The sequence below is a fragment of the Anolis sagrei genome, chromosome 4 (genome assembly GCF_037176765.1).
Source record: "Anolis sagrei isolate rAnoSag1 chromosome 4, rAnoSag1.mat, whole genome shotgun sequence".
Lineage (NCBI taxonomy): Eukaryota > Metazoa > Chordata > Lepidosauria > Squamata > Dactyloidae > Anolis > Anolis sagrei.
Genome location: NC_090024.1, coordinates 156594923 through 156666761, shown reverse-complemented (window position 1 = coordinate 156666761; position 71839 = coordinate 156594923). Strand labels below are relative to the sequence as shown.

The 71839-nt window shown below is 38.7% G+C and overlaps 1 long non-coding RNA gene across 2 annotated transcripts; it reads left to right on the top strand.

The window, feature by feature from the left end:
• Positions 1-11270: 11270 nt before the first annotated feature.
• Positions 11271-51886, top strand: LOC132772716 (uncharacterized). 2 transcript variants are annotated; one of them, XR_009631258.2, is made up of 5 exons: positions 11271-11359; positions 12003-12090; positions 40978-41031; positions 50798-50890; positions 51406-51886. It is a non-coding gene; the product is annotated as an uncharacterized lncRNA (long non-coding RNA). The 2 variants fall into 2 exon arrangements; XR_009631257.2 differs by lacking the exons at positions 50798-50890; positions 51406-51886 and adding an exon at positions 43951-44318.
• Positions 51887-71839: the final 19953 nt, after the last annotated feature.

Below are 71839 nucleotides of genomic sequence, written 5' to 3'. Positions count from 1 at the left end.
ACCCCCAGGTTTCAGCGGTGACCAGGGGAGCATTTGCACAGCTTCGGCTTGTGCGCCAGCTGCGCCCGTACCTTGGGAAGTCTGACTTGGCCACGGTGGTACATGCTCTGGTCACATCCCGTCTTGACTACTGCAACGCTCTCTACGTGGGGCTGCCCTTGAAGACGGCCCGGAAGCTGCAGCTAGTCCAGCGCGCGGCAGCCATGTTGTTAACAGGAGCAGGACGCAGGGAGCATACAACGCCCTTGCTGTTCCAGCTCCACTGGCTGCCGATTTGCTACCGGGCCCAATTTAAGGTGCTGGTGTTAACCTACAAAGCCCTAAACGGTTCCGGCCCAAAATACCTTGCGGACCGCATCTCGGCCTACGAGCCCACGAGGACCTTGAGATCATCTGGGGAGGCCCTTCTCTCGATCCCGCCTGCCTCACAGGCACGTCTGGCGGGGACGAGAGAGAGGGCCTTCTCGGTGGTGGCCCCCCGGCTGTGGAACTCCCTCCCTGCTGATGTCAGACAGGCCCCCTCCCTCATGGCCTTTCGTAAGGGCCTGAAGACTTGGCTCTTCGAGCAGGCTTTCAACTAAATGCTATGCTACGGGTAATGACAACCGGATTGAACTATGACGACGAGATTGACTATGATTCCATAAATATGACGGAGCGGATTTTTAGTGTAAGTTAGATGTATGTATTAGTGATGTTAATTGTTGTTTGATTCTTTTGTAAAGTGTCTTTTTTGTACTGTACACCGCCGCGAGTCGCCCTAGGGCTGAGAGCGGCGGTTAACAAATGCAATAAATAAATAAATAAATAAATAAATATAGCTTTGAAAACCTGCACAAAATATTCTGTGCTTTCTAGTCAGTCCAATAATGGTATCACTCTTTTGTAGGCATATGTCGTATTGGCTACATGGCTAAGACAGGAATATGTTTCCTCTTAAAAATTAACTTTTCAGGCTCTGGATTCCTTCTGTTGCTACATACTTTCCAAGTGTTTCAGTTTGGCAGAAACATCTACCTTAGCACTCCATCTCATGTTCTGCTCCTCTGAATTTTCAGCATTGTCCTTGGATGTTTCAGTTACTGCAAACTGAGTTCAAAATGAATAAGTCATCTGCCTCTGATTAACTCAGTAGGCGGAGAATAGAGAGGGGCAAAATTTTGCTCTTCCTAGTAAACACAGGCCCCTTCTACACTGCCATATAATCCAGATTATCAAAGCAGATAATCCAGACTATCTGATCTGAACTGAATTATATGATTCTACACTGCCATATAATCCACTTCAAAGTATATAATCTGGATTTTATATGGCAGTGTAGTAGAAACCTCTGGCATAAGAAAACTGCCACAACCTTTCCTGGCTTGTATGTTCTTTCTTATTAATAACTTCACCCATTTTACCATGCTCTGATGTTGCTGGCCATGAAGGTTATTTCGCACAATCCAGTCTTAAACAGCCTTTGAATTTATATATATTCAATTTTTATTCTAATTGCTCCATATCAAAATGGAAAGAGAGAGAGAGGGGGGAGGGAAAGATGCAGAGGGAGACATTCCTTTTGTTAATTTTGCCAATTCCATATAATGGGTGGGAAATGCTATGCAATATATTTGCTTGAAGTAATCACAGTGGATATATCAATAACACCAGCTTCAAGATGTGCATTAAGCAGAAATCACATTTTAAGGAAAAATCCTTTCATTTAAAAAGCATTAGGATGACTTATAATTAGGTAATTATTAAGAATGCATGTACCTTTCAGCATAATTAATGACACTTAATACTGCAGTGTGTGAATGGCAATTCATCTATTTTAAATTATGCTTAGAAATTAGCATAGCTCATAAGAAAACAAAATAAATGTAAAGCTCTTGGGTTAATAGATATGGAATTGGTAGATGAAGTTTGCCTTTGAAAGCAAAAATATATGAAGAGTAAACAGTAAATATAAGAAAACATGGGGAAACTAATATTCATTTTATAGTTTAGCTAACCACAGGATATTTTCCAAAACTAATATTAATGTTATCTTAGTTAACTTCTCATGCAGAAAAAATGAGTTGTATAAATAAACTTTTTATGAAATGTGCAAAGTAAATGACAATGAATTGATACCAATGATTTCTGATAAGTGTAGATAAAAATAGACTTCTAACAAGAACAAACATTCATTTTCCTGCAAGGATGTAACCAAACCTTTGCAATTTAATGGTAAATAAATAAAGAAATACAGTAAAAAATAGTAATAGTATAAATTTGGGATTAATTTTAAAAAAAGTATCAAAGCTTGACCTCATTCATTATTGTTCACTTACATTCCACACCCAGTGTGGAATACATCTCACCACATTAAAACAGTGGATGTGGCTTTTAATGAGACATGCCACATTATCACAGCACGTCTACACCCTACTTCACTGGAGAAATTGCATTATAACTGTGCCCTCTATTTGCTTCTGACACAATTAAAAATCATAAAATAAAATAAAATATCCTACATGTGAACTCTCCATTCAACAACTAGTTGAATGTGTCTACTCCAATTGGAATTAACTAACAAGATGCCCTGTGCATCGCTATGTAATAATTTAATATTTGAAACAAAATGCATTTTGCATTTAGTCTATTCAGTGTCACCATCAAGTAACCAGTTGTGTCTTTTTCTTTAAAAAATATGTTATTGTAGGTTTATTAACTATGGCCCGCTCTTTTCAGTGGGGCAAGTATACAGAAAAGTACCTATAATATTGTAGCCTAACATTGTGGTCCTGCATATGTCTAGGCAGATGTTAGTTCTATTAATGCCAAATGGGGCTTACTTCCAGGTAAGTGGGCACAGGACTGAAATATCAATGATGCATATTACATAAGAACGATTCCATTCATAAACAATGTTTTTTTAAAGAAATGTATTAACAATGTCTTTAAAAAGCTATTTTTGAATCAGCTATTACATCTACATTAAGAGCCATATGTATAAACAGACTTATAATTTAAAACAGCCTCACAGGGGTGGGGCAGGGAGGTAAAGAAAATAAACTGTAACCATTTCTGTGGATTTTAAATGTAAACTTATAAACAGATATAAACCTAAACCATTCTGGTCATTAGTCATTAGCAAATGACAGCTCATGTTTGCGTGTCCATGTCGACTTGTGGCAAGGTTTTCTTAGGCAAAAACTACTCAGAGATGATTTTGTTAGTTCTGACAAATAGCCTACGCACGTGGTATTTGTTAATAGCTATAATCCATATACTAACCAGACTGACTCCGCTTTGCTTCAAAAATTAAATGGGACGTGATAACTTTAGGGTGATGGCAGAAGCAAAAAGCCCACCATTCAGTGGTTTGAAAACAATGGCTAGTGGTCATTGGTAATAACCCATTGTTGGATTGTATTTATCTATCCATCTATATCTGTCCTCTTTCTTTTCTCCAGCATAGAATTCAAGTGGCTTACAAAAAAGTTTAAACAAATCTTATTGTACGAAAGTTAAAGTATAGGCAGTCCCCAAGTTATGAACAAGTTCTCTAGGTTTGTTGAAGTTATTTGTAAGTTGAAACATACACATTTTTTTCAGTCTAACTGGATAGCATGGGAAAGGGTTAACACTTGTGTGGTGTTTGTTTTGCTGTCAGAAGATTTCACTGCATTTTCTGTCCCTGTGATAATTGGATTTTGAAAAATTTAGGTTGTTGTGAAAACAAGGATTGATGATGAAGCTTCAGTTGAGAAACTTTCCCACATGACAACTCTTTCAGTAGTTAATTTCCCTTCCAGGGAGTAGATTTCTCTCACTTCCTGTCTCCCCCCCCCCCCCCCCCAAATTTAACTATGAGATTGCATCTATCCATCTATCTCTCTTCTGTCTTTTCTCCAGCATGGAACCCAAATGGTTTACAAAAAACATTAATGCAAATCTTATTGCACAAAAGTTAAAAACAAGTAAATAAACCATCCTCATAAAAGCACAAAATTAAAGCAAATCTAAAAATCATTAAAATATCTTTAAAATGATAAAAGCAGAACATGCCCCATTAAAATATTCTTCTGTCACAAGAAGTTAAAGAGCAAAAATCTGCCTAAATAAAAAGGTATTTGCCTGCTGGCAGAAAGAGGAGAAATGAGGACAACCCAACCTCCCATGGGAGTGAGTTCCACCATCTGGGAGCAGACACAGATCTCTAAATATTTGTGTACTGGAATCTATCTTTGGACAAATAGTCACTATGTTTGTGGAAAAAGAAAGTGTCCTCACAGTATATTCAAAAAGTGGTTTTGCCTATTTAAAACAAAAATAGTGAGGAGAAGAACGCTAACTGAATTCCTTGTTGCTATCAGTTAAGTTTGTCTTCACAATGTTACATTCAAAAAATGAATTTATAAACCCTGTGAGGTTTTTGTCATGCTTTATCCAATGTACAAAATGTACAAAACTTGAATCTTTTCCCTTTGAGAAGAAAAAGCTATTCATGTTCACAGCAAACTGAGGAATATTGACTTATTTTTCACAAAGAAGATTCAAAATGTTTTTGTCTCTTATGCTTATGAGGTAGACTTCATAATAGTATTGTTAGTTTTTAATAAAATATTTGCTGATACATATTAAAGCCATCTTCTTTATTGTAGTGTAGGAGACTATCCCTATGCTTTCTATGCTATTTCTTCCAATGGTACTATATAACCAAACAGAAGTATTGCATCTACAATGTTAACTTAATGTTGTTCCCTCTATGGGGTGCCTGCGCTAGAGTTGTGTGCGAGTCCTTCCAGACAGGCCCAAATCTCAGTTTTAAATCCCAGTTCATCACGGGATTGAGGTCAAACAGCCCCTAATCCTGGGATTTTCTGGGGAGGAGGTATATGCTCTGACAGGTCAACTAAATGTCAACCTGGGAGGTCATCTAACAAGCTCCCAGCCCTTTTTTTCCTATGATTACTTTATAGTGATTTCACAATTATTTAGGAATTACAGCGCAATAAGTGTTCACTTGTTTTTAAAAAGTTGATTCCTTTGACCAGAAAATGCATTTTTCCACAGGCAGTAATAATATGTAGTTGAATTAAAACAATCTATACACTACCTTTTACCAGCATTAAGTAATATTAGTGCAGCAGATCTTCAGAACAACTGGGATTGGTTTTTAAAAGCACCAAATGTATACTTTCTGTGACCTAATACATAGAAATCCCTGCACCTGTGAATTTGTATGCAGGCATTTGAATATTTGAGTATGGTAATAGACATGGTAACAAGGTAATATTGTGTCATATACAATACAATATTATTTAAAACACCAGGATGGGGTCAAATATGACACAATATTATTTAAAACACCAGGATAGGGTTGAACAGTTATCTAACAGTCATATTAGATATTTATGGCCACAATATACACTAGGCCTGTGCGATCAATGGAAAAATAATGTTTCAGTACTCATTACAAAATTAGGAGGTGGGGTAGGGATCGTTTCCAAAGTATTTCGAAAATTAGACGGGATCTGTATCGTAACTATAACACATTAAGTACATTTTTGTTACTTTTTAAAAAGTAATTATGCCATGGGGAAACATCAGGGGCTCCTGTGTCCCTCAGCGTAGAGCTATTGTCATGAAACTTGCTACAATTATTAAAACACATTTACCAGTGTTACCCCATCAAGTTTCAGAATGCTTCAATTAATCACAGATTTTTGGGGAATTTTCAAAGTTTTTACAAACAACATTTTTTTTTAAAAAAGAGCTACCTACTACAAGAGCTATCTCCTTGAATAATCTCCTTGAATTTATAAAAAAATCAAGGAAATAAAAGGGGAACATTCTCCTTCCGCAGGTGTCAGAAGATTCATAGATCTATTGCTTTTTTTTAAAAAAAGCAAAGTTCTGACAAAAACGTTTTAAAAAGTCACAGCAGCTGTGTCATTGAATGTCTCTCTCTTTATGACTGTCGGGATTCAGTCTGTGTTTGTGTTCCAGGATCATGATGCTTATGATATGAGTAATGATGGTGCCAAGACTGAGGCTGAGGTGCAAGATGGAGATGGTTTGGTCAATGATTTTCATATAGACAATGACAGAGAGGCCCCAGTGCAAAGGGCAGTTTCTCATGAGAATATTCCTGCTGAGTCTAGGGATGATGGTTTATAGGCGGTTGGAGATCAGCCAGGATTGACAGCAAACTTGCTCCGAAAGACTTTGTCAGATAAGGGGCAAGTGTGGGGGAAAGCAAAACCAATTTCTGGGTTTGGGCACATAAGGTTTGCTTCAAGGGAAAACCTGTTAGATCAGGCATCGTTTGGAAATCAAGTTCATGTGCCATGGAAATCCTGTTCATGTCGTCCTGTTCATGTGGAGAATTTTAGCCTTTTGGATTGTCTTTACTTCCTGTTGATTCCTGCCTGGTTAAACACTGCTTTTATATCTGGTGTGGGCATTGCTTTGTGTTTCTGCATTTTACTGGCTTATTACTTTTTGAAACCTTCTTATATCCTTACAAGCATTTATTTTTACTCGCTATTTACTAAGCTTCAATAAAAGAGGATTTGTTTCTTCACTCATTGTGTGGTATGTTTTAAAGTCAGAGGGCTTTTTCCTGTCCTGGAGTGCAACAATGACACATAAAACAACATATTAAACCATAGAACTTCAATTTAGGGATTTCATCCCAGTCCACCACAGATCTTACTAGTATTGAAGGATCGATCAGTCCTCTTCTTTGCAAATTCAATAATTTATTAGAACTCTGACTGCTGCTTGGAGGGACAGATCTCTCCCTTATCCTCATTGGGACTTTCTGATGCTGACCAGAATTCTAGGAAATGTAGTTTAGGGCAGAGCCTTTTGAATTCTCTGCCATAAGGCTCCTTGCATTTCCCAGACTTCTGTGCTTTCTGTCTCTTTCTGAGCTCACTCAACTTGTCCCACCCAACTGCTTTCCTCATGATGATTTCTTTTTAATTTAAAGAGGAATGGGGCCTCTTTGGCTTTGCCTCACTTGCTCTGAGCTGAAAATGAAATTGACATTGGGAAGTTTCTGAGGATTAAAGAATTTAAACAAAAATATTAGATGAGTGTTCCAATTTCTAAGTTTCTGTGTGGGCACCCCCTTTGTTTCTTAATGTTTGTTCATATATACAAATCTTAGGAATGAAATACAGTTAATGATTTAAATATCAAGTTTTGCACACTCCTAATATACACATATGTCTACATTAACAATATACCAAACTAAACAATTGAACAAATATGACAATGTGTAATTTAGAAATCAAATAGATATTTGGAAATAGGTTGCTAAAAAGGTGATATCTGTTTTTATTTCATTTTAAGAAGTATGTTTTCTAATCAAGATTTCTTCAAAATAGTGAATTCAGTATTCAGTAGCCTTTATTTCAATCAACAACCCTTCAGCTGAAGTAAAATAAGTACAGAATAGTAAAATAAAGTATTTAAATAATTTATAACATCAAATCTGGCTTATAATTTAATGATAATTAATAGCTCCATTCTCTATCAGTTGAGTGACTATCCTTATATTCTAAGACTATCACAGATTAGAATTTAGGCACTTCTTGTTACACTCTGTTGCACCCCAGGCCAGGATACACCTCTGTACTTAACCACCTCATGCCAGTCCAGGTTAAATCAGCAAAGCAGTTTATTAAATCTCTCTCTATATAAATGCTCTGTGCATTATGAGGACCTTAAAAACAAAAAAACTACGGGGCCAAATGACCCCAAATTTGGCAACAAAACTCCTCACAATCCAAGGAGTGACCATCACTGAAAAAAAACCCACAAAACACCTTTAAATTCAAAAAAGTAAGAAGACAACACACCTCCCCTATCCCCGCTCATGCTGAGGACACAGAATGAGGGTTCCGAAACAACTGCACTGCTCCTTGCATGTCTCTCGCCCCCTAACTAACACTAAGGCAATGGATTAAAGGGCAGAGGCTGAGGAGAAGGAGAGGGGGAGGAGAGGGAGAAGGGGGGAAGGAAAAAAGAGGGAGGCGGGCCACATTCTGAGCTCACATTCCGACTCTGTCCCCCACACACACACTCCCACAGCACAAGGGAAGGAAGAAGGTGTCATGATGGGGGTAATAGGGACACATGAAACTGACATTGCTTGGAAAGTAGCCCCAAAGAACATCCAGCCCAACCTCATTTGGTAGTAAAGGAAGACACCATCAAAGCCTTCACAACAGATGGCCAACCGGCTGGAAGGGAGCCCTAAAGGCCATCCAGACCAACCCCTCCTTCCCTCCCTCCTTCCTTCCCTTCCTCCCTTTCTCTACTTCCCTTACTTCTCCTTCCTTTACTTCTCTCCCTTCCCTCCTTCCTCCCCTCCTTTCCTTTTCTCCTTCATTCCTCCCTCCCTCCCTTTCTTCCCTTCCCTCCCTTTCCTTTCCTCCCTTCCCTTCCTCTCTTCCTTTCGACCTTTTTCTCCTCCCCTCACCAGCTTCATCCTCCTTTATTAAATCCACAGTGTAGATGCACCCAAAGTCACCCCTTCCACACTGCCATGTAAAATCTAGATTATCTACTTAGGACTGGATTATATCGCAGTGTAGATACATGCGCGCGTGCACACACACACATATGAATGGATGTTGGATCACTGATGTGTGTGTGTGTGTGTGTGTGTATAATACTTTATATATTACTATTTATTATATATTATTATTTCTAGGTGCAAATATTACTGCAGATGCAGACTGTGGCCAGGAAATCAGAAGACGCTTACTTCTTGGGAGGAGAGCAATGTCCAATCTCGATAAAATAGTAAAGAGTAGAGACATCACACTGGAAACAAAGATCTGCATAGTCAAAGCCATGGTATTCCCTGTAGTAACCTATGGACGTGAGAGCTGGACCTTAGGGAAGGCTGAGCGAAGGGAGATAGATGCTTTTGAACTGTGGTGTTGGAGGAAAGTTCTGAGAGTGCCTTGGACTGCGAGAAGATCCAACCAGTCCATCATCCAGGAAATAAAGCCCAACTGTTCATTGGAGGGAAGGATACTAGAGCCAAAGTTGAAGTACTTTGGCCACATCATGAGGAGACAGCAAAGCCCAGAGAAGACAATTATGCTGGGGAAAGTGGAAGGTAAAAGGAAGAGGGGCCGACCAAGGGCAAGATGGATGGATGACATCCTTGAAATGACTGGACTGACCTTGAAGGTGCTGGGGGTGGTGATGGCCGACAGAGAGCTCTGGCGTGGGCTGGTCCATGAGGTCACGAAGAGTCAGAGATGACTGAACGAATGAACAACAACAAATTACTATTATATATATTGCTATATAATACATATATATTACATTATATATATTATTGTTAAATATACTACTATATAATATATTGTTAGAATAGAGTTAGAAGGGACTCTACCATGGTATTGGGGGAGAACAGACAGGAAGGAAGGAGAGAAGAAAAGAGGGAGGGGAAAAGGGAAGGAATGAAGGAGGAAAAGGGGGAAGGAAAGAAAGGGATAAGGAGGGAGGGAAAGAAGGAAGGAGAGAAGGAAGGAAAGAAAGAGGCACCGAAGGAAGGAAGAAGAAAAAGTAGAAAGGAAAGAAAAGGGGAGGGAAATGCAGGAAAGAGGTAAAGAAAGAAGGAAGGAAATAAAAAGTGAAAGAAGGGTGGAAACAGGGAGGGAAGAAAGGAGACAAAGGAAGAAGTAGAGAAAGGGGGGGAGGAAGGAAAAAGAGAAGGGAGGATGAAACCAAAGAGTGAAAGAAGGAATGAAAGAAAGAGGTAGAGAAGGAAGAAAGGAGAGAAAGGGGAAGGGGAAGAAATAGGGGTGGAGGAATAGGTAGGTACCTCTCTTTCATAATAGTCCAGATATCTACCTCTACTTCGAAAATTCTTACTATAGGCCACAGCAACGCGTGGCAGGGCACAGCTAGTATTATATAAAAAAGCAAAACTACAACACATTCTCATCAAATACAAGTTGCAAATTGTTCATGAAGTACTTCCAGCTTTTTGCTGCTGCAAAAAGAAATTTGGCCATCTTCTTCATCGCACTTCTGTCAAGATCAGACAGTACATAACTAAGGTACCAGTTTAAGGTTCTTCCTGGCCTCTTAAAGAGTAAAGAGGATATTAACCTCAGTCTGTCGAAACTATGATGCATGTGCTTTTCAACTGTACAGTCTATAAAGAAATTAGTTAATTTAATCATTGAACAAATGGTGGCAGGAGGGTAGGATAGGTGTTGATAGGCAATCTTCATTGACATATTGCTCACAGTAACCTGTCTACCCTGTCTAGCACAGGTACACCCCAAGTAACACCATACTGCAGATCTATATGTATGTCAGCTTTTTTTTTTTTTTTTTACAAAGAGAGATCTAATAGCCAATTAATACAACAGATTTTTTTTGCAGGACATGGAGGAAACTGTGGTCTAGAATATACAATCAGAGTACGTAGAATCAATCTCTATCAGGTAGAATTGGCAAACTGCTGAAATACCAAAAGAAAACCAGGAAAAAACTCCCATAAAGATGATCATAAAAGTTTGACAGATAGTGTATCCACACTATAGAATGAAGGCAGTTTGACATCCCTTTAAATGCCATGGCTCAATGCTGTAATTAATGGGAATTGTAGTTTGAGGCACCCACACTATTTGGCAGAAAAGCCTAAAGATCTTATAAAACCACATTTACTATTATTCCATAGCATTGAGCCATGGTAGTAAAAGTGATGCTGAATTGCTATAATTCAAAAATGTAACTACATCGTAGGAAAATAAGTACAGTAATACAGTGGGAAACATGGGAAATACAAAAGAGAGACCAATACACTTTACAATGTAATAATATATAGCAATTACAAAAAACATGGGGAAGTAAACAGTAATTATTTTAACAGTAAAGAGATAGTAAACCAGTATGCAAAACAAAATGAAAACAGATGACAGATAGTGCAAAATGATAAAGTATAACAGCTTGGAAGGGCATATGCAGCTGAATAACACTAGATAGTAGGGATGTGTCTGATACCATTTTGCGATAATGTTTTCAGGAGATTCTGGCAATCCGGCAGTCGACTCAATCCGGCAGCTGACCGGAACAGGCTGAGGGGGGGGGGGGGGTAAGTTGAATGTCAGCAATAAAGGACATCTGAATCGGCTGCCATGTGAGAAGAGCAGCTGTGTGTGCACAGGGTTTTTTTCCGTTAGCTTTGCCAGAGCCAATCAGAAGAAGAAAACAGATCACATTTCTTTTTGAAAAGCTGGTCTATATATACCAAAGCAAGCTTCGCCATTTTTCTGTGGCATCTTAGGTGATATCTTTCTTATTGTCCTTCTGTTATTTTACAAATTTTGCTAGGAAGGAATGGGTAAGCATGTGGTTTTTTTGGGGGGGTGGGGCTGTGAGTTTAAAAAGGGCTTTTGTGTGTTTGTTTAAATATTTTTTACCTTTTTGCTTTAACTTGTCTGAATGTGAGAAAGGTTTGGGGAATAGCCTTCCCCACTGAGTCCTAACCGGGAGAATTTCCCCATCCCAGTCTTCTGACTTCTGTAATCGGTCCTTTACCAGCAGCCTAAGTCCTTCCACACTACCAAAAATAAATAAATAAAAAGACCTTTCTTCTTCTAGTTCACCTCTTTAACTCTCTGTCTCTGCTGTTCCCTCCCCAGACTCTCCAGTTCCCCCATTCTCGCTAATGGTGATAGAGATAGACAGACAGGCAGACAGACAGACAGAGGGATTTATAAATTTTATATATCTCGTCTTATTACTTATTGATTGCTTTACACTGTGTTTAAAAAAAATAATTTGTTTGGAGTTTGTTTCTCTGGTTCTGTTTTGGCCTTTTGTTTGTTTGGAATTGACAAACTATTATTAATTATTACATAAACATACAGAAGGGAGAATCATTTTATGTGATGGGTAAACTATTCCTGATTATTGTTGTGCCAATTTAGATTTTTTTTTTTGCTGCTGCTGCTTTATGACTCTCAAATATTATTGGACCTCAGATCCCATGATCCCTCACTGTTGGTTATACTGGGGACTCTCATGTGGAGATCCAGGCATTTCCTATTACTGTTTTCTGACACTGCCAAAGTAAGTACAGTGAACTTTTGTGCTAAAACCTGATTTTAATTGAATGATTCAGAGCAATGTATGGAAAGGTCCTTAGACTAAGATGTGATAATGTTTAGCAGCATTTGGAAGAAGTTTTCAATTTTATTACAGTATGATTTCTCTCACAATAAACTGGATTTTGATCTTAAAAATTGTGTGTCATACTGGAAAAATGAAACTGTACAAGGTAATGGTGTGTCCATACAGATCCAACACAGTCCTTTTGATAATCTGTAGGCCAATTTCTTTCTCTCTTTCAGCTACTCCTTTGAAAAGCACATTTGCAAGCTTCAGTTCATTCATTCAGCACAATGCTTTTTATCATCTAGATTCTACATTGCACTGAGAACCAAATCATTTCTGTCAAATCTAGCTCCTTTTTTGGGTTCATAATAACAGTTAATTTAGTGCAAAGTAAAATGGTAATTGAAATCAGTTTAAATAATTGTTGCAGTGCATTTAAGTAAAAGAAAATATGTTTCACTATGATGGGAGGAAAGCAATTTTATTCAGAGAATATATAACAATTAACCATAATAGACCCTCATTTTATTAAATGGTTTTCCCTTGAGATGACGCATTAGACTCTGACAGTTTGTCAGAATAGTCAAGATTGTGAGGGAAATGAGAGTTCAACCTTGATCCCCTCAGTTGAGTCCTTTATGGATTATATCACATTTGACACTCAGTTCTAAGAGAGACCAAAGGGTCAAGCTTGAGGAGATATTATTGCCTGGGACGTATTGGAGGGAGAACTTTTAATTTGTGGGAAAATGCCTTCTCACTTGCTAAATATGCAATAGAAGCCCACTTCCTCAAGAATAGCACAAATGTTGAGATTTACCCAAGGACTGCCCCAAATTGGAAGGCACATCCATGAAAGTGCATGAGGGAGACATTACTATCCAAGAAATAACAGAAGAGTTTAAAATGAATAAGCCCAGTTCATGCATTTGACATTTGTAATTTCTTTTGTCCTTCCATGAATTTAAAATTAAAGCCTACATCAATTTAAGCATTTATCTATTATTAAAAACTTAATGGATCTGTGGTTTTCTGTGGTTTGATAATGCTTGACGAACTATTCTCAGCAGAAGGTGTGTTATTTAACAACTCCTAGTTATTGAAGATTTAGTGATGAAAGTCACCTGAAGTAGGGTAACTGGCATGAATTTGAAACAACTTCTTCCCATACTGTCTTGACCATGCTTTTGGAAAACAAAACCTTATTTTGCATTATGGAATGGTCTTGGTTTATAAGAACGTGCACCTTGATTTTTCAAAGGATCATCCAGTAATATCTTTTGTTAAAGCCCCCACTTTAGGTCTCAATCAAGAGAAAAAAGCAGCCTGCTCTTCTCTCTTGATTGAGACCTAGGACCTCATCACATGGAGACCTTTCCCCGTTGTAGGACACTTTGAGTCCATTTCAAGGATGAGGTGGTATAAAGTCCATCAGATGACATTTGCATATTTCTGGCAGTCATTTGTTGTCCTTTGTCCTTGAAATGGAGCTGAAAGGAGGGAGTTTGGAAAATAGGCAAGAAATTGTGTTCTGAGTTCCTGGCTTATGCCAGAATCATCATTAACACCATAAAAACACATTTGGTGGGATCATACCGTAATACACTGAATCATTTCAGTGACATGGATAAATGGGCTTTATCGCCACTTTGCTTTCACTGCATTTTCTCCTTAATAGTAATCTAGGTTCTTAATTGTGCTCTTGATATCTTTTGAACATTGCACTGGTCCAACAGAGGGAAGGAAAACCTAGCAGGAGGGGATCACGGCAACGAGGTTTAAAATTACACTGGTATAATGAAGGGAAGCAAAGCCTTTCAAGAGGGTATTGTGGCAAAGGGGCTTATAATTGATATAATGATAATAATAATTATAAGCACTGATATAATGGAGAGAAGGGAGGCATGGGAAAGACATAATGGCAAAGAGGTTTCAAATCCCCCCCCCCTTCATGGGATGAGACCCATAGTAACCTTGGTTTTCAGCAATTGACTTTTTCCTGGTTCACAAAAAGTAATAAAAAGGGCAGAGAAAAGGATTCCCCATATGATGGTGCCAAAAACTGTAGAGAGAAACATGTGTGGGGATTTAATTGTATTATTCTGCTTCCTGAGAAGGAGGGAGGGAAGGAAGGGAGGCTCACCTCACATTGGGGGCCATTTAAGAGTCCTCTCAGAGGTAACTGAGGCCAGAAGGCAGTCTCTAGGCCCAGGCCTCCTCCTCTACTCCTTGGCCCTTGAAGGGAAGTGGGTTCTGAGGGGCCCCAGGTGCTGGACCAGGCCAGCAGGAGCCTTCAATGGCCTTGCATCCTTTTTCCTTTGGTTCCTTGCTGCAGAGCCCTGTCCCTTCTTTTTTGCTGCCTCCTTCCTCACAGTTCCCTCTCTTCAGCCTCTTCTTCGTTTTCCAGGCAGAGTAATCGCTTGTGCTGCTGCCTTTCCGCATCTTTTTGGCCAAGTTCTGCTCCGGGCACTCCCTCCAATGCAGAAGGGACCTCCTTGGCTTCCCCTCAACACAGAGCCCCCCCCCCTTTCCCTCCACTCTGCCTGCCTAATAATGGCACTTGAGAAGCATGCAAGAGTAAACACCATTTATTTCAGTGAGATATATTTCACTAGCAGCCACCAGCACTCAAACTATGTGGAAAATGAGAGCTTAAACCTATGTGATCATTTTAACAGGCTCCATTGTACTATCTAAGAGAAGATGCTTTGTTAGCATGTTTCTGAAAGTTTTCCAACTTTTGTTAGACATAAATGAATGAGTAAAGCTTCGTACCGTATAGTTACTGTTCACAAACTTGTGCACATACCTTCAAAAAGGAATGTAGAAAAAGAGGTCTCAAGTGCCCTTCTTGCAAAGAGAAGAATAATATAGGCTTTGACTAAACAACACTCCATGCGTCTACTTCTCATGTGACTTTTAGAGAAAGATATAGGTGATGACATATTTGAGAAAAGGAGAATTAGCAATGATGATCCAAGAGTACTGAATGTCTTGGGTATTTGTTTGGCTGATTGTGTCTTTATATGTTTGGGGATTCATGCAATACAAACTAACTGTTCCATTAGTTATTTTTCCATGCAACCTCAAACTATTTATCAACATTGTCTTAAAAACATAAACAGAGAAATGCTATAAAATTTGATGTTATTCCCTTGTTAAATCTAATTATACACATTACTCTTAATGAATCAAAGGTACAGAAACGTTCCATCCTCCACCTCATCATCATCACTCCCCCCTCCTCAAGAGATACCTTTACTGGGCCAACTACAATGCACACTTCTCAATTCTGCTCGTTCTAATGGATCCAAAATTTTATTGCCTGTGTTTTACTGCTCATGGCTTCTATCTGCATTGAAACCCTTCCAGACCGTCTTAAATGTCAATTGAAGTAATATCTGAGACAAAATATAGGCTTATGCCTCTTAACATCACCTTCTTCTCCTTGGTAACATATTCAACTGATAAGGAAGCCAGTGAAGCATAGGAAGCTTGCATGATGCATTTTGTACATTTTAGTTGCCCCAATCACCATATCAAAATTTTGTGGATTTTGGATTCTGTTGTATTTTTCTATCACTGTATACATTTCCTAGAAGTCATTCATGTTCAGAAACAGGTAAATCAAGTTTCCTAGGTAGCCTTCATTTGACATCAGTGCACACAAGAAAACATGCTTTTCCTAGTTAGGCTCACTAAAGGCAGTGGTCAGGAAGTTTTTTCATAAAGCATTATTTTTTACAAAATAAAAAAATAAATTTTCTGCTACTTGCTCAGAATCAAAGAAATGAACTTGTGTATAATATAAAAAGAGTGCTTTGATGTGAGAAGAAACACCTTATTTCCTGTTTAAAACCATGGCCACATCTTTAGAAATAATCTGTTCACGTTCCCCTTTATTGTCCCTCATTATGTATCTTCAGCACTGTTAGTTGGACTTTATCTGTAAAATGAAATTGATCTTATTTTGATGTAACCTTTTGTGTTTGCAGTTATTTGCTGTAAATATAAAAATCTCCCTTTTCCTCTCGTTTATTTTCCCTTTGGGCTTTGCCAGGCCCATTAAACACTTCATGAAAAGAAAGAACAGCAACTTGCAAACACATTTCAAAAGCTGTGTGATGCCAATCAACTCTGTATTTATCTTTTCTGTTCCTGTGTATTGTTCTATTGTTCATGCTCATTGCAACCTTCATCATTACAGTACAATGTTTTGAATGAACCAGGAAATTAAATTAATCTATAAATTCTCATAGGCTAATTTGAAAAGGTAATTTGAAAAGACCCATCCTCAGAAACACAGCTAGTTTCTAATTTGCACTCAAATTGTTCAGTTTTCATTCTCTGTATCACTCTCTCCCCCTCTGAAGACTTATTTGCATCTTTAGCAAATGTTTCCAGATGGAGTCATCTTAAAATTTGAACCCGCCACGCTGTCAGGTCAGCAGTTTAGGGACTAAGGACATTGTCTACTGACCTATTTTCCACATAGTCATAGAAACTGGGGAAGTTATTTCACTAAATTAGATGAAGCCAGTAGACCTTATATCCATGTAAGCATATGTACTGTAAAGCTGCAGCCCTGTTTCTATTATTATTATTATTATTATTATTATTATTATTATTATTATTATTTGAAACACAATAAGATGAGTCCACAGCAGACACTCTGCTGGCTGTTGAACTGGATCACACATCGGACACTTCCCAAGTGTCTAGGACTGTGTGATGTATCAGTGAATAATGTGTGCAGATCCCAGTAAGGTGGGCTTCTGCAGCTGACAGATGGTGATTTTGTCAGCGCCGATTGTGTTTAAGTACAGGCCAAGGTCTTTAGGCACTGCACCTAGTGTGCTGATCACCACTGGGACCACCTTTACTGGTTTGTGCCAGAGTCTTTGCAATTTGATTTTAAAACCCTCATTTCGTGTCACATTTTGCAGTTGTTTCTCTGCAATCCTGCTGTCACCTGGGATTGCGACATCGACGATCCATACTTTGTTTTTTAACACAATTGTGAGGTCAGGAGTATTATGCTCCAAAACTCTGTCTGTCTGAATCCGGAAGTCCCATAGGAGTTTGGCATCTTCATTCTCTGTAACTTTTTCCGGCTTGTGATCCCACCAGTTCTTTGTCGCAGGCAGATGGTATTTGTGGAACAAGTTCCAATGAATCATCTGAGCAATGGTGTTGTGCCTCTGCTTGTTGTGCAACGGTGTTGTGCCTCTGCAACGGTGTCTGCATGATCTTCTTGCAGCAGCTGAGGATGTGATCTATTGTTTCATCTGCATCCTTGCAGAGTCTACATTTGGAATCTGTTGTCGACTTTTCAATTCTGGCTCTGATGGCATTGGTTCGAATGGCTTGTTCTTGGGCTGCCAGAATCAGGCCCTCCATCTCCTTTTTCAGAGTTCCATTTGTGAACCACAGCCATGTTTTTTCTTTGTGAATTTGGCTCTCAATTTTTCCCAGGAACTGTCCATGGAGAGCCTTCTTTTGCCAGTTTTCTCTTCTGCTCTGCATTGTGTTTTTACAGTATCAACTCTTTGTCTTTTGCACCTGAAGCAGTTTACTACTATTGACTTCCCTCAATGTTGGTTCTTGACTGCCTTTCACATAATCTGCCAATGCTTGTTTGTCTTCTTCTACCATTTGTTTCACTTACAGAAGCCCTCTGCCTCCTGATTTTCTGGGCAGGTAAAGTCTGTCAACATCACTAAGCGGGTGTAATGCGTAGTGGATTGTCATCAGCTTTCCTGTTTTTCTGTCCAGATCATCCAGCTCTGCTTGTGTCCAGTTGACAATCCCAGCAGTGATCTAATGATGGGGATGGCCCAGGTGTTGAGAGCCTTGATCATATTTCTGCCATTTAATTTGCTCTTCAAAACTTTCTGACTCTTTGGATATATTCTTTGCTGACCACATTTGTAGCATGCCCAAATATTTATAGGCTTCAGGCTGATTGCACTTTATGGTTTGTCTGTTTGGCATCTCTATGCCCTCGCTTTGTGTAATTTTCCCTTTCTTTAGTGCCACTGTGGCACATTTGTCTAGGCCAAACTCTATACTGATGTCAGTGCTGAAGATTCTGACTGTGTTCGTCAGTGACTCGATTTCAGTTTCTGATTAGCTTTAGATCATCCATCTAAAACATTAAACATAATTAGTATTAAACACAATTCAGATTAAATCCATAAAAACATATAAAACCAAAGCAGCCCCTGACATGATCTTAAACACCTTTATCTTTAAAAGCCAATCAGAATAATAGCCTGCCTAAATCTTTGTCAGCAAACCCGGAGAGCAAAACACAACTTATTTCTGAGTTAATAGGATCACTATGTGAATCCCTAAAAGTCACTACAGGATTTGGACCCTAATGTTTAGTTTTTCTCTGTTAAATTGAATGTTCATATCCAGATGTTGGCCAGGTTCTCTGACAAAGGGTGCTTCTACACTTTAGAATTAATGCAGATTAACACCAATTAAATTAACATGATTTAATGGCGTAGAATTCTAGAATTTGTAGTTTACAAGGTATTAGCTTTCTTTGCCAAGAGTGCTGATGCCTCACCAAACAGCAACGCCAAGGATTCCATAGCTTTGACCCATAACATTTAAAGAGGTTTCAAACTGCATTAATGCTATAGTGTAGAAACATCAAAAATCTCAGAGGGTTGGATCCACAATGGAATGGTTTCTTTCATTCATTGACAACACTAGAATCCCATATTGGAAGAATGGGGAAGGAAGCTCTAGGTCCTCTGGTGTGACTCTATGGTCATCTTCCTTCGATCATGCTAGAGACAACACGCAGTATGTCTCCAAAACCCCCAAATACATTTCCAGTAAAGTTCTCCATGGAAGGAAACATGGGTGTGGGAATGGAATGGGGAGAATGCAATTTTATGGCATATAAGCCTAACTTTTAATCATAGTGAATGGTTTTACCAGAGATTTTGCATCTTAGGAATTCAGGGAGGCAGTACAAGAAAGAGTTTGTAGGATGTGAAAGAATATAGCATGAGAGTTGCATGGAAAATTCTGAATGCCCAAGTGCTTCTGTTTTTATCCCTGTATGCTGCACATTGTTCATCCATCCCTGTTCTATTATACGTTCTATGACTTTGGTGCCAGCGAAGAAGAAAATAAATGAATTCTTCAGCTTTTTCTCATTTATTAAAGCTCCTTAGCTGCCTGGAATTACCTTCATGGAATTTATTGTCTGTGGGCATTTCTAGATAGTTCTTTTTTTTTCAAAATCTGTGGAGTAATCATATGGGGAATTCAAATCACAGAGTCTAAAAATGTGAACATTTCCTTTCTAATAGTAATAATTATAATTCTCTTTCTAAAAAAAAAATCAAGATAAGACCACACATTCAACACTGCAGTTACACATTTGTAACCTAGGTAAAGGTTTCCCTTGATATTAAGTCTAGTCATGCCCAACTCTTGGGGGGGGGGGGGTGCTGCTTATCTCCATTTCTAAGCCGAAGAGCCAGCATTATGGAGCGCCATTACCTTCCTACAGAAGCAGTACCTGTTGATCTACTCACATTTGCATGTTTTTAACTGCTAGGTTGGCAGAAGCTGGGTCTAACAATGGGAGCTCACCCCACTCCCTGGATTTGAACCACCAACCTTTTGGTCAGCAAGTTCAGCTGCTCAGTATTTAACCTGCTGTGTCTATAGGACTTTATCTGATGAGACAACCAAACTGGCATTGAATGCAAGACTGTGCACATCCCACTGCCAGCCTGTCTCTTCTCTGTGACAAACCCCATCAATATATGGCATTCCTGAAATGTTCCTGTCACCTACCTTGTGTGATACATCCATTCCACCTATGTGCTAGTATGATGGATTCTCTCTATCCCATTCTCCTAGCAAATTTTAACAGCTAGCAGGCAGAATGAGTGAAGGAGATCTGTTCAACTGCCAATTGAGGTGTAAGAAGGATGACACACATACATACTCACACGCATATACTATGTCTGCAACGTACAATACTCACATTAGCTATCTATCCTGAGATTTAAAGCTAACAGGAAGCATCAAAATCAAGATGTTTTGGGCATCAGGACTCAAACCTCCCTTCATCTGTTCAGTTGATAAACCACCCCCTCATGGTCAGTCGAACACATGTATATGTTCAGATATATGTGTGATAAGAGTCCATATAGTAATCCTAGACTAAAAGCAAATGAAGCAAGGGAACAGAGTAACAATGCTTCCTCTGTCTTATACACACCCAGTCTCCAAGTGAGAATATTATTTCGTAGAGTGGTTCCCTAATTTATCTAATTCATTTACTATGCTCCAGAATGTCCATTTCTCTTATTACTGCAGACACAGAACATAGTGACAGCAAAATGTAACCAATGTTGTAATAAGGGATGGAGATTATATTTATTTGAAGTGCCTTATTTGAGGCACTGCACCCAAAGCTTATTTTCACATATGCATCTGGTTCAAACTCACCAGTGCATGAAAAAATAAACCCTCTTTAATCTATGAAAAGATTTTAAACTGTTGGAAAAAGCACATACTCCTTTCCTGACATCATGCAACAGTGAAGGTGATTACCTTCACATGATGGAAATTATGGGTCATTATTCCCGCCAAAAGAAAATAATTACTTGTCTTAAAATAAAGAATGCCCCGTGTTCATTCTCTCTATTTCTGTCTCATTAGGGAATTTTAGATTTGGGGCCTTTTTGCAGCAGTGTCATGATTTCACTTGAACCGCCATGGTTTCATCCTATGGTATCTTAGTACTTGTAGGTTGTTGTTTCTAACTTGTGTCAAGTCAGCCTTGATTCATGGCAATCCCATGAATGAGAGACATCTAAGGTATTTTTTCAACAGCCCTGTTAACAGTTCAAAGTCAGAAACAGTGTGTTGAAAAAGAAATCAAGAGAAAATCCAGAACAAATCCAATAATGTGCTTTAGCTGATCAGAGTATAGTATATCTAATGCAGTGCTTGAAACTGGAATAAACTCTGCAGCACATTAGTGCACATCTCAGCAGATCAGTTAAGGGGGGGGGGGGAACACAATTTCCTGTGGCTATCTAGTTGTTGATACTCTAGTTCTTGGGTCTGATTCTGATCCACAATCAGTGGCTATTGTGGCTACTGTCCCAGCCTTGTGCCAGTTCCTGGCGTGTTTGTGTAGGCACTACGCATTAAAACCAGTTTGTTTATTTCACTTCCCAATTGTGTAGAACCGCACTCTGTTGTGGACTGCCATCCCCAGAAAGATTCACTTGACACTTGTGTTTTCAGCATTGTTTTTTCAAACCATTAAGCTTGGCAAAACATGGAGAAGGGGGAAGGCTGAAAAAAATATTTTTGAAAAATGTGTTCAAATGTTTAGCTTGCTTTTAGGCCACTATTAGTGCTCATTTCATTTTCATTTTTATGGTGCTTAATGTTGCTGTTCATTCTAAGATTATTTTCTATTTTTCTCTTTATTCATTTTCTATATATGATTCAGAAGGTGTTTTTTTATCTTAAGAGGGTGAAATTTTGTTATGCAAACCAAGAAACTACATTAGATGGGGAGGTGGGCATGAAGGGTACACCAACACTGCTCCTGATAACTGTATTTATTTGTGAAAAAGTCTAAAATGTTCTAGCCTATACATATTTCAATGGCTTTCTTCATTTAAAACATAAAAATAAATACAAAATTAAAATGGCAACACAAAATTATATAATAGTACCAACTTACATAATACATGACAAATAGATATCATTTATTTATTTTCATTCGTATTTGAAGAGTATTCAGGATTTTTAGCAAGATTTTTGAACCAACTTGGAAACTACTCCATGCACAATATAAATTGGCCACTCTGAAGCCATAGGCATCCCATGGCCACTTCTTAAATCTGCCAATAAAGATTTTCTCAAACCTGAAGTATTTTTTGTTGAGGCTGTTTCATCCAGAGACGTTAGAACATTTGCTATATGGTAGTTTATGCCTCCTGTGGTACACTGGTCTAAAGAGATCTCACATCCAGTATAACTAGCAAATATATCTCCTCTGACCACAGATTTGTTATTTTATTAATGAAATCTGAAGAGTCCAGTATATGAAGTGGAATATGGGGCACAAAAAGAGTTTTAAAAAACATGGTCCACAGAATGAGCAAAGAGGCCTGGGGGGAATTAACTCTGTCTGTATGTATTTTTTGATAAAGTATTGTTTCACATTCAGCAGTGTAGAAATGATTTTTCCAAAAATACGAATGGATCAACAATGCTGTTCTCAGATCTTGATCCGGAATCTCAGTTTCTTTTTTATGTTCTTATTACTGATACATTGAAAGTATGTATATACAGTAGGCCTTCCACTTTCATAAGGGTTAGAGGTGCATAAGTTTTGACTTTCAAATAATAATAATAATTAAAAAAATTAACCTGGGAGAAAACTTCTCTTGGAATCTCCAGGTTCTCTGGTGTGACTCTATAGACAATAATTGCCAGAAGCTGCCCATAAAATCTTGCTGGAGGTGTCTTCTATAGTAATCTTCAGTTCCTCCAGTGAAACTCAATGGCAAACTTCCAGCAGTCCTAGCAATTCCCAAAGAGGGCATATTAAACAAACCCATGAAAAATCAAATCTACAAAAGTTAAAGCCAAAAATGTGATAGGACAACATATATTTTCCTTATTTGTAATGTTTTAGAAATCCAACAGCATATTCTGTGGGGATATGGTTGATATGTGAACTGTCATGCATAGAGGCATGACTCCATGTGACATCATTCTTGTACTGCACCAAGGCCCAGTCTCTCCAATCGACATGAGGGGAAGTTCTTTTGCATTTTAATCTCAAATAATGCTAGTCTACGGTCTTCAGATAAAATGAATAACTGAAAAAATACAATGAAAACAAACGGTAATATATCTCACAGAAAAATTACTTACTTAGGTGATCCTTCATTGTCAGAGTATGATGGCCTTCTGAATGTAGTGTCTTGGCAGTGGATACATAGATGACTGTGGAGCCCTGTTCTTGATCTGCATGTTCTACCGCAGTGAGGGAATAGAAGTCGATCCCAACAAGAGTTGGCTTGATGTGCCTTCCTCTTGACACATTTCTCCCTTTCGCCCTCCATTTATGCCTCTTCTAATTCCACAACTGACCTCCAGTTAGAGCGTTCAAGGGCCAGGGCTTCCTAGTTCTCAGTGTATATGCCATTGTTTTTAAGGTCAGCTTTAAGCCTATCTTTAAATTTCTTTTCCTGTCCAACATTCCGTTTTCCCTTCCTGAGTTGGTAGTATAGTAACTGCTTTGGGAGACGGTGATCAGGCATTCAGACAATGTGGGCAGTCCAGCGGAGTTGATGGCGTGGGAGCATTGCTTCAATGCTGGTGGTCTTTGCTTCTTCCAGCACGCTGACGTTTGTCCACCTGTCTTCCCAAGAGATTTGCAGGATTTTTTGGAGGCAACGCTAATGGAATCGTTCCAGGAGTTGAGTGTGATGTCTGTAGGCGGTCCACATTTTGCAGGTGTATAACAGGGTTGAGAGGATAGTGGCTTTATAAACAAGCACCTTGATATCCCTATGTATGCCCCTCAAACACTCCTTGCTAAAATGTTGCACCCAGAGAGCTCAGGCAGTGTTGTATTTCAGTGTCAATGTTAACTTCTGTGGCAAGGTGGCTGTCAAGATAGCTGAAATGGTCAACATTTTCTAATGTTACACCATTAAGCTGTATTTCTGGCATTGCAGAGGGATTAGCTGGTGATTGCTGGAAGAGCACTTTTTTTCTCGATGTTCAATGAGAGGCCGAGATTCTCATATGCTTCTGCAAAGGTGTTTAGAGTGGCTTTTAGGTCTTCTGAATGTACACAGGCTACGTTATCACAGAAAAAGAAACAAACACAATTTTTTTTGGTGGGGGGATAACGATATGGCAAACATATCATAGGGTTTTCTTCACAAGATTTCTTTAGAACAGTGGTTTTCAACCTGTGGGTCCCCAGGTGTTTTGGCCAACAACTCCCAGAAATCCAAGCCAGTTTACCAGCTGTGAGTATTTCTGTGAGTTGATGGCTGTGGAGACCCACAAGTTGAGAACCTCTGCTTTAGAGAGTATTTGCCAGTGCCACCTCCTGAAAGAAAAGTTGAGAGTGTGTGACTTGCCAGTGAGATCCCATGGCTGGGCAGGAATTTGAACTAAGATTTCTTAGAGTCCTTATCCAATACTCATAGAATCATAGAATCATAGAGTTGGAAGAGACCTCATGGGCCATGCAGTCCAACCCCCTGCCAAGAAGCAGGAATATTGCATCCAAAGCACTCAAAGTACTATACCACTGGCTTTCCCACCAGAGATAGCAATACTTTTAAAAAAAACATTGTGATCAGCTGTAGATAAAGCTTTAATAATGCTGGGTATAATCCAGCCTTGCACACATCCAAGATTGCAACATTGTCTACTTCTACAGAGGACTTTGTCTTCCTTTACTCTTCATTGTAATTTTCTCCCCCATCAGGTTTATACACTAGGACACCTCAGCTCTTCTAAGGAGAACATAGAAGCATGCAAAGAGTAACCGGGTCAGAAGAAAAACATATACATATAAATGATTGCAGTTACCATTACTAGTCTTGATCACAACACAACATCTTGTCATGACAATCAATGAAGGAAAGGGGGAAACAAGTTTGTGGTGGTGTTAAAAGTTCCAAATGTTCAACACAAGATCTGTACAAAAGTTATGGATAAATGAAATAAAAGTTCCTGACCATGAGCATTCAAGATGAGATCTTTGGTCACATTCCTTACTGCATCCTTCAGTAAAGCCCTAGAAAGTTAGATATAGTACAACTCAGCTGTCCACTTTTAAGAAGATCTCTGACTCCTTCAAAGGACTAGGGAGGTGATTTTTAAATCCAAATCTAAGTCAGCAAGCATGCATGTGAACTCAAGTTCTTCGGCCAGTTCTAGGTCTTTGTGATTAGATTACTAGTTACAATCATCTGGAAATAATAAATAATGTCTTGGGCCATTCTTGTTTCTAGAGACACAGTTCCCAATTCTCCAAGAAAAAGTGAGTAGTAATTGAATATAAAACTGAATTACTGCACATTGACTAGGTTTATCTGACACAGACATTTTAAAAAGAAATGTAATAGCATTGACATCGGGAATGGAATGCTCGATATGTTTTACTGTTTCATTTATACAGTTAAAATAAATTTATGGGGACTTTTTTTCCCAGTGTGTGTTTGTAAAGAAAGCTAGCTTATCAAAAATTTAAAATCAGTGTTACTTCTTCTAAATGCTGAAAGAAAGCAATGTTAAATAAACATGAACCTTGGTTATTGAAAAATATTTCAGAGTTATAGCAGGCCAGGTGCTTTTTCTGTCTATTATTTCTAGAATTCACAATGGAACTTGTTTGAAATGCAATTAGTGAGCAAAGTTTGAAAGGAAAGCTTGACAATTCTGCTCAATGGAAATATATATCGCTATTATAGTGGTCTGAGAATGTCATGATTTTTCCTCTGGGGCTCTGAATTACACTTTAGTATCCTGATAGATCATAGATGTTAGGTTATTATAAAACGCTGACAGATAAGGCTGTGATTTGTGAAGGCTCCATATGAATTTTACTTTTAATTTCTGTTAACATTTGACAGAGCGTCATCACGCTGAAACCCGAAAAGTTCATTGAAATTCAGTATGAGGCTGACTATCCTGCATACATTTCACATTTACAGATAACACTCGTACATCTCCTGACACCAAGTTTCAAAATGAATATCTCATCAAAAGCTGTGGGAAAAGTATACACTCCTTTTCGTTCATAATAAACCTCAATGCGTCAAAAAGGGCCTTTGTGCTGGGAGATAATTTTAGTTGGGCAAAGGGGAGATTTTTTTTTATTTAATTGATACTGTAAAAGAAACTATCACCTATTCTGTTTGGCAATATTATATTTAATACATCTAAAATAACCCTAATAATGTCTGAAAATGCCCCAGGGTAGGCAGGGTGTTTCAGAAAGACAATAACCTGTTATTAAAAACATCAATGGAACATAAAAAGTGTTATTACTGGAAAGTTGAAATTCTCTCCCCTGCTCTGTTTTCTTTGAGAAAAATCTGATGTATAATACAATCAGTCCAGAAGTTACAAACAAGATAGGATCTGTAGGTTTGTTCTTAAGTTGAATTTGTTTGTAAGTCAGAACAGATACATTTTAAAGTGTAACTCCAGTATAGATAGATAGATAGATTGCACGTACTTAGAAACTAAGAGCCAGGGATCAGCTTGTGACGATGTATGAGTTTTTAAGGGCATTTTAGACAAGCTTATTTCTGAGTGTTATTCAAATTGTCCACCTGGAGTAAGCAAATATTCAGTTACTTACTTAGGCGATCCCTTGTTGGCCGGGTAGTATAGTCTTCCAGGATCAGTGATCTGGTGGGTCTGTAGGTGACTGTGGATCCCTATTCTTGATCTACATCTTCTCCCACAATGAGGGCATTGGTTTCCAGGTGGAAGGCAGTCTCGGTTGGGGTTGGCTTGATGTGCCTTCCTCTTGGCACGTTTCTCTCTTTCGCCCTCCATTCATGCCTCTTCAAATTCTGCAGCACTGCTGGTCACAGCTGACCTCCAGCTGGAGCGCTCAAGGGCCAGGGCTTCCCAGTTCTCAGTGTCTATGCCAGAGTTTTTAAGGCTGACTTTGAGCCCATCTTTAAATCTCTTTTCCTGCCCACCAACATTCTGTTTTCTGTTCCTGAGTTCAGAGTAGAGCAGCTGCTTTGGGAGATGGTGGTCGGGCATCCGGAAAATGTGGCCGGTCCAGCGGAGTTGATGGCGGAGGACCATTGCTTCAATGCTCGTGGTCTTTGCTTCTTCCAGCACGCTAACGTTTGTCCGCTGTCTTCCCAAGAGATTTGCAGGATTTTCTGGAGGCTGATGGAATTGTTCCAGGAGTTGCATGTGAAGTCTGTAGACAGTCCACATTTCGCAGGCATATAGCAAGGTTGGGAGGTCCAGAGACCGCTGTGATTCACTGTGTCGAATGCCTTTGCAAGGTCAATGAATGCCATGTACAGAGGTTGATTTTGTTCCCTGCATTTTTCTTGGAGCTGTTGTGCAGTGAATCGGAAATGACTCAGCATTTGGAGGCAGGCACGCAGCAAGGCAAGCAGCAGTTTGCATGTTGGATGCTTGCCTCCAGCCAATGAATGGAAACCATGTGGGGAGGGGTGGAGTTATGGCACGGCAGCCATTGCCCTTTTAGAAAGGGCCGTGCGTGCCTCGTGGGCTCATTGCGAGCAGGGGACATGAACAGGTCGGGTCAGGAAGGCAGCTTGGGTGGGAAAGGTGTGACCGAGCAACAGGGTTACGGATAGGGAAGGAAGGGAACAACAAATTGGGGAGAAGAGAACAGCTGGTAGCAGGCCCGTTGCCTGCGAGGCTTGCTTGGGGAGGGAAGAAGGGCAGGGCAGCACAAAAGGGCAACTGGGAGAAGTGTTTTTCTCTTGCCTGCCACTGTCTGCCAATTGAATTAAACTTTCTAGAGACCTTGGATTTTGGAATCCCAGCGAGCCCATTTGGACTTTCAGAATCCCCTTATCTGCTAACAATTTCAAATAATTTGGAATAATAATTTCTAATAATAATATCTCTCCTTGGGGTGGCACACTACTTTTTTGTACTTTTTTTACTTGTGGGAACTACAAATCTGCTTTTATCTGTTCAAAATTTCCTTGGGGAAACACCCAACACTACTTGCCTTGAGGTGTTCCTGGTTTGGGGATACACTGTGCTTGTGAGAACTATAAATCTGCTTTTATCTGTTTAAAATTACCTTAGGGAAGCAGTTTTTCGTGTAATGCGCAATTGCGCCCGCTATTAATGAAACGATTTGGAAAATTCAGAAAATTCAGACTTTTTTTCCGGGAAATTTCAGAAATCATTTCCAAACCAAATCGCCAGCACCCCCTACATCCAAAAAGAGTTTTGAACCATTTTTTTCCATGATCAAACAAGCCTACAAATTATGTCTTGTTTGGGAAGTGTCAATTGCTAACTTTGCTTATTAGCAATTGACACTTGCTACAGAAAACAGAAAACAACTCCTCCATCAAAAGATCCTGTAGGAGCATTAAAATGTACAAAAAATCATAGTCATTGTCTTTCCTTTTAGTCTGACCTCACAGGTGCATGTGGCGGTTTCCAGTGGCCTTCTAATATCAGTTGTGCAAATCTGTATCACAGTTGCATCATCTTTACAACTTCATCTCTAGCTAATTATCACTTTGATGCAGCCATAGGCAAGAATACCATTTTCACCTTCATAGGTGGAATAACATTAAGCCTAGCCTCACCTCCTTATTTATTTGGTGTTTTTTTAAAAAAAAATGTGAAGACATTGCATAGCTGGCACTCAACTCATAACAGAAGGCACTGAGTAGAAAAATTGGTTCAATTTGATTTATTTAGTATTATTCAGATTTACAACTTGAAGGCCTTTAAGCTTCTGTACAAATTCCAGAGAGACATTTAAGCACATTCTTTCTGTTTGGATTGTATGCTTGTTTGTTCATTTATGCTTTAGAGATGTCTAGTTTGGAAAACAGAAAACAAAAGCAGCATGTCACTCGAAATGATTTCCAACTGTGTATTGGATCAACAGTGACCAGTGAATTACATGTCAATGGGGCACTTGAGGCACTCCAGGCTTTAGTTGTGGCATCCTTCCTCTGAAATAGTCTCAGCACTTTATATAGATTCTTTATAGGAAGGATACAGGAAGTACGGCCAGCAGATGACTATTGGCAGTATCTTATGGTCATTTTAGTACCTCCCAGGGACTTTTTAATAAATTGCCCCCAAATTTTTTGCTGGCAATTTGGAGCCCCCTGGGGTACTATAGGCCTGGACCACCCTTAGATATATCAGGAAATGAACCAGAAATTGATTTTAGGGAAGACATTCCAGACATGCAGAGCCACCAATGGAAAAGTCTTGTCAAACCTTAAGTATTCATCTTATCTATATGATAGCTAAAAGAAGAAGGAGGACCGATATACAACAGCAGAGCTTTTTTTTTTGTCGTGTCAGGAGCGACTTGAGAAACTGCAAGTCGCTTCTGGTGTGAGAGAATTGGCCGTCTGCAAGGACGTTGCCCAGAAAATGGCCAGATATTTTTATGTGTTACCATCCTTGTGGGAGGCTTTTCTCATGTCCTGCTTGAGTAGCTGGAGCTGGTAGAGGGAGCTCATCAGTGCTCATCAGCGTTCTCCCCAGATTTGAACCTATGAACTGTCGGTCTTCAGTCCTGCCAGCACAAGGATTTAACTCACTGCACCACTGGAGGCTCCTGCAGAGCTTGAAATGCGAGATTTGAAAATTAATTCAATAATATTAAACACTAGGTATTGGAAAACTAATTTAATACTATAATAATCAGTAACAACAATATACAGTGATAACTTGATTTAAGAATTTAATTTGTTCCATAACCGAGATATTATCCCTATACTGCCATATAATCCAGTTCAAAGTTAAATGTTGTCTGCCTTCAATCTGGGATTTCCCCCCACTTGAACTACAAAAGTCATATTCTTGTTGTGTGGGAATTGTGTGGCTCTCAGGCTGAATCTACACTGCCAGATAACCCCATTTCTGAATCCAGATTATCTGCTTTGAACTGGATTACATGAGACTACACTGCCATATAATCCAGTTCAAGGCAGATTATTGGATTCAGAAACTGGATTATATGGCAGTACAGACTCATATAATGCAGATTGCACCACATTGAACTGGATTATATGAGTTTACAATGCCTTATAATCTAGTTTAATGCAGTTAATCAGCATACATAGCAACCCTGTTAGTTCTGCTGTACCTCTCAGCGGCCTTTGATACCGTCGACCACAGTATCCTTCTGGGATGCCTCGCGGGAATGGGCCTTGGAGGCACTGTTCTGCAGTGGCACCAGTCTTTCCTAGAGGGTCGATCTCAGATGTTGCTGCGGGACATCAGTTCTGCCCACAACAATTGTCTTGTGGGGTTCCACAGGGATCAATATGGTCTCCCATGTTGTTTGACATCTACATGAAGCCACTGGGGGAGATCATCCGGAGTTTTGGGGTACGGTGTCATCTGCACGCAGATGATGTCCAACTCTGTCACTCCTTTCCACCTGTTACTAAGGAGGCTGTTCAGGTCCTGAACCAGTGTTTGGCCTCTGTGACGATCTGGATGAGCGCGAACAAATTGAAATTGAATCCGGACAAAACAGGGGTACTCCTGGTCAGTCGTAAGGCTGAACAGGGCATAGGGTTACAGCCTGTGTTGGACGGGGTTACACTCCCCCTGAAGACGCAGGTTTGCAGCTTGGGTGTGATCTTGGACTTGTTGCTGAGCCTAGAACCCCAGGTTTCAGCGGTGACCAGGGGAGCATTCGCAGAGTTAAAACTTGTGCGCCAGCTGCGTCCATACCTTAGGAAGTCTGACTTGGCCACGGTAGTCCACGCTCTGGTTACATCCCGTATAGACTACTGCAATGCTCTCTACATGGGGTTGCCTTTGAAGACTGATCGGAAGCTTCAAATGGTCCAGCGTTCAGCAGGAGCAGCACTCAGGGAGCATACTACTCCTCTGTTGCGCCAGCTCCACTGGCTGCCAGTTTGCTATCGGGCACAATTCAAAGTGCTGGCGTTAGCCTATAAAGCCCTAAACAGTTCTGGCCCTACTTACCTCTCCGAACGCATCTCCTCCTATGAACCAACTAGGACATTAAGATCATCTGGGGAGGCCCTGCTCTCTGTCCCGCCTGCATCACAGGCGTGCTTGGCGGGGACGAGAGACAGGGCCTTCTCAGTGGTGGCCCCTTGGCTGTGGAACACCCTGCCTGCAGATATCAGATCGGCCCCCTCCCTGCTGGTGTTTCGGAGGAAAGTGAAGGCCTGGCTGTTCAAACAAGCATTTGATTAAGCAGTGTAATTGAACATAGGAATACAGAATAATGGATGATGAAACTGGGTTCTGATTTTGCTGTTGAGGCGCTAATGATTGTTATACGGATGGTTAATGATTTATGTTACAATTGTTTTTAATTGCCCTATACTTGTCTCGTGATGTTTTGTATTGATGTTGTTCACCGCTTTGAGTCGCCTCAGGGCTGAGAAAAGCGGGATATAAATAAAGTAAATAAAATAATAAATAAACCCTGGTTTAAAAGGTCACATATTTAACACATCTATTTTTACACACTTCGTACCTTAAAATTCTGTGTTTAAATCTCTTAACCTTGGGAATGAGTTCATATTTACACCCATTCATTTTGAAGGAATCTATGCTGACTATAAAAATTGGACTGGGTAAGTGTGCAAAGAAAGGGATGCAGCACTTCAGAATTTCTCTATTGGACCATCAAAGGAAAAATGGATTATTAGAAGTGGATGGAACAATCCTATGCTACTTACCTGGGAGTGTCACTTAGTTGAAGTGTAGGTTTACTCAGAAGACTTTTCTGAATAGTTTTCTTAATCTCTTTGAAAGGGGTAATAGAACATACATTTGATAGCTTTATCCATGCTCCAACCAAACCCACTGAAGAGGAGGCAAAAGCAAACAAGCAAAAAAGAGATTCATTAGAAGATTGAAAAAAGGAAAATGAGAAGAAAATATGGGGAGAGGCTCAAGTAAAACTTTTAACCTAATTATTTAATAGCATGGCACTAATGTGTGAATAACACATTAAAGAATTGTAAAATGCTTCATTGTAGTTCACAAAAAAGAATATTCTATAGTAACTGCATATGACACAATAATATGCCATACAAATCTGTCTAGAGTCTAATCCATAAAGGAGTCAGTGTATCTGAAGAGAGTCACAGTGTAGTAGGGATGGAAGGAATTTTTTTGCTATTTTTATTACAAGTGAAACACCTGTTTCTGGACAAGTAGGAACGCTGATTGGGAAGACTAATGGATCGTTGAGGTTGTCATGGGCTCATACTAGTATTAAGTGTATCCAAGGAGTACCTGTGTTTGTTAGTATGCTCCAAACAAATCTAATAGTAGTTTGCTAGCTTGTGCAAGAATGACCATAAATATATGAGTCATGTCTCTAAGGTCAACATGAGAGGAAATCTTTAAGAGATCAAACTCTTGCAAGATCTGATTTTTTTTTTTTTTTTGGCCACAACCAAGAAAATATGATAGCATACCCGGAGCTATCATGAGATGAAAGAAAAAAAGAGTTTACAGAGTAGGAAGAGCAGATGCCAGCTGTGTTAGCAAATGGATCTCCCTCATAGCCTGTGGCACATAATCTGAGGCCATTTTGCTACATACCAAATGGGGGTTGAACTGCTATGAACACAGATAATTTGCTCCTCTTCATACTCTCCAGTCTTTTTCTGGCATATGGATATTTCTCCACAGAATCTCCCTGCTTCAGGACTTCCAGATCCAGGAGAAAGTCTGTGTAAAAATGTGTGTTCTATGCAAATTATACAATACTCATTTACAAAAGTTGATTAGACCCACAGTAGTTAAGCCATGAGTTCAATCTTGGCTTTTGGCAATCAAAACAGAAACCATTCTGAATAGCTATGCAAATGAAACGGACACATATTGGTAAGAAGTTTCCTTTAAAGAACAAGTACCTATGTTTACTTTGTGTGGACCTTTTGTTCTCTGGGGACTGATATGTTCAAATCTGTCACAGTCTGCTGCTGGATCAAGGGATAATTCACTGCAGGATGCTAAGTGGTGCAAAATTGCCCATGCTCCTAAAAAAAAGAAAGAAAAAAAGCAAATCTCTGCAGAGGGAAAACTACAAGCTAAGTATCAGTAGGGGTTCAATTCAAAGTAAAAACAAACTAGTTCATATTTGAAGAGAGAAAGGGAGAAATAAGCCTATTTGTAAAGCTTGAATGCTCCTTTAATTCCTTTATTAATCCTCTGTTTACCTTTACTTTGTTAAAAGTTAGTTCTTTCTGAATTCTAGATTGACATTGTTATTGTTGTGTGCCTTTAGGCTGTTTCTGACTTATGGTGACCCTAAGCCAAACCTTTAACAGAGTTTTCTTAGCTGGATTTGTTGAAAGTGGATTTGCCTTTGCTTTCCTCTGAGGCTGCCTAGGTGCTGGTACTTTTTATATATAGGATCCTTCACTCAGTCTTGTCAGTTTGTTTTTTCCTTGTAGAATTTTGCAGTTTCTCTGGTCTGTACTTTCTTTTCCTGCTGAGATTTTCTTCAAGCTTTACTACAGTTTTTCATCCAGCTAGGCATTTAAAAGGAATAACCTGGGGTTCTCATTGTATTTTGAAGGCACCTGCATGAAGTAGTGATGTGACAGCTGGGACTAGAACTCCAGGAGACTAAGGTCTGAATGCCTGTACAGTCATGGAAATCCATTGTCACCTTCAAAGGTGTTCTTTTTGTTATGTTAAAGTTACCTGCCCCCCCCCCCAAGATGGACTATAAAGCTCATCATACGATTGATTTCTAAGAATGATTGGGAGTTCAACACATCTAGAAACTGTCAAGTTTGAAAAGAGTATGGTATCATATCTTCCAAACTTGTTTTGTCATTGATCTATACCTTTGTTCTCTCTACTCTCACAAACCCGTACAATGTTTTCTCTCAAATACCCTTTTAGCTAAAGGTTAGACAAGAAGTATGTATTTATTTCAGGCGGAGGAAACATTCTACTGGAAGTGAGCAGTAAATAGCTTCCTATAAGGATCAGTAAGTGAATCTAGGATAGAGAATTCTAACAACATGGCTTTGAGTCTATGGCCCCATTTACACTGCCATATAGTGCAGTTTGAAACTGCATTATATGGCAGTGTAGATATGACCTATGTTGTAGCCTTCTTTTTATACATTGCAGATTACCAAAGAAGTTTGATTATTATTTATTCCCTCTTGGCTTCTATTATTCTCTCCCTAGTCTCCACTCAGCCAATCAACTGTCTTCATGGGTTCAATGAAATCCAAGGTGTTGACAGCACCCTGTATATGTCAACCATATGCTCCTCTAATCACATTAGTGAAGTTATTATAAACAAACCCTGGTAGCGTGGCATCTTGATTTTTTGGCTGCCTTCTATCGGATTCCATCAGTCATTGCACCTGCTAGAACATTATTACCGGTCAAGACTTACTCATACCACAATGTTGATATTTCCAGTCTTAATGGTAGTAATCAAGGCAGCCCAGCTTGTAACATCTGTATAGCTCTGTTGCATTTTCTCCTTCCCATCCTTCTGCCTAGATATCTTCTATCATAATGCTGGTGGAACTTTTTTATTCCTCCAAAGTTAAATAGATTCCCAGCCTGCTTCTGCTGCTAGTCAAAGCTTTACTCTATTCATTGAATTTCTGGCTGGAATGTTGATGTAAAAGTGAGAAGCATATGTAATAAAAAAATCCACTGGGTAGGTTTGTTTTATACATTTTGTATGGATTGTAGTATGATTAGACGTACACATTTCTATCAGAAGCATTGCAAATATAAGATGAAATGGTATGTGTTGGTGGGGGATGACTCTTACATGGCATGTTCCTTTGATAGTCATTTTAACATTAGATGCATGCATGTTTATGAAATGATAGACTTGGGAAAGACCCAAGGAAATGGATTTTGGAACTCTGTGATCATTCTTTCCTCTCAGGACTAATAGAGAGTGAGTCTAAAATAACAGTCAAGCAGAAGATGAAAAGGAGATAATCAAATTAGAACCAGAAGCAGAATAGGCTGTATATAGCTTGATCAAATAGAAATGTAAGCAATTAACAAGAGTCCACTTTGATAAACAGAGCAGCGTTGATCAAACTCTGCAGTATTAAAATCGGAAGCCAGGAATGTAGGGTGGTCTATGTTTTCCCTGATGCTATTGAACAGACAGCAGATGTTCAATCCACTCTAAAAGAGAACATATTGCATTCTTTTATGTGGGTACTTTACCAGCAGAGAGCCTTATTCCTTGAAACACAATGTGAGTACTTTCAAACTTTACTTGGTGACATCGTATCAAAATTACAAAATGAATTCTTTGCTTGGAGCTGGGTTACCTTGATACCAAACACAAATACACTTTTTCATCAACACATATACAGACACACATGGAGTTCGCATAAAGATGCAGATTCTGAAAGGATAAAGAATCAGTTCCCAAGGAGAAACTGCAATTAAATAAAGTCCAGTAAACAATGCAATGAACAAGTTTTCAATTATCATAGCCATTCAACACAGCCCAAAAGTAGTTGCTAAAAGCTGTAATCAGAAACAGCTCAGCACTGCCCATTTCAAGCTATAGTGAAACATGTAATACATTGAGGCTGGGAAAAGATCACTCAATACACTACACACACTATTTAAGAAAATTGCAACCTGCTATGGAAAACAACAACAGCAAGTCTAAGTGCCTTTTATTTTCGAGTGTTAGTCTACATTTAGCTGCACTTCTTCAGGTGAATTATATCCCAGAATCATGCTGGCACTGTCTACTTGGATCCATTATTTGATACAGTCATGGCTTTCTATCCTTGACCTTTTCTAAGATCAGATGACTCAGGAAAGGGAATAGAGTTATTTGCCATGAAAATATCTTCTGCTTTGCAAATAGTTTCCTCATCCATCAGCATAAATCCATTTAATATTCCGTGTGCCTTTGTGAACTTGTGAATACCTGCCACAAAAAAGCACTCAAATAAACCCATCAAAAGGAATTCATTATCTCTCTATATAAAGAAAATACATTGTAAATGTAATGAAGATGAGTCTACTTGTGTACTACATATGAGAAAGCATATGATATACTTGAAAATATAAGAAATGTAAGAAAACAAACTCTTTCATATAATTGGTACCTCCCCGCCCCCATAATATCAACAAGCCCAATTAAATATGTATGTAATAACCAGGACTGAATAAATGTAAAAGAAAAGTTTTAACCCAGGTATGGGCAAATCCAGGCCCAGAGGTCAGATGTGGCCCCTTGAGCTCTTTTCTCAGGCCCTCCTCTCTCTCACCATCCTATCCTTCCTTCCTTCCTTCCTTCTCGCTTTTCTTCCTCCTTCCCTTCCTTCCCTTCCACCCTTTCATCCTTCCATTACTCTTTCCTTCCTCCTTCCCTTTCCCTTTCTCCTTCCTTCCTTCTTTCCCTAATGTCTTTCCTTCCTTCTCTCTTTCTTCCCTCCCTCCACTCCCTTCCACCTTTCTTTCTACCCTTCTCTTCCTCCCTTCTCTTTTCCCTTCTTCCTTTCCTCTTTGGGGATGTTTAGCTGGGAGAAAAGAAGGTAGAGAGGGAACATGAGAACGTTGTTTCAAGATTTAAAAGGGTGCCCCACTGAGAAAGGGGGGGGGGGCTGAATTTCTGCTTCTCTAGAGACCAGGGCACAAGGGAGCAATGGTTTCAAATAGCAGGGAAAGAGATTAAACTGAAAAGATTAGAAAGAACTTCCTGAGAGTAAGAGCTGTTTGAGAGTGGCATAGGCTTCCTTGGAGTGAGGTGGAGTCTCCTACTCTGCAGACTTTTCTGCAGAGGCTGTCTATCAGGAGTGCTTTGGTTGTATCCTTCTTGCATGGCAGGGGGTTGAACTGGATGGGGGTCTCTTCCAGCTCTAGGATTATTTATCAGGAGTAGGCAATTCAGGGTCTAATGGATACACCCTTTCTCTCTCGTCCACCATCCCATCCTGATCAAGCCCAACGCTTTTGGGAATATTTTCTGTCTCTCCTTCACTTTCTGCCTCCAAAAGAGAAGAGGAAGGGGAGGAAAGCCCACTCACCGTGCTCCAGCCCGCAATGCAGCTCCCAAGTTAGAAAGTTTGCCTATGCCTGGTTTAACCCAATCAGATAAGGAGACCAGAAAAAAGGACAAAACAAATGGGAGCAAATTGTAAGGCAGACTAATAAGAGGGGGAAATCATTTAAAATGAAGTTAAGAACATTTATCTCCAGACCTTTTAGAAACTTAAGGTATTAAATTACAAAAAGTTGACCAGAAAAAATATATTAGGGACAATTACCACCACCACTACCCCAGTGGGAAAAGACCATGAATATCATACCCACCCATGTTACAGATTTCTTTCCTAACAATGGCTCCAGTCACCATTTCCTGCTTTGGCACCATGATGCCTCAGGTAGATTTTCAAAACCTTTCTCCTACGTATGACATTGAAATCAATTTTAGCAAATGATCCACTTCCTGTGCCACATCCACCTACTTTACTTTCTTCTCTCTGTCTCCTGGCACTATAGTCAAATCCATGCAAAAATCTATGAATTTGGTGGACTGACTATACTAGACCTAAAAAAGAGCTGCCTTTAAAAAGTTTGTTAAACTAAACAAAATGTTGGTCAAAAGGATAAGCATAGTTTAGAATAATCATCCATCTTCCCTACCATCCTTCATTACTAAAATAGATTATTTGAGGTTATATTTCCAGAACCTTCAAGGAATTAGCCACCTCTGCTGCTTTACCTTCAGAGCAGAAACCCAAATCTGCCTCTATTGAAACAATACACTTTAGAGCTATAGCCCAAAAGGCTAAAAATTAAAAGATATGAGAAATGTGAATAAGAACTGCTTTCCACTATATGTATTAGTTCAAGCAAAACCACCAAGCATCTCAGCTTCCAACAAAATATAGCATAGTTCAAGTATAAAATTGCTCTCCCTACTAGAGGATTGGAAAATAGCAACATTGTTTCCCAATTCTATAAAGACATACTACAATTGCTTTTAAAACTACAGGCCAGTTAGCATAACATCTGGCTTCTGTGAGCTCCTTAGAGAGAATATGGAATACAAGTGTAATGAACAAAATTGTAGGAAATCACCTACATTACTTATTAAAGGCCTTTTCTCATACTTAGATACCCAGCCTTTCACACTAAAGCCTTATATATGGCAGTTTGCTAAATACTCATTACCCTCAAGCATTTTCTTTTGACTTGAACAAAGTGAGAGGTTTGAGTTCAGTGCATAGATTGTCAGGTGATAGTCAGAGTTCCTTTTCCCCCAGAAATAGTCAGTAATCTCAGCAGACAAATTAAAGTCTGATGGTGAACTGTTCTTCGACTCTCAGAGGCAGTCTCTGCATGTTATGAGTTCAAGAAGGGTTAGAGGTAAGGGTTGATATGCTGCCCAGATTTTTCACGGTGAGCAGATGAACAGAAGAGTCTCTAGCAATATTGATCTGGTGCTAAATTACAGGGAAAGCTCTTAGCATTTTCCTGTTCCCCCTTCTCTCAAATATCCATCATTTCATTCCCTTCCCTGTCTCTTTACCTCCTGGCATGTTACTGCCAGTTTTGCTTGTCTTCATGTCTGCTCACAATTTCTTTTGCCCTTCCTACCCTCTTCCTTCTATTATGCTGCTTTTGCTTTTCTGGTTCCAGCAATTCCATTTGCAAGTTCTGATATGTATAATCTGGGAACAAACCAACATAAAATATCCCCTGTTTCTGAGTGTACGGACATATAGAGATTCAAATATCCACATTTTCCACCCACAAGCAGGATACTCCCACAACTGAAAATTTTTAGCACTTTGCAGCTATTCATCCTGTGTTTTCAGGGAATGTTGTATGGTCACCCTTCATTTTGAACCTGGAGCTCCTGGGATAAAGGTACTATGTGGATGGCCCCTATTATCAGGTTTCTCCTAACTCACAGTCATGCTACACATGGGATAAAGGTACTATGTGGATGGGCCCCTATTTAGGTTTCTCCTAACTCACAGCCATACTTCACATGGGATTAAGGTATTATGTGGATGGGCCCCTATTATCAGGTTTCTCCTAACTTACAGCCATACTACTATACATTCACCATCACATGATGACTAAAGTATCATTAGAAATTACATCATTTTATATATTTTTAAAATGCAATGGGAAAAGGAACTTTTCCCTGAGACCACAGCACATAAATCAATGAAATTGAAGCCTTTCTATCTGAGCTAAACTCCCAGTAAAATGTACTTTTAAAATAATAATAATAATAATAATAATAATAATAATAATATAAAACTTTATTTGTATACTGCTTTATCTCCCCACGGGGACTCAGGGGAGATAGAGCAGTATACAAATAGGCAAAGCATTGTACTTGCATACAGACATACCAAATATTCATTTAAAAAATCATTAAAAACATAACATCTGTGAGAGATAGTGTACTATAATGGTTTGAGTGTTGGACTCTGACTCTGAAAACCAGCCATGAACACTCACTGGCTGACCTTGGGCAAGTGCAGCAGAGAAAGGCAGAGATAAACCCTTCCCAAAAAGACTAACCCCTTTCCACCACAACCACTTCCTCCCCTGTCAGCGCATGTGCACTCACACACATACACAATAGGTTCACTGTAGGGTCATAATAAGTCAAAAATTACTTGAAGTCTCCTTTTCAGAAGATTCAGATAAAATGGAGCTGCTGCAGTCTCTCTTGGCTTCTTTTTCTTCATTAATAACTTGACCACCCTATGATGTTGTTTGGCCACATGTGTCTGAGTTTCCATCTGTGAAATTTTGGAGAATGTATCCACTTTTCTGAGAAACCTTGGAGACTAGAAATGCCCCCTCATAAGCCCTTCCTAGTTAGAGGCATGATACATGTAAATATATCTTTTCAGTAATACTTGAAAAGATTTTTTTATTTCTTTTTGCTCCTCAAAATCTTCTGTTCCTCTATGTGAACCTGCATCGCGACAGTTTGTAACAGTCTCCTCTGAAGCTGCAGTGGAGTCCATCATTATGTCTTTTTGTTGCCATTAAGCTGCTGAAATTGTAATGCCCATTATGAGAAATGCGTATGAGGGTGGGTAGGGGTGACAAAGTCAGGGTCATCTCCCGAGATGGAGTCACAGTTCAATATTTTTAGATTGTATTATCTCCTTTAATTTGTCAGACAATGAAGCTTCAGAGCATTCAGAGGCCAGCCCCTGCAGCAATTGTAAGTACAGATAGTGCAGCAGGCACATTAATGCTGACACTCAAATGATGAGTTAACAGTGCAAATGGCTCTCTGAAGACTAGCCTAAGCATGGCCAGACAGTCAGACCCTCATCATCTGTAAATGATCCAGTCATCTGCTGTTTTCCTATCCCTGGACAATGAGGAAGCAAAGTCATCATCTGTATATTGCCAGGGATTTTGCTTAAAATTCCTTTTTGTTTTATTCAATGGGAAAAACATAAAGAGATTGACATTATTTTTAGTACCCAAATAGCTGTATCAGATCTTGAATAACCAGGTCTTGAAATATAACAAATCAAACTGTGAACTTTCAAAAGCTCAGCAAAGTAGGCAATGAGATCTAGGGAAATTCTTGGGCCCTATTTTTTAAAAAAGATCTATTTTAACTGATCCAAGGGAAGGTCTTGAACTGCCTTCCTTGAGAACAAGCAGCAAGTTGGCTACCAATGAACAAACTGAAACTTGACCATTTTGTGGGTGGGTAGAATTTCTGAAAGCAGTTTAGTTGCTCTGGGATATATTCCACTTTAAGAATCAGGGTTACACAGTGAGGTACTCTTGGATCCAAACTTCTCTGTATTAGCTGCACCAACTACTGTTTAGTTTTTGAACTCAATGTCACATGATAGCTATTACCTTAATGTGTGTGTGTGGGGGGGGGGGGTCTAAGCTATTTGAAAGACATGCTGGTCCCATGTTAATCTGCCCATCCTTGGAATCAGCTGATGTGGCCATTGACATTATTATTTGCAGAAAACTCCTTTACCCAAATTTTTAAATAACCCAGTTCTTGTTTTAATCCATTTCTTTTCTCTTTTTAAACTTTTTAATGCTTAGGTAGCTAGCTGCTATAACGACTGTTGGAGCGAAGAGCAGGATCGAAGTTTTATTGTAAGTAAAAACATCATTTGTACAGAGTATTATGCATACGTTGTTTAAAACAGCATCCAGTTCATTCACTTTGCTTTCCCCATCCACATGATTACTGTTGGGATAAAATAATAATTTAAAAATGGAAAATTGTCTAAATATGCTTTTGAGTTATGAGAAACTCTGATGAGAAGAGTCTTGGATTGACATGAATCTCTGCAGTTCAGGACTTAGTCTGCTATTATGTCCAATTGGACTTGATTAAACAGATAATTGTATCTGTTTTTTTATACTCCATATTTCCCTCTCTCCATGTCCATGCTACTTAGAATCATAGAATCAAAGAGTTGGAAGAGACCTCATGGGCCATCCAGTCCAACCCCCTGCCAAGAAGCAGGAATATTGCATTCAAATCACCCCTGACAAATGGCCATCCAGCCTCTGCTTAAAAGCTTCCAAAGAAGGAGCCTCCACCACACTCCGGGGCAGAGAGTTCCACTGCTGAACGGCTCTCACAGTCAGGAAGTTCTTCCTAATGTTCAGATGGAATCTCCTCTCTTGTAGTTTGAAGCCATTGTTCCGCGTCCTAGTCTCCAAGGAAGCAGAAAACAAGTTTGCTCCCTCCTCCCTGTGGCTTCCTCTCACATATTTATACATGGCTATCATATCTCCTCTCAGCCTTTTCTTCTTCAGGCTAAACATGCCCAGTTCCCTAAGCCGCTCCTCATAGGGCTTGTTCTCCAGACCCTTGATCATTTTAGTCGCCGTCCTCTGGACACATTCCAGCTTGTCAATATCTCTCTTGAAATGTGGCCACCTTTCCTGCTAAAACCATTGCTCTGAATAAATCTTGTGTTTTCTTACATAATTTTTATTATTCCCTACTATGCTCATTAACATAAAATCAATATTTACCTGAATTGGTATTTTAAACATTTTCTCCATTTTCTTTACAATCTTTTCCCAGAAAACTATTGTCTTTGGGCACTCTTACCTCATGTGGGCATACCAATCTTTATTTGCTCAACAATGCCAACGTGTTGAGTTTATTCCCATTTCCATATTTGATAATTGGGCTGGTGTCCTGGACCATTTCCAAATAAACTTTCTTTCTAACTCTTTATACTTCTCCATTTTAATTTTCCTAACTCCCTTCATTATTTCCTCTATTGTTTGTTTTGTGAGATGGCCTTCTTTCTGCCATTTAGTTTGTAGTGTAAAAGGTAAAGGTAAAGGATTCTTCTGACATTAAGTCCAGTCATGTCCAACTCTGAGGGGTAGTACTCATCTCAATTTCTAAGTTGAAGAGCCAGCATTGTCCATAGACACCTCCAAAGTCACATGACCAGCATGACTGCATGGAGCTCTGTTACGTTCCCGCAAAAGCGTACATATTGATCTACTCACATTGCATGTTTTCAAACTGCTAGGTTGAAGGAACCTAGGCCTAATAGCAAGGGCTCACCCCCGCTCCCCAGATTCAAACCACCAACCTTTCGGTCAGCAATTTTAGCAGCTCAGCAGTTTAATTCACTGCACCACCTTTGTAGTATATTTACTTACAATATATTCATAATCTTTCATCATCAATTTAAATATTGCTCTTGCTAATCCTTTCTCTGATTTCTGTCCTTTTATTAGTGTACTTTCCAGATTACTTTCTTTGCCTATACATTCATCATATTTCCCCTGTTTACATTTATTATATAGGACTAATACTTTTATCCAGTTTGTATTTCCCACTTTTTCTATTATCCTACTGATGGGGATCAGTTGACCTTTTATATCATACAGGTTTTATAACTATAATAATAGCCTTTGTCCTTCATTTCCTTCCACCAATTGGAATTGAATTCCTTCTTGTACAGGCATTCAAAGGGCATCCACTTTAATATTTCATCCATTTTAGGTGCCATTTCTTCCATATTGTTAATGCTAATTTTCTGGGACCTTTTTTTTTCTTCATGCTTTTAAAATGTAAATTTGATAGGGAGAAGTTAAAATTGGATTTTTTGCTGATGATGTTATAGTGATACTAGCTAATTCTTTAATAGGAATAAAAGAACTAAAATTATACTAAACTTTATTTATTTATTTATTTATTTATTTACTGTACTTATATACCGCAATTCTCAGCCCAGGGGCGACTCATTGCGGTGTATTTAAAAAAATACAGGGCTGGGGGTAAATATAAAGATTTTAGAGATCGTGTATTTTGGAGTAAACAGACTAGAAGAAAAAAGACAGGATTGGTGGTAAATTTAAATAATTGAGATATTGTGTATTTTGGAATTAACACACTAGAAAAAAAAAGATTCATCCTATCTTCTCCAGGGTTGGAATTCCTAAATCTAGAAGTAGCTCCCTTGTTCTATCAAATGATCTTGAAAAGATGGTGGGAGAAGAGAAGGGCCTCTACAAAAGACCCTGGAGCTCCAGTAGGATCACAAAATTTACATGCACCACACAAAAAGAATCTCAAGGCAGTCATACATAAGATCTATGGGAAGCTATGTGTAATAAACCCATATAATCTCTGACCACAATTTGGTGGGACTGGTGGGGATTGTCATTCCTGTCCCTCTGCTTCTAGCAGTGGAAAGCCAGAATTTTATAGAGCTTGCAACCACATTTTTCTCTCTGAACCTAAAGGAGCAGATATTTACAACTGGTGAATCCTATTGGTTGGGCAGGGGTAAGAATTGAGGACATCTTTATTTTAATTTACATTCATTTAATATGTTGTCTCTCTTCAATTTTGTTTCGTTAAGGTTAGACATAAATGCTTATATAAAATGTGACATTTAATTGTGTTTTACATTTAAACTTTGGAAGAAGTATAAGTTAGACTGCTAATTAATTCTTGAACTACATCTCACTTCTATTTTCATGCAGCAACAGACTAATGCAAATTTCACATTGTTTGATTTGCTTTTCCAGTGATTTGTCATATAAGTGGGAAGCTGTGTCAGCTCAACAAACGAAAGCGAAATTTGATTTTAAACATGTTCACTTGTGCAGAGGCCAATTGTATGGAAAGATTACGATAAATCCTTTCAGTGCCAGCTTTAAACTGAAGTGAAAAGCTGAATATCTCTCACAGCAAGTATGCAATTCCACACTGCAAAGAACATCTGTGTCAGATTCTCCTTATGTAGCAATAGGAAAGACGTACTTTTGGGCACTGCCACTCTCAGTAAGCCACAGAATCCCACTGCGACCATTGGGAGTTGTAATAATGATTTTTAAAAAACAAAATAACTTTCTCAAGCAATTTTCTTATGGGAAATAAATCTACTGGAAATGACCATTCTTTCTCCATCTTCTTTCCTATGTGTGAAGTAAACCTTACTTCCTTCACAATCCCCCTTTTCCTGACCAGTGTTTTGGAAGAAGTATGAGGATGTGGGAGCAGATACCATATTTTTCTTTCCTTTTATTTTTAGTTTGGCTTATTATTGAAAGTATTACAATGACTGATAGACCAGGACAACTTCTTCAGCTTTGTTTTTAAACTTACTGTTAAGACTCCTGTCTGTGTTGGGAAGACAAATGGATGAAACAAGTATCTTAATAACTTTGCTGGAAATGAGCATTGTCTCAGTTGTGTGGGAATTAATGATGGAGTCCTGTACAAAATAGTTTAAGAGCTGATGAAGAATATATCACATGATTCTTCCAATGACTGTATTTCTTAATTTTGTTCCAATAAACAAGGTCTAATCTTAAAGAGCACATACTTGACAAAGCACCTTTGGAACTTGTGTTGGTGGGACAAAGCAAGTCATACTGCCTTCAAGATTGAGAAACAGCTCAAGAATGAGGAAGGGCAATTACTTACAGCTTTAGCAATTTAGGAGCAATTTTTGCCCATTATCTGGTAGAGTTTTCCAGTGTAAAAGAACAGCAGCAGTTTCCTTCTTGACCAAGACCATTCTCACCCGCAAGTGGAGATGTATAACTTTTCTTATTTCAGTTTTGATACAGATCAGGGCAATGTCTTGAAGGCTTTCATGGCCAAAATCACATATAAACCTAATTTTCCAGTTTCCAACAGACCTCACAACCTCTGAGGATGCTTGCCACAGATGCAGGTGAAATGTCAGGAGATAATGCTTCTAGAACATAGCCATACAACCTGAAAAACCTACAACAACCCAGAACTGAACAGTTACAATAATGTTTCTTCACATCTGAAATTCCTCATTTTCACATTTTCAGCTTATTTTAAACAATGTATGATTGCATAAACACCTTGTTCAAAAAACACAACATTTTTGCATAGAAAACAGTGTACTTTGCACAAAATACAGTACATGTGTGTGCGAATGAATTTTTGCTAAAGCAACAACAATTATCACAATGGCTGCTCATTTTTGCTCTATGCTGAGACATTACTCAGTAAATTTGTGAGTAATTCCTACTTGCAAAACTTCTAAGGCAGTAAACATATGTTGCATATTGTTTCAGATGCTTTGCAGGTTCTGATTACTCACAAATTAAGCTTATGTATGTGTCATGTTTGTAACAGACCTGAGGATAGTTGCTTGTACTTCAAGGCATTCTCAGATGCACAAATATTCCCTAACGTAAATGCATTAAGCCCTTTCAATTCATTATTTTATGCAATGACTTGGTTTAGTTGTTATATTGTTAAAATTGATTTGCACACCCCTACTGTTCTACTTTTTTATGGGCATTAGGACAGGCTTTTATCAACCTTGCAGATATATTTCTGCCTTGAAGTAATGTGCTGCAACTCAGGTAGTCAGCAAATTATATTACAAAGAGTTACAATAGATTAAGTAACAGGTTAATGCAAATAACTGCTGTTATCTTTTGAACCATTGCAATGAAAAGCCAAGTGTTTTGCTATGGTTGAGCTCAAAACACATCTCAAATATGCTTGTAATTCTTACGGGGAAGCTAATCATATCCCTAAAATTCATTTGAACTTCTCTGTTGAATTCTCAGTAGTAAAAAAAAATGCTAGTGAGTAGATCTTTCTATCCACTAAGGGGAAAATATTTTCCCTGTAGTATCTTTTCTAGTAAAGGCTCTGTTGGAAAGATAAACACCTGAAGTCATGAATATTAATACCTTGATCATACTAGATAAAATTGCAGAGGCCAATTCACTCTTGTGACCTGTTGCCTGAAAATAGTTCTAAGCCATGCTGTTATTGCCTCTAGCAAAATTCCTTTAGAGTCCACGAGACCTCCAGTGACAAAGAACTATTGTAATATAGCACACATGACAGCTTTACCCTCTCCCTCTACTATTGCCAGTCGAAGAGGAATGACCATTCTGACTTTGCACTGCACTGGATATGAGCATTTGGAATTAAAGAGCTCTGAGTCAGTGTGTTCCCCAGAGCTCCATTTCGAAGAAGAAGCATACAGCATGACAGCAAGCCATTTCATTTTCTCACAAGCTGGGCTCTGCACTAAAGATTCTAGAGACAGTAGGGGAACCCACATACAGAGAGATGTACTTCCCATAGTTGTGAATGCTTCATCAATTTTTAAATACGGCTTCATGTTAAATCTATGTAGTAATTGGCATCACTTCTCAGAAAAAGTTCTCTTTGTTCCCACAACATATGGCTCTAATTTTTCACATGCTCTTTCAATCATTTCAGCTCTTTCAGAATGGCAATACTTAGGGGCATGAATTATCCTGCGGGATGACCCAGCCAGTATGCCACTACTGATGCTGTCCCTACTCCTCCTGAAATCATCGCAACAGGCAAGCTGCAGGATGCCTTATGAGCCCAATGTAATATTTCTTATTTAAAATGAAAACTTGCTTTGCATACCCTCCTGTTAAACCTGGTTTGTGCTTCAGCTGAATGGGCACACAGATTGCTCTTTTCTCACAAGAGCGGAGAGGGAAAAATGGATTTGCTTCAACTTACTCATCACTTCTCACATGGCAGGAGATACTGATTGGCTAGACCACCCTTCTTTCTGTCCTGAGATGGACTATTCTCCTTCACAATTACAATATGCTATTTATACGTGTATTTCACTTTTCCTCCCTGGGAAAGAGCAGCTCACACTTCCTTCCTGTCAGAGAGCTAATGAAATATGTGCATGCACGCTCACATGCAGAGTTGATAACTTTCCCTATTTTGCCATCTAGAAGCCAAACAGAGACCCTAACCATCTTACCAAAAAGACAATTTGCATAAATGATTCCTTTGCAAGGGAAGTAGTTCTACAAACCTCTACAAGTAGCGCCCAGCAACAAGAAAGTTAAAAGAGACAATCAGATAAATAATGCACAGGTTTTATTTAAAAAAAAAATTAGATTTTAGCCCACTTGCATCTGGTGAATTAGGATGCAATTCACAAAATGCCAAACAAAACTTGGTAGTCTTTTGACATGTCACAAAACAAATCTTACCTAGGAGTAAAGAGCCACAGAGATGTCAGTGGGTCTTCTTAATTCCTTGTAAGTGTGCCTCTAGCTGCCATATCAAACCTACCAAGGCATAATAAACCCCATAGAATTCAGTTGAGCTTTCATTTTGAGGAGAGACAGCATGGAATGGATTTGGTGCTTTCATTCATCCTAATGGTACCTTAATTCGTCCATTCCTCGATTTGGCTCCTTGTTCTCACACATGTCTCATCTTCCACCCATTCTCAATGTTACCTATTGCTCTGACTTATTCTATTCTCATGACACCTCTTTTTCTTTCCTATAGACTTCTAAACAGGCAAAGATCCTTCACACCAGATTTTCATTTTTTCTCTCCCCCTCCCCCACCCCAATTCATTAACTCAAGCTGGAGTTTGGGAATGTCTATGTGGGAGAGGGAGAAAAGTGGAGAAATGTAAGGTAGAAGAATGAACATGAAGGTTTACTTTTCTTCCATGTAATGGACTATGCATGTGCCCATCCTCTGTGCTAAAAAGGAAATATTTTGGCCAGAGGAATGAGAGGAGATTTTGTTAATGATGCCAGAACATCAACAGTATGGGAGGAGATCAAGATCAGTGACATACATAGCAGAGTAAAGCAAGCATGCCACCCTCCAGAATTATTTCAGTCAAATCACATTTAAATTATCACCTTTATCCTACTTAGAAAAAAGGATCCTACATGATAGAACTACATTTCCTACTCCTCAGAATGCATCTTCCAAGCTCTGGAGAGCATTTACATGACCATTTCATGACTGGGAGAGGCTGAGAGAGTTCTAAGGCAGCAAGAAATACTGTAAGTCTGCCAGTTCACCAGTGATTACAAATATCAAATACTTCCTTTTGCAATGTTCAAAGATGGACATAGGCAAATGTGTCTTGCATCAACCTTTAAAAAAGTGCTTGACTCAAAGATTTTAAAACAAATGATGAATTATGGCAGTGACCTAGTGTCTTTCCCTTTCAACTTCAAGTCACCATGTTACACAATGTAACATTTGTTACTTCAGCCACAGTTCAACAACAAACAATCTAGGCCAATAAGCGCCCAAGTTATCAGTTGTTCTTCTTCCATATGACTTTCCTCCCATTTTATATATTAACTGAACATTGTGAAATCCAGTCACAGTAAAGAAGCATCCGCGCTGCTCAGGAAAGATATGTAATTGAGACAGAATTTGGAATAAAAGTACAATGCATGATGTACTACTTGTCCCATTCCAGTCTTTGGGCATAAAAAAAATCAATGTGTCTCTGTGTCATAAAGTCTGCAATTGGTCCTTGGTGAGTATTACATGGGAAGAAACCCTTCCTGATGTCTTCTGATGATCAGTTCTTGAATCTTGAGATTAAAGCATGTTGATGTCTAGAGACATACAGTAGTCTCTGAATCACAGAAGTTGCCTTTATTTATCTCAGTCTTTTCACCTCTTACTGTGGATAAATAAGATTTGAATATGTAAAAGTGAAACATTTTACCTAATTCTGAGGTTTAAAATGCTGTGTAAGCACTTTGATTATGTAGGTGCAATCTGTGAAAAAAGAAAAACTTCCCCTCACTGAGACCAATTATGACTTATCACAGATGCAGTCAAATGTGATTCCAAGGCTATATGAAGCCCAACAGTTTTTGTGGTCCTCAGGTCCCCATGTCCCCTGAGAAACAAAAATTTGAGTAATCTGGTCAGAGTCGGCCATTCACAATTCAAGGAATGCTATGAAGCAGGGAAACATAAGAGCAGAGGATACAGATTTGAGACTTATTTGTAAACAATAGTGAGTAAGCGTAGTCACTGATAAGTGTAAACCTGAATCGAATTTGGGAAGCTGGGAATGTGAGAAGAGTTTTGGGATTTCATATTTAACTTATTTGTTATATAATTAATATTTGCTGATTTCAACCCTATGTCTTATTTCTTCATTGAGTCTGATTATTAAACAGATTGTGCACCACCACACTAAACCCATTGATGAAAACAGAGACATGTCAAGTCTAGTGAGCACCTTGAGTAACAGACAGTTGGTAAAATGGGCATTGGTCAGGGGTTCTGGCTAGAGAATATAAAAGGAAAGAGCCAATACTGTCCAGCATTAATTAAGACAAGTTGGCAAGTTAATCAGGTAGCAGTAAAGTCTTAAGGAAGTGCCTAAAGTGGTCAAGCTAGCTTCAGAGAAGACACAAACAGCATGCAGAAGGTGACCGTGAAGATTCTAAAAAGGCACCTTGGGTCAGAACATCAATGGAAGGCAGTTGGCCTCAAGAAGAAATAAACCTTAAGGAGGTCAATGACTTTGCCGTCCCTGAAGCCAGTCAGGCAATTGAAGATCATTCATCTCAGGGAGCTGGGAGATTAAAGCAGAAGACAGCTGATGGTGTTTTTACAACCTTGTATCATTCCAGTGAATTCCTGGCCAGAGGGAAAACTTCAGGTCTCGACCTTTGAATAATTCTGGGTGAACTAACTAGGACAAAGGATGCAAATGGGTAATCGGCAATTGAATTTTAATAGGAAGGTGAACTAGGAAAAAGCAATAGTGACTTTCCTAATGAAATGGTATTTTTAAAGCAAGTAACTAGTAAAGAATGCTGGCATTTCAACCCTTCTAAATAAGAGGAACTGAGAACCATTTAAAAAAAAAGACTAATTATATATTTCACTATTCCAAAATGGAAATTTCCCCTCAGTTTTTTAATTAAAACATTTAACAGAAAAAAACACAAATAAAGAAAAACAATACTTGTGCATACATAAACACAGACATTCTTAAACAACAATTGCATATCAAAAACTACATAACATACACAGATGTATGGTGTGTTGTTTGGTATGTAAACTATTCCATAATGAAATTTGTTTCTACAGTCAACCCACTGTATACACCCTGCATCTATGGATTCAACCACCCACAGTTTGATTTTGCCATTTTAATATAAGGAATCCCATTTTATTGCATAATGGAATTTGAGCATCCATAGATTTTTATATCCCTACAGGATTCTGGAGCCAAACCCCAGCAGATACCAAAGGTCCACTGTACAAGGCTTTATGAATTTGTGCTATTGAAGTGGTATCAGGGCCACTGACAGAGAGAACAGCAACAAAACTAGCCACATCTTGTTCCATTGCTACTGTTATAGTCTATTCCATACTCTTAGTATGTTTTATTTGCCTAAGACATTTCCAATACCCAAGTCATGGACTATGATTAATGATGATAATGGCAGAGAATGAATCCCTTAGAAGAGATGTGCTGGAAAGAGTCCCATGTTAATTTGGTGATAATTCCCTGCCTGAAGCCAGTATTTTAGAACCTTACTTTCAACAGTATCATACTGAAATATTCTTTGATAACAGGCCAGCTTCTTCAAAGAAGAGCCATCTGTTGCTGAACATTTCCATTTTCATGAGAGAAGAGCAAAATCTTTCTACTGACCTAGGAGCAAGAGGGTAGGTCACTCCATGCTCGGTCGTTGTCTAGCCAGCATAATGGGTGCTTAACACATGTGGGGATCATTGCTAGGGAAACCGTTCCCCTTGATGTCTGCTTGTATTTAGGCATAAAATGCCTTGTCTTTACTTCTAGCTCAAAGAAACAATTTTTCAAAGAAAATCCACAAAGCAGCTCCATTTGAGCTTAGTTTTTCACAAAGAAGTAGTCTGAATATTACTCTAAATATCCAGGAAGGTGAGGCCTCAACAACCTTCTTCCTTCTCACTCACCATTCTGATGTATAATTGCTCCAAACTTTCTAATGAGTTATAACTAACTTGGCAGTATTTCTACTTTTCTCTTTCCTTTGGTGAGGCTGTTATGTAAGAAAACATCCACCATTTTCTTCTGTTGAATATGTTACACAACTTCCTTCTTTCACTTTCTTTGTACTATTAAAAATTGAAAAAATATTGAAAGCTGTATCAAAAGGAGACTATCTTTTTTTTCTTTCTTTCTTTTTTACTATCAGGGTGACTATTGTGAACCACTGTTTAAGTCAATTTCAACCCAAATATGTTTTGGAATAAATCAATCATAGTAGATTTGAGAGCTGGACCATAAGGAAACCCGAGAGAAGGAAGATAGATGCTTTTGAACTGTGGTGTTGGACGAAAATTCTGAGAGTGCCTTGGACCGCAAGAAGATCAAACCAGTCCATACTCCAGGAAATAAAGCCCGACTAACTGGAAGAAAGGATATTAAAGAAAAAGATGAAGTACTTTGGCCACATAATGAGAAGACAGGATACCTTGGAAATAATAATATGCTGGGGAAAATGAAAAGAAAAAGGAAGAGGGGCCGACCAAGGGCAAGATGAATGGATGTTATCCTTGAAGTGACTGACTCGACCTTGAAGGAGCTGGGGATGGAAACAGCTGACAGACAGCTCTGGTGTGGGCTGGTCCATGAGGTCATGAAAGCAAATGAACGAATAAACACACAGTAGTTGCTATTTGTTTTCTTTCTTTTTTTCTTTCTTTCTTTCTAGCAATTGATTGGTGGATTGGTCAACACTCATTATAATAAAATTAAAACAGGTCATTTTAGCTGAATACAGCCCATCACAATTGCTTGACAGCACTTCTTTTTACAGGGCAAATTTTCAAAAAGAAGAGTATTTTTATTTATAGATTCATGTCACGTGGCTGGGTGGCTGTGCCCAGTTTTATACTGGAAACAGACTTAGACACAAATGAAAGCAAATAAAAAAGGCTTTACTTCAAATGAAAGCAAATAAAAAAAATAGGTCAGTTGCAGCCAGTACCAAGCCCCTGACTGTGTTGCTGATTTATAGCCCTGAACTTCCCAGTACAGCTATCCCTAGGGCATGTTCTGATTGCTCAGTGTTTTCTCTGCTAGCCTAACTGATCTCCTTCTGCTCTCTTTCTCCCTTTGACATTCCAGAAACACAGGATTTCTGGTATATATGCCACCTCTCCTCCTCCTTCTTCCTCCTCACCACTCAACCCCAAATCCCCAAGTGCTCTTTCTTCCACCACCTGTCTTCTTTCTCCCTCAAAATCAGAAGAGCAGTCTACAATAATTTGGACCACAGTTGGCTGGTATATGTTCAGCATAGGTAACAAGCTGTGCAACCCTGACTTTGAGATTCTAGGACTGAGCATTGCATTAGTTACTTGGTTCAGATGAGTGAAGATGGTGTAAAAATTCAATGCTGCAGTCCATGCCTAAACCTATGTCATTTCATACTGTACAATTATAATGCTATGATTCCACTTTAACTGCCTATAGAATCTCAGTATTTGCAGTTTATGAAGGGCATACAATACGCCTTTAGTATCTGGTGGGATTTCTTTCCTGGGTCTTCCATGGACACCAAAACCCATGATTGCAGAAGTCCCATTCTGTATTATATCATAGTGAAATTGTGTCTCTTATATAAAATGGTAAAATTAAGCTGTAGATGATGGTGGAATCTACAGATACAGAATCCATGGATAAGAGGGGCAACTATATTTAGAATTCTTAGTCAGATAATGCCTCACCAAACTGCAAACTTCAGCTTTTCATAGGCGCTCCCTACTTCAAGCTCTGGCATAATGTAAAGAATGACAGTTTAAGTTTTAAAAACTTGGTTACAGCATGCATAATTGATAATGCTTTCCCTGTTGTCTGTATCAAGTTACTACATATAACAATACCAAAATGCATTGTTGTCATAGTTTAAGTATGGGTTCCTTCAACAACAACAACAACTTTATTCTTATATCCTGCCATCATCTCCCCAAAGGGACTCAAGGCAGCTTACATGAGGACCAAGACCAACAAAAATGGAGTACAATGTTGCACAATTTAAATACATTGCATTTCAAAAATCATAAAACCAAACAACAGACATCATAAAAACATAAGAACAACAATAGCCATCAACCAGTAGCCGAGAACAGTGGCCGTGTTCAGATCTAGGAGGACGAGGCAAGGGCTAGTGTAATATAGCTGTAAGAGTGGGGTGGGTAATAAAGTGAAGATGAATACAAAATTTGTTGGAAATTTACATTTAATATGTGATTTTCCGGTTTATACTTCCTGGGCTCAACACTTACCTAAATACAATTTTTTTTTCCTGAAATCTTTAAGATTTTCAAATTTGATATATGATTTACAAAACAAAACACATACACACAAAACATTAAAGAAATGTGAAAAATGTTCACATTTGAAAAATGTCATTGGTTTCTATTTGCAACTGGCAGTTAATAAGATTTATTTGAATGTCTGAAGCATACTTAAAGATCAATAATGCCTTATTAATGCAGGCCACTAAAAATTCCATCCAAACTGTTATCTTGATAAATAGTTATTTATCTAATTATATAAAACAGTAAGCAAAGAAATATAGTTTAAGCAATATAAAACAAGGTGTTAACAGAAAGTGAGATTTCTGTTTATGCTAAGAAGTCAATACATGATGTAAAACTCCACTATAGCAGGGGAACTATTCTCTCACAACAGAATTAAATGAAAATTAGACTTTCACAGCAACCCGAAATAGACGTATTCAAACACTATGTAATATAATAATCAGCACATTTAGTTGGAGTTCCTCATGTGATCCTTGTATTGCATTTAAGGCATGAGAGTTTTTTCCCCAAACCCTTAGCTGTAGTGTTTCTAGCCAAAAGTTTGTAAAACAAAAACAAATCAGACTATTATCTTTAAGATTAGCCCACAGGTAACAGAAGTAATAATAAGAAGTTACATTGCTACAAGAGTACTTAAACAGGTGCAGTTTTTCTTCAAATAACTATATAAGCTACTTTTTCAGAGTATTATAAGAATAAAATAAAATCAACGAGACACTTGAGGTTCAGAATGAAAATAACAACACACTTTTTCCTTGGACTAAGCCCAATTTAATTCAATGGGACTTAACTTCTTAATAAATATGTTCAGGATTATGCTGGTTTTCTCCTTTTGAAAACAATAAATATGTCTTTATCATGTGGTGTTGGGCAAAGATTACTTTACTGAACTTTCTCCCCTTCCCTTAAAAAGATAGTACTGAAAAACAGTTCCCAAGACCTGTTTCAGAAGGGTTATTATGATGGTGGGGGTAGCTGCAGTAGGGAAGAGTATTTTTTCGCTACAGTTTGTGTTGAATTCAACAAGAGTCTGATATCCCTCCTGCTCCCAGGGCTATGATCCCTGTATAGCACCTGGCAAGTTTAACCTTCAAAGATGCTCATGCACATATCAATTAAAAGACTGGTAGAACAATAGCAAAATGAAACTGTATTTCTCCTTCAAATGTTCATAGAAAGTTGCTTTGTTTTCAACATTACTTATATTATGCATAGTTAAATATATGAAACAAACAATAGCACTATGCTTAACTGCCAAATCGCCAACTCTGATCTTCTGTTATGTCCACACACAGTTGCATTTCTTTTCTCAAGCAAAAGGCACTCCATTTTATTTCTTTGAAGGAGAACTCCTCCTCAGCCATCATATGTTACTGGACTTTCATTTTAGATTACTTTTAAAATGTTTATGTTGCATTTAGTTGCATATTTTTTTCTGCTTTTCTGATGGTTGTAACCCAACCTTATCTAACCTGAGTAAGGTTGGTCTTTTTTGGGCAGCAGACTTCCAAGGGTTGCTCAGACAAAGAAAGCTTAATAGTAAAAGATACAGGTTTCAAGTTATATTCCCCAATATCTCCAGTTCTAGACGTTTGTCAGATTTTATCCACACAATAATTTTGTGAGATAGCCTCCAAAACAATCTGTGAGTTTCTCAGCGGTGTGTGAAACTTTATCTCTCCATTCAACCTTTTCCCCCCATAAATAATCAAATGCTCTTAATGTTCACAAGTAATGTTCATGAATATTTAATCTTTAACTCTTGGTATTTATAGACTGAGCTTGCAATTTCTTTCATTTTGGACATTCCCTAAAATAGCTTTTCCAAGCTTGTTTCAGAGATGTACTGACTGAAGCCATAGATATTCCATTTCACTATAATGGTTGATTGATACGCTTTCCAAGGTAAACCAGGTAAGATTTTTTTTTGTGGCATGAGTTGAGGGATGTTGTGATATAGTGGCTTGGTAAGCAGTAAGGACTATATACAAAGGAGAATAACTTGTGATGATATACACACATATCTTGTATTAAGGTAATATTCTAATAAAATTTCTTTTCTCAGCTGTGCAATCAAACAAGTTACTGTTAGAAGACTTTTTAAGAAAAAAAACTAAGAATCTTGAGGTGTAACTGAAAGGACATTGCTAATGTCATTGTCTTGTCTCCCCTATACTTGTCACCACAGCAATTCTAAATGTTTGAGATCTTTAAGCAGGTCAGCTCTAAGTTCAGTTAGACTGCCTGAACAGGATTGTGTCATCAGCATAAAAACGAACACTGCACTCAGTATGCCGACTTGTCAGTTCATTTATAAAGATCGTAAATAACAATGGGCCAAGGATAGATCCCCGAGGAACGTCTATAATGACATCCATTAAATTTGACATGACACCATTTAATAACACAAGTTTCATGTGCCCTCTTAAGTAGCAACCATATCAATTAATTACAGATGATGCTATATCTAAGTCATTCAATTTAACCAATAAAGGAACATGATTTAGCAAATAGAAAATAAATGCACACTTAAATGCATGCTACACGCAATTCTCTAGAAAGCACTGATCACTTAACCTATTAGGTTTCAGAGAAGCTTATATTTGCATCTCAGCCAGTGAGAAAGCCTGTTTCATTGTGAGGTTGGCTCAGGGGGCAGGGGGATTATATTATATTTGAACTAGTTTCATCAGCTCTATCCAAGATTCTTATCATATATGGAATAAATATGCAAGGAATCTGTTAGTGAACCAGCCAACCTACTGCCTATCCAACTCCCTGGCTGAAATCATGGAACTGGTCTTGGAGTGGATGGTCTCTTGGTCTTAAAAGCAATTTCAACATCCCAATGGGCCAGGTGCAGCTTGGGAGTTCATGACATCCATGACAAACATGAGGCTATCCCAATTAGTTTCAGATCCCACACACCCAGCAAATTATGCTTGTTCATCGTGTTTTCATTTCTGAGTAGACAGATCTGTGGGTGGAGGTCATTAATATCTGAGTTTGTCATGGACAGCTCGTTTTTTATTCAGGTAGGCCTTTAAAGAAGAAAGTTTTTAAGAGTGAGACGGAGGGGGGGGGGTGCAATAGGGCATTGGTTATTTTAACAGTTTTTAATATGTTGTAAGTTATTTTAATTGATGTTTATTTATTTTTATTTAAATATTTGTATGTTGTGATTATAAATCGTGTTGTTCTTTTTTAGTGCTGTGAGTCACTTTGCATCACAACGAAGACATAAAAGTTAGATATAAATAGTAATAATAATAATGATAATGATTTTTTTGGTGTACAGATGATCTTAGCAAACTGAAATATAAAAGATGATAACTGGAGCATAGATGGAGGAAAACTCAACCTAAGATTACACTGGATCCATTTCAATAGGTGAAGTCTGTACATGTAGAAAAACTTCTGGGATGAGAATAACCTGTCCCCTCAATCCCTGTTCTTCTTGGTTGGTCACCCATGGAGGAGATGTAGTTTGACTAATATAAATATTTTTGTAAGACATTTCCTCTAATATAATGCATTTCTATACATTAAATACCAATAATTCTAATTTTGTCTACACTTTTTACTAAACTTCCTTATAGAAAGTGTACATGATGTATTAGCAAACTGCTTACCCAAATCAGGAAAAATGTAAAAGCCCAAAGATAACTAACTCACTTCATTTATTGAACTGAAGCCCAAACATGAAATTTATATGTGATAATATATCCTTATACATCTAACATAGAGATAATTTTATACACATTTTGGTGTTCAAAATAATACAAAGCACATTGAAAAAATAGATAGAGTAAAGTAGATCAGGGCATGGGGAAATAATTTTTTTAAATTGTTTGAGACCAGTGTCCATATTGGTTGGATGCTTTGGGGAACTTCAGTTCAAAAAAAGAATGTTTACTAGGTTCTGAAATAGCATCTGTTATATACAGACAGGGGTTAAATTCTGTTGGTTATTTCCAATATGAGTGGACCCATTGAACCAAATATTGAATGGAGATTCATATTTCATTGATTCAATAGATCTACTTTAATTATAATAGTTTTGGGGACTATGGTTGTAGTCATCATTCACTGGATTTGAAAAGGGGTGATGTTTTACTCTCTTTTGACAATGTGTCCCGGGAGGACTAACTAGTGTGGCAGCAGGACCTGAAGCAAGACTGAGCAACTGGGTCTAACTATCCTCATAATTTTCCAGAGTGCTCACAAATATAGGACACTGTGGACAATTTAAAAAGCAGAAAGTAAGAGCTATTCTTCTGGAATAGCTCGAGTGCCAGGACAATAGAAAAAAATGGGGGCAGGGTCAAGTCTGCTATTATCAATGATCCCTAGCATGCTCAGATGCACAGCTATAGTCTAGTGACACCAAATGTAGATCTTGGCTCTGCATTGATCCCTTTCTGTAACTTTGTCCTGTAGGTTGAATGAAAAAATAAAGGTATGAAAAGAGTAAATAGACATTTTACCTGGCAGTTGAGGGAATGAGGTGTGTGTTTGTGTTTCCAAGTCTCACAATAATCAACATAAATTTAATGTGGTCAGCATGCCATGGAAGTCACTTGGCTACTTGAAAGTTCAGATCCCCAAGGATCAGCATAACGTACTGATTTCTACTATACGTATATGGAAACCTTGACCTTTTGTATGTGATTGGAGCCAGGAGGGAGCATTTGTTCTTTACTATAACTCCTGCATGTCACACCCTTATTATTATGTACACAGGGTATCTGACATTTTTAGAACTGCATATTTCATGGGATCCTTATAATTCTCCGCATACAAACTAACAAAAAGTCTTCTATATTTATAATCTGGGACAAATTTTAAATTGATGCTGTAGTGTTGCAGAATGGTTCCCCCTGTATTTTGTTGCCTTTGCACATGTTTCTTCAATAGCAGGTTATACCTAATTGGTCAATTTGCATACACGTTATGCCTGTCACCCTGCTGCCTCTAACATTTCCGTTGGAGCTGTCTGGCAAAAAGAGAGCAGCTGATGCTGTGGCTGTCATTTTGAGCTCTGCTACCTTCTTTTTTTCTGATGGAGGGACCTATTCGTTCTCCCTATCTGATCTCCTCAATGAAGCGACCCAGTGTGTATTAACCTCTCCACGGATCTCTCGTGACACCAAAACACATTTGTCATTTGAAAAGCACCTCTGCAGCTGGTTTATATTCTCGGGCAAAGCACTTGAAACAGGATCTTTTAGATGGGATTTAATCTTTTGAATGTGAGAAATGACTCCCAACTCCTTAACATGGAATTAAAATGTAACCTGGTAATAGCTCCCAAATATTTTTTAAAAAATAAGGGTGGGCGAGAAGATGGCAAAAAACTGCTAATATATACTCTACTGGGATGGACTTGTTATACTAGTTCCATTCCAAGCTCCCAGAAAGGGTGCTTTTGAATTCAAACACTATTTCCAACTGGATTTTGAAAGTCTATCACATTTAAACATGTCATCTTCAAGGTCCTTCAGAGTAGCTTCTCTGGAATGAAAATCAACAAACAAAACATAACAAGAATTCTGGCTCATATTATTGCACAAAACCTAATTAAATTGCTGGTTTTAAATTGTTTCTGACTTTCTGTGCTTTTTTGTCAGTGAAAACAAAAGTAACCAAATGCTCAGAAGCAATTTCTCTATTATCAACTACCATGTTCATATATTACTTGCTTGCAGGATTCCGTGGGTCATTTGAATAGCTTCTATCAGGATAGCTGAGATGTATGTAAGGTCTCCCCTCTCCACATGAAAGTACAATGTATTGTGTATCTCCAGAACTTTCTTTGTGGGGTTTGGGAACTCCCCCTGAGGTAGTTTTAAAGTGGCACTGAGTGCTATTACAGAGAGTGGAGGGAAGACCTTATATACACCTGACGTTTGTATCTATACTATTCTGGGTATAAACCATAATAGTTATGTCCTGATGATTATGAGTCATCTAGAATATTGGATGCTAAATATCCAGACAACTTTCTTTTTTCTGTTATTATTCCAGCCAGTACCTACCTGAGGCTAAAACTACCTGTGCTTATTAATTAAGAAGGAGTTCTATTACCACTATATCAGTTGCTAGAAGCTCTTGAACCAGGATTCCAGGAAACCAGGGTTAAAATAATTGTTCAGTCATGGAAATCCACTGGTTTATGTTAGGTAAGAGACACTCTTTCAATGCAACAATTCCTAAATCAGGAAAAATTAAAGGAAGCCTTCAAGAATAATAATTTCATGATATAGGAATTGTGGAAGATGCTATCAGACACTGAATCTGGAAATGACTGACAGAGATTTTCCCAAGTGGATTTAATGAGTTGCCAGTGGTTGAGACTATTTTGAATAGTACGGTGTTCTTGATAAAGAGTGTACACATGAATGTAGTTGTATATAGCTCATGTTGTTACCAAAAGAGTTATGACTTGGCAGATAATATTTTCAGTACAACCTTTGCGTGTTCATAATTACTTGTGGTCATTTCATGTCACCCTATGAATATCTGGATAGCTGCTCTGGAAAGGGAAGGCTGTACTAGATGGTCATTTGCTCTGATCAAGAATGGGTCATAATCTACTCTTACATTCTTACAATCAGCAATTTTGATATATGTTTTAATTTATTTTAACAAATACAGGAAAACAGGCCTGCAGGCCAAGATGGTGGCAGCATAAAAGCAGGCCAAGGCCTGTAGCAAAGGGGGGCGGGGAGGAAAGGAGGCCTGCAGGTTAAGATGGTGGCACCCCACACCCAAAAAGGAAAAAGGATATGGCAATAGCCAGGGCCACTGTGTCTCTCCCCCTGGGCTCAGGGAAGATTGGGGGGGGGAGGTAGAGCCAGGATGAAAAACCTCCCTCCCCCCAAAAAAAAACCTTAGCCACTGACCTGCATCCTTCCTGATCGACAGTCAGTAGCCAAATGGCTTGGGGCTAGCTGCCTTTTGGTTAGCCACACCTCCTCTTCTAGATGATTCCTTTGGAACCATCCCTCCTCTTCTTCAGGGGAGGAGGCAAATTGCTGTCCCTCCCTAACTCCGTCAGGGAGGAAAGTCTCTTTTGTGAACACTTGTCCTCCTTCCTCTCTGGCATAGTTAATTTAATAACTATGGAGACAGCAAATGAGTAGAAAGGAATGTTATATCCTGTGGAGTTAAAATCCATTGGCAAAATTTAGAGAAAATGATCATCTGAAATATTTCATAGAAACCTATACAGTCCAATCTCATACAATTAGAAGCTGCTGGACTTTCTATCACCTGTGTGATACACAGGGCAAAGTAACCTTAATGCAACCTTACCCTGCTTCAACCAAAGTTGATTTTGGGACCATCTGAACATTTGAGATGGTTTCAAAATGGAACCAGCCACAACTGTTCTCACTACCATCCCATTTTCCTGGACACGTGTCATCTGAGGATGTAAGATGGCACTCGCCATCCTAATGCAGAGTATCTCCCTGATTTTGCCCAAAGCGGAGCAAATGGGATTAACTCTTGAAAACCTGTGATATTCACTGGAAGTAGTCATGGGGATAGCCAACAGTCAATTCATGGTGACTCTGAGTTTTCTTGCTCATGTCCACTCATTCTTCATGTTGTTGCTGTTGTTATAAGAAGTACAAATGATGTGTATATACCTAAACCAGTGTAGTATGAAGAGAAGAAATTTAGCAATGTTCTTGCACAAATATGAAAATAAGTGTGCTGGCTTCCATAGTCTTAATCCAATACTCAAACCATTGTATCACACTAAGTCTCTGTTTTTGCCCAACTCATACATCATTATTAGACTCAAAGTTGTGTCTTTGGAGCAGTGCTGGGTCACAAATCATTGGTGTCTAATCCCTGGAAAGTTATAAAAAAATCAAAGCAGTGTTGCACAATAGGAGCTGATTTCGTGTTGACACCAGGCACAATGAAAAAAACAACAAAACAAATCCAAGCATCTGCTTGTCTACACCCCAGATGTGCTTTAAAAATTACCCTTATATATAATTTAGTCTACTATCTTTGTTTTGAAAGAACAAGCATTCGTCCTATATAATGACTTATTGTACATTTATTTCAACTATACATTTTATGAATGTATCCCAAACATGTTCATGGCTGATGTGCATTTAAGTTCCGTTTTGTTGCAAAATTGAAAGCAATGCAAATACTACTGGTCAAAATGCTCCACTTAACATATTGGTTCAGGAAAAGTACATTTGGTAAATTTGTAGCAATAGACAAAAAGAACATAGTTCTCATAACTGTTCTTAAGTAGACATCTACAGGAGAGCTTTCCTTAGATTGAAAGTGCATATATCTCCCAACAAGAAGGATGCAAAAGAGGGAAGTTCTTCCCTCTATCTCTAAAGCACATATGGTGAACATAAAAGTCACTTTCATCTGTTCTGCGTATTGTGGGTGTCACTAGCACCAGTTCCAATATACGTGTGTATGTGTGTGTGTGTGTGTGAATACACACACACACACACATACATACATAGACACACACACAAACCAGAGTTTACAAACGTTATCTTTTTCAATAGATGTTGGGCATCAAAGCAAAATATAGTGTCTCCAAGTAAATAGTACTGTACTGGCAACATAAGGCATTAAAGGTTTATGTTTGTTCCAGACCAAGAGAGAAAAGGAAAGTGTTTCATTTAATGTTCAGGGTTGTATGACATTTTTATTATCATGTTAAAATTTCAAAATCTGTCTGAACTATAGAAGTCAGTTTTAAGTGAACCAAACTCTTGGGCCCACTTCAAGGCTTTACAGAAAGTTCAAAATTATTCTTGAAGTTTAGTCCTTTCTGAAAGATTGAAAAGAATACTTTGATATTCTGCCTTTGAACAAATGTCACTTACAAATTTTGAAAACGTGGTAGAGGAAGCCATCTGATGGTCTTTTGCACAGATTGAGAGAAATAAATTGTTTGCATCCTGTGATATTTATTTAGGCAGGGAAAATGCAATTATAAAATACATAATTACTCCTTTCAGATTTGAGTCTGTCTATATTTTTTGAAATGCAAAATTCACAAGTTTGGAGGTTATAGCATCAGCTGAAATTCCATAAACAATCACTACTCTGCAAAAGTTGCTGGAATTCAATTTGGCTATGTTGGTTAATTCTATTGGTCCAAAACCTCTGAAAGGTTAAAGTGTCTATTTCTTTTTATGAACAAGACTACTTTGTAAGAGGACTACTTTGAATGAACATATAGATTCCATAGTCACTTTCTCTCTCCATCCTCTTTGTGATCTACCTTATTATTAAGGACGAGTGGAAGATGATATGCATTAAGAATTAAAATGTATGCTGAACATATTTGTTTCCAACCCAAAATGTACCAAGGCTCATTTCTACAAACTTTTCTACAAACTGGTTAAGGAATTAGCATCCTTTAATGCAGGTTAATCAACAGGTCTTGTTTTGATATTTCGGATTTATCATTCTCACAATTGCTAATATTGGGCCATCCCCATCGGCTAACTGTATCAGCCAACTAAGGAAATAGCAATAGATTTTTAAAATCTTGGAATACACATAAATACTTCCTCCTTTGCTAGTTAGCTGCTAAATATAGCTAAACAGCCCATATAAAGAAGTAATCTTATATTCAACATTTAAACTTCTATTTTGAATAATGTATAAAACATCTGCATTACTGTGGAGTTTTTAATGCATGCTATTTTTGAAAATCCAAATATAACAGTAATATCACCTTTATTATCACAGTTATAAGGCAGTATACAAGATTCTCAACTATCAAAATATTGCATTTTTTTAAAAAAGTAGAATCCTGAAATCTCAAAAATACATATCAAATCTAGCATATAGTCAGCCAAGTATATTCGTTTTTGACAGGTCCTAAGGAACTTTCATGTTAACTATATCACCTAAGTCTGGCCTGCTGCAGTGACAAATACATATTTTCATGGGGTTTTTTTCTGGAGTTTGTCAACCCTGAAGTGGGTAGGAACACATTAAACATATTAATGTGACACATTCAGTGACACATTAGTGACACATTCAGTGGTTCTCCAAGGAACTGTCCTTTAGAGAAATAGGCTTGCTCTAACAGAGTATGGGCACAGTAATTATTTACCCAGGAATAACTCTGAAACCAGACATGCCTTCATTCTTATAGCTTTACATCTATATACGAGGGGTATTTTTTTTAAGTAAGGTCCATTGGAACATAAGTACACAATGAAAGTTCATTTCAAAAAAGTAAATTTATTTTCAGAAAGTACATACTTCACTCTATTTTTCGACATAGTTGCCAAGTTTGTTCAAACACATCATACCTCTGAACCAATTTTAAAATACCCTCTTCATAAATCCTCGCTTCAACTGAAGCCACCAAATCGGCTGTATTCAAAGAAGGGCGACCAGAGCGGTCCTCATCATGGACGTTGTCATGGCCCTCTTTGAATTGTCGTACCCACTTATGCACTTTGCTTTCACTCATACACTTCACAAATCTGTCGATGAATTTCTGCAGCAGGCAGGTTCCTTGCTGACAAAAATCGTATCACTGAGCGAACCTCACATGTGGTGGGTGAGTTGATAGTCTTAAACATTTTTAAAGCACAGAACAGAACCGAACAGGTTAGCTACAGAGCGGAAACTGAGCACAGTTGTTCGCGAGGCATGCTGGTACATGACGCATGCGCTCGTTGCGGTATGCGCGTGAACTACTAGTGTCTACAACAAAAGGGACCTTACTTAAAAAATACCCCTCGTATATATAAATGCTCTGTGTATAATGAGTACCTTAAAAACAAAAAAAAACACTATGGGGCCAAATGACCCCAAATTTGGCAACAAAACTCCTCACAATCCAAGGAGTGACCATCACTGGGGGAAAAAACCCACAAAAACACCTTTAAATTCAAAAAAGGAAGAAGACAATACACCTCCCCTATCCCCCCTCACACTGAGGGAAAAAGGGAAGGAATGAAGGAGGGAAACGGGGAAGGAAGGAAAGAGAGAAGGAGGGAGGGAAAGAAGGAAGGAGAGAAGGAAGGAAAGAAAGAGGTACCGAAGGAAGGAATAAGAGAAAGTAGAAAGGAAAGAAAAGGGGAAGGAAATGCAAGAAAGAGGTAAAGAAAGAAGGAAGGAGATAAGGAAATAAAAAGTAAATTAAGGATGGAAACAGAAGGAAGGAGAAAAGGAAATACAAAGTGAAAGAAGGAATGAAAGAAAGAGAGAGAGAAGGAAGAAAGGGGAGAAAGGGAAGGGAGGGAGAAGAAAAAGCGGGGAAGGAATAGGTAGGTACCTCTTTCATAATAGTCCAGATAGCTACCTCTACTTCAAAAATTCTTACTATAGGCCACAGCAACGCATGGCAGGGCACAGCTAGTAATATATATTTCACAACACTAAACTTAATTCAGCAAAGACAGTAGGCTGAAATATGTAGTAAGATTACAAAATATGATACTTTGTCATACTAACCACTTCTTGTTAGATGTTTAAAGAAGGCATTGCGACATTTGTTCCCAGTTTTTTAAAAAGATGTAATCAATCTCTCTTTGATTAATCACAGAGCTTATATCATATTTGAATAACATAAGCAATAACATTCAAATACTAGGCTAGCTCTCACTTATATACAGATCTTAAAAATTATAGTCTACATAATGATATTTGATGTACAACCATGCTGTTGTTGTTGTTGTTACTTTTTAAATAATACATGTTCTACATAACCTTCCTTCCTATCATGCAAACTGAAGAAATGCAAAGGGAAAGATGGATAACAACAATGAAAGAGAGAGTTAGGAAGGAGATAAGAATAAGAAATGACAAAAAGATAGGAGATACAAAGTAGTAAAAATGAGTAGAAATAAAAAAACCACGCTAGTTATTAAATTATTAAATTTAGTGGTAACAGCCTATTTAAGCATTCTGTTTAGTCGTTGACTATCAGTGCCTATCTCAAAGTATTAAAAAAATGATGATGATGTTTTCCAGAGCTGGGCAGTGAAGTTTTTAGTTTGCACCACAGCATAAAAGATTACATTTTTTTCAGAATGATGTAGGATGTATCTAAACTGTCAAATAATGCAGTGTATTAACCTACATCTATCCATACAATGGATGCAGACTGATGCGATTTAACCCGGGATTTCTCAAGTCACTCCTGCCATGAAAAAAACAAACAAACAAAAATTGGGATAAACTAATAATTTATTTCAGCCACAAAACTAGCACAGGAAATAAAAGTCACAGTTTCATACAAACTTGGTATGTTTAGTACATTTAAAATGTAAATATAAATACTGAAGCACAATAGGGGGTAAGCTATTTAATGTGGTTCCAACAATCCAAGGAGGTGGGATGGCTGTCTCTTCCTGCTTTCTTCACACTCCGAAAAAAGTAAACCCATCTATTGCATGGTATGCAGCCTCCTCTTCCTATTCTGTGCCATGTGACTAGCAAAAGAACCTGGGGAAGAGGAGTGGGGTTGTTGAAAACCTGAAAACCGAACCCATGCCCAATGGTGCTGAACTGGCTTCATCATGGCTGGGCTGTTAGGCCAGTGTTCCACTACCTGTGTGAGCGTATCGTGGTTCAGAACCTACATTTTTCATGCCAGTTCTGAGCTGCATGATGTACCTGCGTAGAAGAGCCAATAATCTCCTGTTTAGGTAGCAAATAGCCTAAAATCAGGTTGAAAAGAACATTCTAAGCCAGAGTCAAATACATTTTCTGCTGTGTTTCTAAATTCTAAAAGTGTCTTGGCCTTTTCCTTTGCATGCTGTTAATCAAATCGTGCAGTATTGTGGTGGGGGGAAGGATAATAATCATAAATGTTTCTGTTCCTAAGCAACTTTCAATTCATGCTGTATAATCTGGAGTGGAAAGTTAGAAAGACTGAGCTGTATGGGTTCCTTATGTACAGGCATGGGAAAGGCAGATGGATTGGGAGGGATGGTGGCCCCCTCGCACACTTAATGATGAGTCGTTACTGACAACAGCAACAGATGGTGGCAAGCTGGGCAGTTGGCCAGTGCCAACTTACAAGGAAGATCAGGTGCACCAAATGTGAGCAAGCAATGACACCCCTCTGAGTATCTCTGAAGCAAAGTCTAGGGGAGTGAATGATGTCTTGGACAGAACAAAGAATCCTGTAAATGACAGCCAATAACTGAAAACTTCCTACTTCATTTTCTCTGCAAATTATTTTACCAAAGTGCAAAAGGAAAGGAAATTATCAGTGGACATCAGCGCTTTCAGCACTGAACATGCTGTTCTAAGCCTGTCTTTCAGTTCTGTCACATTTAATGGACTGGTTATAATAAAAGACATGTGGTAAGGAAGATTTAAAAACATATATTAATGGTAGACTAAGGCTCAAAGCTTGAGGCTATTGTAAGCGGCTTTGATGCTGCGTTTTGCTGTATGGGACACATTGTTTCAGTCATTTTTCTTAATTATAGCATTTTTCGTTGTTACGCTAACATTGAGACATCTGCTATAAAAGTAAGATTTCCTTTTTTTTATAATTGTTAGCTGTGTTAGTCTGGAATATCAATATGCAATGGAATCTTGAAGCACACTCAAGAGAAAGAAGGTTGTGTTTATAAATGAAGGCTTCAGCTACACTGTAGAATTAATGCAGTTTGACACCACTTTAACTGCCATGACTCAATGCTATAGAGTCTTGGGAGTTGTAATTTTACAAGGGCTACAGCCTTTTCTACCAAGGAGTGCTGCTGCCTCACCAGACTACAGCTGCCATGATTCTATAGCATTGAACCATGACAGTTTCAGAGATGTCAAGCTGCATTAATTCTACAGTTTAGATGTATCATAATTCTACTTTCTCAGATGCATGAGTTACTTACTTACTTACTTAGGCGATCCCTCGTAGTCTGAGGATGATGGTCCTCCAAGTTCGGTGTCCTGATGGTGACTGTGGAGCCCTATTCTTGATCTGCATCTTCTTCCGCAGAGAGGGTATTGGTTTCCAGGTGGAAGGCAGTCATGGTCGAGGTTGGCTTGATGTGCCTTCCTCTTGGTACATTTCTCTCTTTCACCCTCCATTCATGCCTATTCAAATTCTGCAGCACTGTTGGTCACAGCTGACCTCCAGCTGGAGTGCTCAAGGGCCAGGGCTTCCCAGTTCTCAGTGTCTATGCCAGAGTTTTTGAAGTTGGTTTGAACCCATCTTTAAATCTCTTTTCCTGTCCACCAACATTCTGTTTTCTGTTCTTGAGTTCAGAGTAGAACAACTGCTTTGGGAGACGGTGGTCGGGCATCCGGACAACATAGGCGGTCCAGCGACTTTGATGGCGGAGGACCATCGCTTCAATGCTAGTGGTCTTTGCTTCTTCCAGCACGCTGATGTTTGTCCACTTGTCTTCCCAAGAGATTTGCAGGATTTTCTGGAGGCAGCGCTGATGGAATCGTTCCAGGAGTTGCATGTGACAGTCCACGTTTCACAGGCATATAGTAGGGTTGGGAGGACAATAGCTTTATAAACAAGCACCTTGGTATCCCTACGGATGCCCCGGTACTCAAACACTCTCTGCTTCATTCGGAAAAATGCTGCACTTGCAGAGGTCAGGCGGTGTTGTATTCAGTGTCAATGTTGACTTTGGTGGAGAGGTGGCTGCCAAGGTAGCAGAAATGATCAACATTTTCTAATGTTACACCATTAAGCTGTATCTCTGGCATTGGAGAGGGGTTGGCTGGTGACTGCTGGAAGAGCACTTTGGTTTTCTCGATGTTCAATGACAGGCTGAGCTTCTCGTATGCTTCTGCGAAGGTGTTTAGAGTGGCTTGTAGATCTTCTTCTGAATGTGCACAGACGGCATTGTCATCAGCATACTGGAGTTCTATAACTGATGTTGTTGTAACCTTGGTTTTGGCTTTCAGTCTGCTGAGATTAAACAGCTTGCCATTTGGCCGATAGATGATTTCCACTCCACTAGGAAGCTTCCCATCAACAAGATGAAGTATCATAGCGATGAAGATGGAGAATAAATTTGGGGTAATAACACATCCCTTTTTGACACCTGATTCCACCTTAAATGGGTCACTTTTGGAGCCATTGCTGTCCAAAACTGTTGCCATCATTTCATCATGGAGGAGCCACAGGATGTTCACAAATTTGTTAGGGCACCCAATTTTTTGGAGGATGGTCCAGAGAGTGCTGTGATTCACTGTGTCGAATGCCTTTGTAAGGTCAATGAATGCCATGTACAGAGGTTAGTTTTGTTCCCTGCAATTTTCTTGAAGCTGTCGTGCAGTGAAGATCATGTCCACTGTTCCTGTGGAGGGGTGAAAGCCGTTCTGGGATCCTGGGAGGGTGTCTTCTGAGAGGGGTAGAAGGCGGTTTGCAAGGATTCTTGCAAGGATTTTCCCAGTTGAGGTTAGAAGGGAGATACCTCGATAGTCTGTTCTTTCCACTTTTTTTTGAAGAGGGTGATGATGGTGGCTTCCTTGAAATCTGCTGGGATTTTCTCGGTCATCCCACACTTTTTCAATGAGCTGGTGGAGTTGGTGTGTCAGCTCTGGTCCTACCTCCTTACAGATTTCAACAGGGATCCCATCAGGTCCGCTGACTTAGTTATTTTTTTGTTGGTTGATGGCATTGCTGACTTCTTCCAAACTAGGCAGTGCTGCAAGCTCATCCCTGGTTTGTTGTTGTGGGATTTGTGAGATAATCTCTTCAGCCACATTCGAGCTGCGGTTCAGGAGGCTTTGGTAGTGTTCTTTCCAACGTATTGCAATTGATTTTTGGTCCTTCAGGAGTTTGGTTCCATCTGATGAGTGTAGAGGCTGTATGCCATGGTTTCTTGGTCCATAGATGACCTTTGTGGCGTTGAAAAATCTCTGAGCATCATGGGTACCTGCCAGGTGTTGGATTTCTTCAGCCTTCTTTGTCCACCAGATGTTCTTGAGTTCTCTTGTCCTTCTTTGGACCTCAGCTTTGCGCTGGCGTAGATCTTTTCCTTAGCAGCACAGTTGATGTCTCTCTGCCATGTTTGGCTTTCCTTTTCTTGTCAATTAGCTGTTGGATCTCATTGTCATTTTCGTCAAACCAATCTTGATGTTTCTTGGTTTGATATCCAATAGTCTCTTCTTAGGCTGTGATGATGGAGGTCTTCAGTTTGTTCCAATGTTTCTCAACATTTTAAGGGTGTTCTATGCATAGATGGTCCTTGAGTGCTGTTTGGAGAAGGACTCGTCTGGAGGGCTCGGGTGTTCATTTTGCGCCTTGTCTTTCTTCCTTGGAGTCTGCGCTTGGGGGCAATCTTGACAGCCATCGTGGATCAGATTAGCTGGTCTGTCCAGCAGTCGTCAGCACCTGTCATGGCTCTTGTGAGGAGCACACCAAGGTGGCCTCTGGCACGTGTGACTATGTAGTCTAAGAGGTGCCAGTGCTTTGACCAGGGGGTGCTTCCATGATGTCTTGAACTTGTTTCTCTGGTGGAAGAGCGTGTTGGCGATGATAAGGTTGTGTTCCACACATTTGGTGAGAAGCAGGATGCCATTCGAGTTGCTGTTTCCAACCCCGTCTTTTGTATGGTCCCTGCCACAGGTCAAAGTCTCACCTGACTCTTGCATTAAAGTCCCCCAGGAGGATGATTTTGTCATCCTTAGGTATCTCCCACAGGACAATGTCTAGCTGACAGTAAAAAAATTCCTTGATGTCTTCATCAGCATCTAGTGTTGGTGTATAGGCACTTATGATGGTTGCATGTTGGTTTTTGGCAAGATCGATTCGGAAGGTTGAGAGTCATTGCTAAAACACACACATATATAAAGACATTATTTAAAATGCACATATTAAAACATATTTCCACAAAATACATACTAAAATACACAAAACAAAAAATTCATCATTAAAACTGTCTGGGTAGACCTGCCAGAAGAGATAGGGCTTCACTTGTGTCTTAAATTTTGGCAGCTGATCTAGCTGTCAGTGCTTTACCAGCAGGTCGTTCCACAGTCTTGAGTGGCCGATGAAAAGATCCTCTAAGTGATGGTTGCCAATTGGGTTCTGGCAGGTTGGAGCAGATGCCCCTCAGAGGACCTAAGTGTCTGGGAGAAGGGAATCCTGGATCTGTAGGTAACCTTGACTCAAACCATGTAGGGCTTTAAAAGTAAAAACCAACACTTTGTACTTTTTCTGGAAACTATTTGGCAGCCACTGGAGTGACTTTAGGAGAGGAGTGGTATTTTCACTCCTAGATGTTCCCATAACCAATCTGGCTGCCATATTTTGACCTCTAAAACTGCACTCCTTAATATTAGTGTAACTACCACATTGCATACTGGTTTAAGTTAAATAAATATAAGCCCATGTTGAAATCCAACCTTTTTCCTCCCTCAATTCTATGGCATGAATGTGAAGGTGAACTGCAATTTTAGCTTGTTAAGTTTTTAGTTTAGTAGTAATTAATATTGGTTTTTTCATGGTGCTCTAAACATTTTATTGCATCATAAATCAATCAATACCTGCCACCACTTTGACAAGAAGAGAAACATACAAAGGCTGTTGTTTCTTTAGAATGTGGAAACACCCCTTTTGTCACAGCTTCCACATTTTTGTTGTTTTGCTTTGTTTCCTGATATTTGAGGTGAATGAAGCTTACTTTCATGTTCTTTGTAAGTGCTAAAAATTATCATGTCAGGAGCTGATATTTTTGATCTGCAACTCTTGATCTGCAATTGTGTCTGATCCCACAGGCACCCCTCTGTTCTTCAGAAGAAGCTCTCTATGTCTCTGCTGTGGTATCCAGAAATGTTTCTACACATAAGGATTATGTGAGTGTAATCATGATTGTGGCTGGTAAAGGAAGTTATTGAATTCACTTTTCCATTTCAACATGTCAAATATCTCCTTTGTACATTGTGAGTGACACAGTGTGTTCCTCACTTTATAACTCCATACATTTGTGAGGTCTGCAATGCAATGGGGGAAAACAAAATACTCTGAAATCTTGTTTCTATTTTTTAAAATACTCACAACTAAAAATCCATATATTTTAAAATGCCTACACATATGCTTTTGTCTGAGAAAACACCTGCACAGAAAGTGTGCAAATTTGAAGAGTAATGGACAAAACCATGATTTTTAGGCAGGAATTGTAACCTAATATCCACATGGGGAAAATAAGAAATGAGGTGAAGTATTGAGAAATACAGTCAGTATGGGACTCAGATTTATCAGGTGCCTGAAAAATTTGCATATCACCAACCTACATTATTACAGAAATATCTTTGAAAAATAATAGAGGGAAGATTTCTACCTGGGAATAG